General features: G+C 34.9%; 6 protein-coding genes across 18 annotated transcripts; 3 read left to right on the top strand and 3 right to left on the bottom strand.

Moving 5' to 3' along the window:
- Window positions 1-1204: 1204 nt before the first annotated feature.
- LOC114190093 (auxin-induced protein 22D) lies at window positions 1205-2581 on the top strand. The gene is made up of 4 exons (XM_028078860.2): window positions 1205-1563; window positions 1648-1853; window positions 1939-2038; window positions 2127-2581. Exons 1-4 carry the CDS (start codon window positions 1355-1357, stop codon window positions 2197-2199), a joined length of 588 nt encoding a protein of 195 aa, XP_027934661.1. The 5' UTR covers window positions 1205-1354; the 3' UTR covers window positions 2200-2581.
- Window positions 2582-18759: 16178 nt separating this feature from the next.
- On the bottom strand, window positions 18760-20687 carry LOC114190164 (protein OSB1, mitochondrial-like). The gene is made up of 4 exons (XM_085675534.1): window positions 20176-20687; window positions 19437-19519; window positions 19267-19357; window positions 18760-19067 (listed from the first exon to the last, which is right to left on the bottom strand). Exons 1-4 carry the CDS (start codon window positions 20641-20643, stop codon window positions 18879-18881), a joined length of 831 nt encoding a protein of 276 aa, XP_085531660.1. The 5' UTR covers window positions 20644-20687; the 3' UTR covers window positions 18760-18878.
- A 17531-nt stretch (window positions 20688-38218) lies between these two features.
- LOC146884720 (uncharacterized) lies at window positions 38219-42655 on the top strand. The gene is made up of 8 exons (XM_085675992.1): window positions 38219-38693; window positions 38838-39378; window positions 39475-39652; window positions 40198-40271; window positions 40635-41996; window positions 42124-42366; window positions 42420-42489; window positions 42593-42655. The coding sequence occupies exons 1-8, from the start codon at window positions 38219-38221 to the stop codon at window positions 42653-42655; spliced, it is 3006 nt and encodes a 1001-aa protein (XP_085532118.1).
- A 2701-nt stretch (window positions 42656-45356) lies between these two features.
- LOC114191031 (transcription factor UNE12-like) lies at window positions 45357-49939 on the bottom strand. 2 transcript variants are annotated; one of them, XM_028080175.2, is made up of 6 exons: window positions 49510-49936; window positions 48120-48239; window positions 47919-47984; window positions 46780-46845; window positions 46163-46240; window positions 45357-46090 (listed from the first exon to the last, which is right to left on the bottom strand). In XM_028080175.2, exons 1-6 carry the CDS (start codon window positions 49768-49770, stop codon window positions 45863-45865), a joined length of 819 nt encoding a protein of 272 aa, XP_027935976.1. In that variant the 5' UTR covers window positions 49771-49936; the 3' UTR covers window positions 45357-45862. The 2 variants fall into 2 exon arrangements, with proteins under 2 accessions (XP_027935976.1, XP_085532337.1); XM_085676211.1 differs by having other exon boundaries at window positions 45357-46240; window positions 49510-49939.
- Window positions 49940-57420: 7481 nt separating this feature from the next.
- Window positions 57421-57834, top strand: LOC114191259 (putative RING finger protein P32A8.03c). The gene has a single exon (XM_028080431.1). It carries the CDS (start codon window positions 57421-57423, stop codon window positions 57832-57834), a length of 414 nt encoding a protein of 137 aa, XP_027936232.1.
- A 3497-nt stretch (window positions 57835-61331) lies between these two features.
- Window positions 61332-66435, bottom strand: LOC114189463 (uncharacterized). 12 transcript variants are annotated; one of them, XM_028078018.2, is made up of 10 exons: window positions 66332-66435; window positions 66111-66157; window positions 65926-66025; window positions 64712-64818; window positions 63412-63515; window positions 63203-63324; window positions 62620-62755; window positions 62460-62515; window positions 62182-62377; window positions 61332-61670 (listed from the first exon to the last, which is right to left on the bottom strand). In XM_028078018.2, the coding sequence occupies exons 5-10, from the start codon at window positions 63470-63472 to the stop codon at window positions 61567-61569; spliced, it is 675 nt and encodes a 224-aa protein (XP_027933819.1). In that variant the 5' UTR covers window positions 63473-63515; window positions 64712-64818; window positions 65926-66025; window positions 66111-66157; window positions 66332-66435; the 3' UTR covers window positions 61332-61566. The 12 variants fall into 12 exon arrangements, with proteins under 12 accessions (XP_027933819.1, XP_027933817.1, XP_027933818.1 ...); XM_028078016.2 differs by adding an exon at window positions 63571-63630 and having other exon boundaries at window positions 63412-63482; window positions 66111-66376; XM_028078017.2 differs by adding an exon at window positions 63571-63630 and having other exon boundaries at window positions 63412-63478; window positions 66111-66376.
- Window positions 66436-72089: the final 5654 nt, after the last annotated feature.

Raw genomic sequence — 72089 nt, 5'->3', positions numbered from 1 at the left:
CAATCAATTAAATACATTCTATCAAGATGTTTTTACTCCAGGACTCATGAGTTGTAATATTAATTCTTCCTCGACTAACATTTTGGTCTAGGATATTTCACTTTGTAAAAGTAATTCCTCCAAAGTACAACTTAAAATATTATTGTACAAATAAAAGTAAACTTTGCAACATTCATTTAGACTATCTAAAAACCTTCCTTGTGTTGATCTAAGGCATTCATATTAACTTTTTTTCCTTCTCAATTAAGACAAAAGCATTGGCATCAGGGAGCTTATTCATGATATTATGAAAGTTGTCATGATTTTTGTAATAGCAATAACTTTTATTTTATCGACAAAAAATAAATAAATTATAGAATAGTACTTAAGGGTACTCTGAAATAGCAATAACTTTTGTTAAGCATTAATGGAATAAAAAAGTTAAAGAAGAACGAGTAGCACATAGAAGAAAAGCTAAATGAGAACACGTCCCACATGTTTGACAAGTCGGAACTAAGGTGAAAAATGAAGAACATGAAATGGTAAAGCGTATGATTAGGTTTGTTACTTAGAAGCTAAGAAGCGAGGAAGGAAGGTATATAAATTGAAGAGGTGGTGGGTGAAGTGATGAGATGCAATGCACCCATAGCCCACGGGATTTGAATTGAAAATCCCGTGACAAAATTCCAACGGGGTTTTGTTTTCTCCCCCATAATAATAATTATTACTACTACTATAATAATAGGATGTGCAGTCACATGGTTATGACCGTCCAATGAAGGACACCCACGTGGGACCCCTATCATTATCACATGTACCAATGCCTCGTGATCCAACGCTCCAGGATTCGCTCCTCACATCCCATTGTCCCGATCAAACCAGCCCCACCGTGGTCCCCGCTGTAGAGTACCACTGCCCCTCCCTGTTCCCCCCTTGTCCCCCTCTCACCCTCACACACCTGTTCTTTCATGTCCCTCATGTCACCGCCAATCATATCTCTCCTTTCCAACCCCACCTCACGCGCTCCTTCAACCGTGTGCTCCGGGCCCCACTCTCCCCTACTCCCATTGGTCAGTAAGAAGCGCGTGTCACAGCCCAGGGTCGCTTCTCTCTTCATCATTGTGTGAAAAATTCATGCACCGTATGAGAATAAGTCACCTACATATTGTCCCAACCATTGTTGCTATAAAATTAATGACCTACCCACTACCCTTGCACCACAACTTGCATCTCATTTCTCATCTCTCTCTCTTTCTCTCTCTCTCTCTCTCTCTCTCTCTCTCTCTCTCCCTCTCTCTCTCTCTCTCAAGAAACCCAGATTCAACAGTGTTGAATTTTCTCTGTAAGCACCTAGCTAATAATACATCAAGAAATAATGGAGAATTCATTGGGAAGCTATGAAAAAGAACTTAATCTGAAGGCCACAGAGCTGAGATTGGGGTTGCCCGGTAGCGATGAGCCTGAGAAACGTTCTAGTCCTAGAAGCAACAAGAGATCTTCGCCGGAAGCAAGTGAGGAAGAGTGCATAAGCAATGGTTCTGATGTCACAAGTGATCAACAAGACAACGTTGTACCACCTGCAAAGTAAGTGTTTTTGTTTGATATTTGTCTCAATATGTTTAGAAGAATGAATGAATGAATGAATAATGGAAATATATTGGGATGTAGGGCACAAGTAGTGGGGTGGCCACCGATTCGATCTTACAGGAAGAATAACGTACAGCAGAAGAAAGAAGAAGAAAGTGAAGGGAATGGGATGTACGTGAAAGTGAGCATGGCGGGTGCACCTTATTTGAGGAAGATAGATCTCAAGGTTTACAAAAGCTACCCTGAACTTCTCAAGGCCTTGGAAAATATGTTCAAGTGCATATTTGGTAAGAACCCTAACACTACTTAACATTTGTTTAGCTTATATGTATGTATATTCTGAAAGATAAAATTACACTGGTTGTGATGCAGGAGAATATTCAGAAAGGGAAGGGTACAATGGATCTGAATATGCTCCAACTTATGAAGACAAAGATGGTGACTGGATGCTTGTTGGAGATGTTCCATGGCAGTAAGTTTTTTTGTTCTTCTGCTCATGAATCTGTTGTTTCAAGTATCAACTATTTGTTTATAAGATTGTGCTTTTGCTATTATTGCAGCATGTTCGTGTCATCTTGCAAGAGGCTCAGAATTATGAAGGGATCAGAAGCAAAAGGGTTGGGTTGTTTTTGACCCCAAAACCAAAGCAGGAGCATGAACATCCATGGCCAAAACAATGGAACTTCTTCTGTTTTGATTATGCAACATGCAATGGCCTCTGTGAATGGGCCATATTTGGCTGATTAAAAGGAGAGATGCACATACACAGATTTGCTTTATTATTTGTTTATTTCAAAGACTGTGACTTTCTTAATTAAACTACACTGTTCCAAATTCTCTTAGCCATAGCCAGAATGGAAAACAGTGATTAAATGAGAAGAGAATAAAAGCAAAGCAAATGCTATTTGATTGTATAGAGCATATAAATACATGTATAATTTTTTCCTTCTGTTTGTTTACTTACGATTACTATATATACATACAAAGGATCAAGAAGGTGGATTTTTCTTCTTAATTTTGCATTTGGTTTCATCTGATTTATCTTTCTTCTTGATTTTAGTTGTTGATTAGGGAAAACTTTACTTGATGCGTTTTTTCGACGCCAATTTTGACTACCCACATCAATAGTAAGATCAAATAACAAGAACATAGTCTCCTACGAGTGATGATTCTGAATTTAATACTTATAAAGTCAAAGAAGGTGCGAAGAGAAAAAGTACATTCCAATAACCCTTCATTAAAATTAAAATACTTTTCATATATATATATATATATATATATATTTATTCATTTAAAATATAAGCAAAGCAGGTATAAATATATCTATTTATTCATTTCAGTATTTAAGTCTTGTAAAATTGCTTAAACTAAGTTTTTTTAGAATTTTTATAATGAAAGTTAGAGTTGTATAATAAACATCTGAATGATTATCTTTTAATGCGTAAAAAAGCTTAAAATATTATAATAATTGTCATTATTATTTTGGCAGTGAAAAAGGTTGGTGAGGCATCATGAGAGAGATGAATATATTCTTCTTGAGAATGAAGATATCCACACAAATTATTCAAATAATTATGGGGAACATGTCGGTAGGGCACAATTACATTGACCCCTTTATACCTGGATTCATATACTTAGTTTCAGGGAATCATGCATGTGCACTCAATTTCAGAGCTTCTACTTCACTACTCACACAACTTATCATAAAGAGAGAGAGGGCACAATACGGCATTAATAGTATGATGGTTTAGTAATTATAGTTATCCATGTTTCGTGATATAAATGGTTAAATATTATGAAAAATTATATTTAGTTTTTAAATCGTTAAGTATCTACAGTTGGAAGTCGCATATCGACTAGAGATAAGGTCAATTCATAATATATAAGTGAGGTACAAACCTCATCTTACAAAACATGTTTTGTGGGGTTGAGCTGGATTTAAAACTCACTTCTAACATGGTATCAGAGCCAAGTTAGAGCATATCCTAGCGAGCTTTCTTCGACATTCTGTCCCACCCGATATCGGGTCACTAACGAACCACCCAGTAATTTCTTGTCCCACGCACGAGATGAATATACCTCGGCGTGAGGGGGTGTGTTGGAAGTTCCACATCGGCTAGAGATAAGATCAATTCATAATATATAAGTGAGGTGCAAACCTCACCTACAAGTCGATTTTGTGGGGTTGAGTTAGGCTTAAAACCCACTTCTAACATTTACCAGAAAGTAATGTAAAACATCTTTTTTAACAAACCAGAAGTTATAGTTTGGTTACAATAGAATCCAAATTATTCTCATGTAATGTAATTGATTTTTTTTATTAGATTCCGAATCATTTTTCTAAAATTAAGTTAATTAATTTATGTAATTAAGTTATTAAATCTTTTGTAGTTATATTGTGTATAATTACATACCTGATTTATATCATAGTGCTACGTATAAATACATATATCTAATGCATAATAAAACACATTTAATCATTTTTCTCTCTTACATTGTATCACGAGTCTCTATTTGATTTAGACATCGCCTCTTTGCGTTTGACGTCGTGCGCTCCTTCTCCATTCTGCATCACTTCACGCTCCAAGGCTATATCTTGCGTTGTCGCCACCACGCCTTCTGTAACATCCTAAGCGGACATTACTTAATTAAACAATTTATAGTTTCCAATAAAGTATATCAACGAAAAAGTTCCCAAAAATGCGGAAAATTTAAAACTTTATTAATCACGCGTAAGCCCAAAATCCACAGTTCAAACTTAACTATTACAAGTTCCAAAGTTTGAACATCATACTTAAAAGAAATACAAAATAAAATGCTTATTTAAAATAATCCCTATGCTACTCCGGCTCTATACGTCAACTGCATCACCTGAAACATCATCTGCTCTTGTGTGACAAATCACACGATCATCGCCAAACACAAATAGAAAGAGTGAGCTAAAATAAATGAAACATATGTTAAAGAAGTTAAATAACTCTCACCCAAAATGCTCAACCCTTTTTTTTTATAAAAACACTTTGGATAATGGCCACTTGTCTCATAACCTATATAAGACGAGCACCCATTCAACCATGGTCTTAGGGATTCTGATGCTTCCACAAACCTGTCGCTCATGGTCCAACCTCTACAAACCTCTCACTCATAGTCCAACACGTGTGGAACCATCCCGTTACGAACCTCCCGCTTGTAACAATCAAGTGGAGTCATCCAATACGAATCCACTCGTATTCTCACACAAGATTCCATCATCATGAACCTCTCGCTCGCGATTATCACGCGTTCAACCTCCATTACGAACCTCCCGCTCGTAAAAGGATTCAAGCACCCAGACCAAGACCATCACACCAAACCATGCAAAACCCACCACAAAAGCTCTCTGCCCTGCACTATCGCCTGACGCAGCCTAAGCGTCACTAGGAAAAATTGTGTTGTAGATCGCTTGGCAGTCCCAATACATCGCTAGGTGCCATGCACCCTAGAGCCTCCTTGGTCCTTCTTATCGCCTAGCAGACTCCCTGTTGCCATTAGGCGCTGCTTGTTCCAAGGAATTCCTCGAGTATCCTATCACCTGGCGGTTTGCCTCGTGTCGCCAGACACAACACTAGTAGCGAGAAAGACACTGGTCTTTGGCACCTAAAACAGGTTCTACACTCCAATGTGTTCATACATTTCAACCTAACTCAACAATGCCCTACCAAATCTCATATGCATATCATGCATATGTACATATGCATTCACAATTAAGATCATGCCAACACTTGAATTTAACGACGAATGAATCATGCTCTTAGGGAACTCAAAACAGATACCAAACATTGCATACCACTCAGACAAATTCATAACTTACCTCACCAGTCCCTGCAATAGTCCCTTTAATTTAATTCCTTTTTACCAACTCAAGTTTAGCATCATCACATAACCATATCCCACACATTAGACTCACAACAAAAACCATAGATTAATATTTGCATCAAAACAACATGCATTCAAAGGAAAATTCCAACAATAATCAAATTCGCACGAACACACAATAAGATATATTATCTACTATACACTAGGCATCGCCTGGTGGTGCATACCTGTTGCCAGGGGATGCATCAAATATTAGGTGCAGAACTCCATAATTCCTCCCCTATGAGAACCCTAAAAATCCAAGGCTCAACCCATTCATCTATTTTCACAGAAAAACATTCCATCATGCTTTCAGCTTTCATACATAGTTAATTAAAACTCAAACGAATACAATGACACAACAATTGTAACATGAACATCATGTTTCCGATTCATTCCCAATTCCAACGTGAACCCCCGTACCTAAACATGCAACGATTCATCTAATACATTAAAACATAGTAACAATTCATCAATTTATGACATCATCAATCACTGAACAAAATAGTACAAACTAGATTCCCCCTATCAGAAGAACCCAATAATTCACAAAAACACAAAAATGAACCAAGTCTGCTTGCGTCGCTTAGTGAGCATTCATTGCCACTGGCGGTTCATGCCAGAACCCAGAAAATTGGGTTGTCTCATGATGTGTCACTTGGCAGGCCTTCAACGTCGTCAAGCAATTTCTGGGCATAAATCCAGAAACCTCAAAAACAACGTGAATTGAAAAGAATTCAGGCATTAAGGCTTCAACACATCATGAAACACATACATCAACTAAAAAAACAGAATTACAACTCCCCTTACTTAGATTCCTTGCTCCAATTGCAATCCTAGTCCTTTCTTGATCCCAAAAGTGCTCCAAATCCTTTGGCTCCTACCTTGACACTCTTTTTGGCCTTCTAATTCACTTTTCAAGTTTCGTTTTTCAGTCCTCTCACAATTCTATTTAATTGCTATGTGAAAGTTATTTATTCCTCTCTCTAAGCTTACTCTTCTTCTTACTTTTCAACCTTTTAATTTTATTTAATAAAAATTAAAACAAAAATACACTAAATTGTAATTAAGTCTCATTACCATGGTGGTTCCTGCACTATAACTGTTTAACCCCTACCTCCCTAGCTTCCCTAACGGCTGCTAGGGTTTCTAGGGGTTCTCCAATGTAGCAAAAAAAATGGTAAATGTGAACAATTAACAATTTATGTTTCGTGATAATAGAACGGACTAGAACCTAGGTCCTCTCAACACAACTAAGTACTCTTAAGCACTTGAGCTAGTATTGTTCCTTACTAGAATTGGCCCATTTAATTCCTTTAAATGCATCTCCAATTCCCAATTATTGATAATTAAATATTTATTTAATTTAATTTTTCCCAGGTCTTACACCTTCTCTCCACCAACAACCTGTTTACATACCCTTCCTCCCTTCTTTCTCAACTCGCCCGTTGTCCCTCCTTTTCCAACAGTCGTGACTCGTGTCCCACCATTAATGTCATGTCTTCAACCAACTCTCCATTGGCTCCTCACTAGTCACTCTATCACAGTCCTCCTCAAGTAAACTTGAATTTCATCCGACACTAATTGTTTCTAAAATAAAAAATAACATCCCTTTTGTGCTGGAAATGGAGAAGGACCATTATGTTATATGGGCTAAACTTTTTGAAACTCATGCTCGGGCAACTAGAGTTCTTCACCATATTATCCCTCAAATTAGGAAGGAACGTTCAGCTCTAATCGATATTGATCACAAAGAGTGGACCAGTCTTGATTCTACCATATTTCAGTGGATCTACTCTACCATTTTTTTTTCTTCTTACCACTGTCATGGAGAAAGGTTCCACAACTATGGCCATCTAGAAATGTTTAGCTGCAATTTTTAGGATTTCTCTTCCAGTCACATGGACGACTTTCTAAATATTTTTTTGCATACTATAAGCGACTAAAACAAATCTTTGATCAATTGGCAAATGTTGATGCTCCTATCAACATTCATTGTTCGATATTACAACTAGTCTCTAATTTGTCTGAGCCCTTTCAAGGTGTAACCACCCTGATTCGTTGTAGCAATTCTTTGCCTTCCTTCCTCCAGGCTTGTTCTACACTGACTCTCAAGAAATCTGGTTTGGAAAAGATACAAATCATTGTTTCTTATACCGCACTACACACTTCAGCCCCACGGGACCTTGATCACTCCTCACAACCACACTGCAATCTAACTTAAACAACCATTTTGGGTCATTTGTAGTCGTAGCAATCTAGGTTGCTCTGGTGGACGTAATTAATGTAGTGGATCTCACTCAAATGGTTGATTTGGTTTGTCTATTTCACTTATTGTAGCACCTTAATCTTTTTCCTGGAATCCCTAGGGTTGGAACCTTAGGGTTGGACTCCCCCTCCTTGGGGCATGCCAACTTGTTCTTATCCCACATTGATTTTATGTTTTGTTTCTGGATGATTACTATGATTTCATGTAGATGTTTCCTTAAGGTACTAGATCTTAAGTTTTTGAAAAGTTCACATTTCTCACTAATCAAATCCAAACACAATTTTTTCTCAAAAAGTTAAATGTTTTCAATGTGATAACAGGTGTGAGTACAACATTACATTGTTTCATTGATTTTGTGATGATAATGGTCTTCTCTTTCAGTTCTCTTGCCCTCATACTTCTTCTCAAAACAACAAAGCAAAATTTAAAATTTGAACCATTAACAACATGATTCACACTCTCCTTTCTCAATCGTTCGTTCCTTCTTCATTTTCGTTTCATATCCTTTAAATGACCACTTATCTCCTTAATATACTTCATCGAAAAGCTTTGTCCAATCGGTCTCCCATTCAAATTTTGTATGATCGTGATCCCTCCTATACACATTTGTGAGTCTCTTATTCAACTTCACAAATGACATACATCCCTCCCTTGTTCATCCTTGGCCCAACCCATAGCCTACAAGATTATCCTCCCCTTCATCCAACACATCTATCTCTCCTACTTTAGACTAGCCTGCCCTGCCTCTAAACCCTACCCTTCCATCATGACCCGCCCCTCCTACTAGGATCATGGCCACTTGTAGCATGATTGGTGTCTACAAACCCAAAAAACTCTTTAACCTTTATGTTTCCATTGTCAACCCTATAATATCACACCTTCTCAAAACTCTAACCCTTGCTTTATTATACACTAATTGAAAGTTTACCATGAAATTTGAATTTGATGCTCTAATTAAAAATAATACGTAGGATTTAGTTCCACGACCCTGTGATGTTAATATCATTCGTTATATGTGAATTTTCAAACATAAAAAAATTTCATGGCTATTTTAAGCGTTACAAAGCTCGTCTTGTAAGTGGTGGTAGGTCTCTAAATGTAGGTGTGGATTATGATGCAACATTCATTCCTTTGGTGAAACCCACGACCATTTGCACCATTCTCACCATTGCTCTCTCCAAATCCTAGGTCATTCATCAATTGCATGTTTAGAATGCATTTCTCCATTATGATCTACATGAGACTATATACAGGCACCAACTATAAGGTTTCCGTGATCCCCTTCAACCTGATCATGTTTGTCACCGGAGGAAATCTAGTTATGGTGTGAAGCAAACGTCCCATGCCTAGTTCTAGTACTTTGTTGACAGTTTCTACCATTGGGATCCACCATAGTACTTTAGATCGTTCCCTCTTAATCTAACAGTGTGGTTCTAACATGGCATACATCCTCCTCTATGTTAATGACATCATTCTCATCACCTCATCCTATGACCTTCACAAATATATCATGGCACTCATTGCCTCTAAATTTTCTATGAAGGATCGTAGTCCTTTGAGTTATTTTCTTAGGATTGTTGTGACAAGACATGCAGGTGGCTTGTTTCTCAATCAGAGCATTTATGCTAGTCACATCATTGCATGTGTCGGCATGAACTCTTGCAATCCTTCTGCTACTCTAGTTGATACCAAGAAAAAGCTTAGTACATCCTCTGACACACCATATGTGAATCTCACTATGTACTAAAGTCTTGTTGATGCCTTACGGTATCTCACATTCACTCACCCTAACATCTCTTATGTTGTTCAATAGGTTTTGTCTTCACATGCATGCCCTTGCACTAAGCACGTGCTAGCATTGAATCACATTATGTGGTATGTTCAGGGTACCTTATAATATGATTTACACCTCTTTTCGACCTCTATTGAGAAACTTATCTCTTATACTGATGCTCATTGGGGTGGATGTCCTAACATGAAATGTTTCACATCTGATTATTGTGTGTTTCTTGGTGACAACCTTATCTCTTGATCTTCAAAGCGTCAACATACTCTCTCTCGTTCTAATGTAGTGTAGAGGTGTTGCAGATGTTGTTTCGGAATCTTGTTGGTTGCACAATCTTCTCCAAGAGCTTCATTTTCTTTTCCCTCAGGCTACTTTGATGTACTGCGATAATGTCAGTTCCATTTATCTATTTGTTAATGTTGTGCAACATAAGCGTATAAAACATATTGAGATGGATATTCACTTTGTTCGAGAAAAGGTAGCACGCGGTCAAGCACAAGTTCTTCATGTACCTTACTGCCACTAGATAATTGATATCTTCACCAATGACCTACCTCAGGTTCTTTTTGATGATTTTCAAACCGGTCTATACATCCATGAACCTTCCAATTCGATTGTGGGGATGTGATAGAATCATAATTTTTCTCCCATAATTAACCTAATTGATTTTATGTGATTAGGTTTAAAATCATTCTCTTAAAATTAAGCTAATGAATTCTTGTAATTAGGTTGTTAAATCTTCTATAATTATGTTGATCATATTTACATGCCTGATTTAAATCATGTTGTTATGTATAAATACCTATCTCTGATGCAAAATAAGACAAATTCAAATTATCTTTCTCTGTTACAAGTTCATTATAGAACTTTGTGTGTCACATGAAAAATACTTCATATGTTTTTGTTGAAAATGATATTTTATATTGACTTTCATAAAGTATAGAACTAAATACTTTATAATTTAATTTAAGAATGAAACGTGATTTTTTATAATAATTTTAAAACAAAAAACATAATTAACTCTAATATAATTTTATATATATATATATATATATATATATATATATTTCTTTATATACATAAATATTTCATTCTCAAAATTTATTTATTGCATAAATTATTACTTTTATCATAAAAGCATTCATAAATAGTATAGTTATTTGAGTTTCAAGAAAATGTGACAAAGACTTGAATGTTAATCACTTTGACACTTAAAACTAAACTACTTGAAATTTAAGACCACTCGCAATGAATTATTTTATATATTTTCACATCCAACCATTGCAAAGATAGCATTGTTCCCCCTCAAATTCAAATCACTTAGGATGCATAATCAAATTTAAATTATCTAAAATAAAGTATCATTATTTTCAATTCAAAACTTTAATATAATAACTTTTTGGGTTTTTTTTCTTCTTATAAATTGTTTAATTATTTTCAATATCAAATTTCTGCTTTACACTTAGATTATTAACTCTTATATATTTATTATTAAAAATTCTCATGAAATTTTTCTTGTAAATTTGTTAAAAAAATTACAAAAAAAAATATATTTTCTTCTCTTATTTTTTTAAAAATCTTAATTAGCAGGTAATTTCTTCAAGGGTAATTATTTCCTACGAAATTATAAAATTCGTAAGTATTTTCTACAAAATTTGTTGTGAAAAATGTTTTATACAAAATATTTTACAAAAAAATTAACAACAATTTCTTGTAAATATTTTTTCATAACAAAATTTATAAGTATTTCCTACGAAAAATTTTCAAAACTAGATAGCAGGAAATATGAAATTTTTTAGTAATGATTATTATTATCTTGATATATATATATATATATATATATATATATATATATAACATAAACTAATACCTTTTTAATCTGATGGAACAGTGGTGAATAAATAGTACATTTTTTCTCGAATTGTAAAGGCTATTATATATTTTTGAAGGATACCTTGAATGCAAGGCCAAGATACTCCTAATTCACAAAAAACAGTAATCTTTCCATTTTTATTACTAACCAAAGAAATATCCACTTACATAACCACAATATCATAACAATATAGTAAATTTTCAGCACTGATTAACAATACAAATACACTTTTTAGTGAAAATTTAGAACCCAAAAATCATTGATTTAATACTTGATTTTGTGGGTGAACCAAAATTCCAATTTCCTTCATCCGATCCATTTTTATTCTAATCTAAATCATTTAAGATTCATTTTATAGGATATGGATTTCAATCTGATTTACATTTTATATATTTTATGGATTAGATATTCATTCTCTAAATCTAGATTTTCAAATATGGATATTCCAAAAAATTCAATTCAAATTTTTAATCTAAATTTTAAGTTGGGTTAGGTTGAAGGTCGAGATGAACTAGCCAAACTTTAGTCTATTCAGCTCGGTCAACACAACCCAAATTTGGTCGTATTCGGCCGAGTCGACCTCGACCAAAATTTGGTTGTATTCGGCTTAGTCAGCTCTGATCCAAATTCTATCGAATTCAGTTGAGTCGGGCTTGACGGGAATTTGGAAGAGTTAGTCTCGGGCCAAATTTGGCAGTATTCGACCGAGACAACCCGGATGAAATTTGGTCGTTTCAACCGAGTTGGTCGCGACCGAAATTTGGCAGTATTCAACCTAGTTGGCCCCGGCCAAAATTCAGTCGAATTCAGTTAAGTCAACTCTGATCAAAATTTGACCAAGTTGGCCTTGGCTCAAATTTTGCCCTATTCAACTGAGTCGACCGCAACCGCAATCAAGTTGGCTCAGCCAAAATTTGACCGATTCGACTCTGGCCTAAATTTAGTTGTATTCAGCTAAGTCAGTCCCGGACAAAATTTGGTCGTATTCAGCCACGTTGGCCCCTACCAAAATCCAGTCAAGTCGATCCCAACTGAGATTTTGCTAAGTCGGCCCTGACCCAAATTTGACCGTATTCGACCACATCATCCCGGGCCGAAATTTGGTTGTATGCGGCCAAATTTTACCGAATCAGACTTGACCAAAATTTGGACATATTCGGCTAACTTGGCCTCGACCAAAATTTGTTCAACTTTGACCAAGTCGGCCTAACCAAAATTTGGTTAAATTTGACCAAGTTGACCCTGACCAAAATTTGACTTAGTCAGCCACAATCGAAAATCAGCCTAATCGGTATTCGACCGAGTTTTTCCTTACCAAATTTAAAAAATTCAATTTAAATTTCTTTTATGAAAAATAATTCTTAATTTTGAACTTGATCAAAATATTTGTATATAGATTTAAATTTTGATCCAAATATTCAAATCTGAATTTTAAAAAAACTTAAACTAATTCTGTCAAAGAAAAATAAATTTAGATCTAAAATAAATTCAATTCATGATCACGAGACAAAGAAAACAGTTTTCTTTATAAACATGAAGAGATGAGAGTAAGAAAAATTAGTTATGGATACCTCATAAGCTGATCAATCTAAAAGTAAGAAAGAACACACAAACCCTTTGTTAGTTTGTTGATTGTCAGTTTGTAAACTGTTAAGTCAAGTATTCTGTTTTTTAACAGAACCCGTTATTCTTTCCACTCTGTATAAAAGGCTTGCTCCTTTCATTCAATAAAAGAACAGTCTCACAATTTTACTCTCTCTCTCTTGTGTCTGCTCTAATAGAAGTGGTATCCAGAGCCCAGGTTTCGATCCAGGGACGTTTGGCTTCAAGATTTCAAGATTGAAGAAAGCAGCAAAGAGCAGACAACACAGTAGAGGAATCAAGACTCAGTTTCTTGATTAGTTGTTGGTGAAGAATGGCTGGTGGCGACAATCATATTCCCTCATCAAATCTTCCAATTCTTACAGAGAAAAATTGGGACAGATGGAGCACTCAGATGAAGGTGTTGTTCAGGTTTCAGGACGTCAGTGATGTGGTAGAAACTGGCCAGGTGATTGCTTCTGAATCAGCTGAAGCACAGAAGGCGGTTCTTGCGAAGAAGGACAGTAAGGCACTGTTTCTTATTCATCAATGTATTGATGATAGTCATTTTGAAAAGATTCAGAATGCGAACACTGCAAAGGAAGCCTGGGATATCTTAATTCGAAGTCATGCGGGAGGAGAAAAGATCAAGAAAGTCAAACTCCAAACTCTGAGAAAGCAGTATGAGTTACTGCAGATGGGGGAAGGTGACAGAATCAGTGAATACTTTACCAAGGTACTTACGATCACTAATCAGATGAAGGCTCTTGGTGAGTCAATATCTGATATTAAGATTGTTGAAAAGGTTATGAGATCGCTGCCACGAAAATTCAACTTTATTGCAGTGGCAATAGAAGAGTCTAAGGACTTATCACAAATGAAGATCGAGGAACTCCAAAGCTCCTTAGAAGCACATGAGATGCGGCTACTGATTGACGCAGATAATGTTGAGCAAGCATTGAAAACGCACCATTCCACGAAAAATAAGAAGAAGTGGAAAGGGAAGCAAGCAAAAGGAGAAAAGAAATCTAGCAAGACTACTCAAGATTACTATGACAGGTCAGATACAACAGAAGGAACAGAAAAGTATCAGAACCATTACAAGAAGAAAGATAAAACAAGCATTGAATGCTTCAACTGCCACAAGATGGGTCACTATGCCTCTGAATGTTATGCTGACAAGAAGAAAAAGAAGCATCGAGATAAAGAAGTTCATATGGCACAGGAAGATTATGATTCTGATTCTTCCGAAACCTTAACCTTGATGGTAACCACTACAGCAGGAAGTGCAAATTCACAGGAAAAGTCATGGTACTTAGATTCAGGATGCTCGAATCATATGACTTGTCACAGAGAGTGGCTTATCAACTTTGATACAGAGAAGAAGAGCAAGGTGAGATTTGCTGACGACAGTACCTTGAAAGTTGAGGGGGCTGGAGATGTAGTCATTTTAAGGAAAGATGGTTCAAAAGCTGTGATAGCAAATGTATTGTTTGTGCCAGAGATGAAATGTAATCTCCTTAGCATAGGTCAATTGGTGCAGAAGGGATTTACTGTAGTAATGGGAAATTATGACAAAGTTGAGTTGTTTAATGTTAACAAGAATCTAATTTTGAGAAGCAAGATCTCAAAAAACAGAACCTTCCAAGTTAACATGAAGGTTGTTGATGCACAATGCCTATCTGCAATCAAGAAGGATGACAAGAGTTGGCTATGGCATCTTAGGTATGGCCATTTGAATTTCAGAAGTCTGAAGCAACTTTGTGAGAAGAATATGGTGTCTGGGATTGGTGATATAGACTTACCAAAGACTGTCTGTGAGATTTGTTTGGCTGGAAAGCAAACCAGAAGACCATTCCAGGCCAACATGAAGATGAGAGCCAAAGAATGCTTGGCAGTTGTATACTCAGATGTATGTGGACCTTTCGAGGTTCCCTCATTGGGTGGAAACAGGTATTTCATTACCTTCGTAGATGAGTATAGTAGAATGATCTGGTTGTACGTAATCAAAATGAAGAGTGAGGCGTTTGAAGTTTTCTTGAAGTTCAAAGCTAAAGTCGAAAGGGAGAGTGGAAAACTGTTGAAAACGCTCAGAACAGATGGGGGAGGAGAATTCACCTCCAACAGATTTGAAAGTTACTGTCAAGCTAATGGGATCATGCATGAGGTTACAGCACCCTACACACCACAACATAATGCTCTTGCGGAAAGAAGAAACAGGACAATCTTGAATATGGTAAGAAGCTTGCTGAAAGAAAAAAAATTGCCACATAAATTGTGGGGTGAAGCAGCTTCCACTGCTGTTTACATCCTCAATAGATGTCCTACAAAGGTGTTGAAAAATGAAGTGCCTTTGAAAGTGTGGTCTGGAGTAAAGCCTGCAGTTGGGCATCTTAAGGTTTTTGGGTCACTGGCTTTTAAGCACATACCTGACCAGAAGAGAACCAAGCTACAGGATAAAAGTACAGCAATGATCTTCATTGGATATCATCCTACAGGGGCATATAAGCTCTTTGATCCAAACCAAGAGAAGGTGGTCCTGAGCAGAGATGTACTGGTACTAGAAGATCAAATTTGGGACTGGGAGACCAAACAAACTAGCTTAAAGAAGTGCACAATTGATAGTGTAACACTGACAGAATTTGGAATAGGAGAAACTGCACCAGAAGCGGTCACAGCAGAAAATATCACCAGGGCACAAGATGTTGTGACTCAAAGGTCACAAAGGGAGAGAGTAGTGCCACACAGGTTTGCTGACTTTGAAATGGTTTCTGATGGACAGGTTAATGATAATGGAGATTTAGTACACATAGCACTAATGGCAGGGGCTGAACCAATTGATGAGAAAGAAGCTGTGACACAACCAGTCTGGAGAGATGCGATGCATGAGGAGCTCAAGTCAATAGAGAGAAATAAGACCTGGAAATTAGTGGATCTTCCAGCCAAGAAACATTGCATAGGTGTGAAGTGGGTGTTCAAACAGAAGTTAAATCCTGATGGGTCAATCTCCAAGCACAAGGCAAGGCTTGTTGCGAAGGGATTTCTCCAGCGGCAAGGAGTGGACTTTTCTGAAGTGTTCGCTCCAGTGGCTCGTACAGAGACTATAAGAGTAGTTGTAGCAGTTGCATGTGAGAGAAACTGGCCACTGTTCCAGCTCGACGTGAAGTCCGCATTCCTGCATGGACCTTTAGAGGAGGAGGTTTATGTCCAGCAACCTCCTGGATTTGTGGTAAAGGGGAAGGAGAATCAGGTCTACAAACTACAGAAGGCCTTGTATGGATTAAGACAAGCCCCTAGAGCTTGGAATAAAAGGATCGATTCTTTCTTGCTTGATCTTGGATTCATTAAATGCATTGTTGAACATGGTGTGTACGTAAAAGAAAACACAGAAGGAGATTTGATAATCATATGTCTTTATGTTGATGATCTAATCGTGACTGGGTCAAACATTAAAGACATTCAACAGTTCAAGAAGACAATGGAGGCCGAATTCGAGATGACAGATCTAGGAAGGTTGAGCTATTTTCTTGGAATGGAGTTCACCTACACTACTGCAGGAATGGTCATGCATCAAAAGAAATATGTTGGAGATATATTAAAGAGATTTAATATGATCTCATGTAATGCAGTGATGAGCCCCATTGAGGTTAACTTGAGATTAACCAAGGATGAATCAGGAGATGCAGTGAATGAGACAAAGTTCAAACAAATTGTTGGTTCTTTGCGGTATTTGTGCAACAACAGACCAGATTTGGCTTATAGTGTGGGATTGATAAGCAGATTCATGAGCAATCCAAAGAAGTCACACATGCTAGTAGCCAAGAGATTGTTGAGATACATCCAAGGCACAGCAGATTATGGGATATTATTTCCTATGGGACAACAGAAAACAGAACTGGAGCTAGTAGGATACGCAGATTCAGATTACAGTGGTGATTTGGTGGAAAGGAAGAGCACCTCAGGGTACTTGTTTTTGCTGAATGATGCTCCTGTCTCATGGTGTTCCAAGAAACAGTCGGTGGTAGCTTTGTCCAGCTGTGAGGCAGAATACATATCGGGAAGTCTTGCAGCGTGCCAAGGAGTTTGGCTTGGAGAATTATTAAAGGAACTAAAGATCAGTATAAAAGCACCCATGGAGCTAAGAATTGATAACATATCTGCCATAAATCTGTCTAAAAACCCTGTAAGTCATGGCAGAAGCAAACACATAGAAGTAAAATATCACTTCTTGAGAGACATGGTGAATAAAGGGAGAATTTCTGTAAAATACTGCAAGACAGAGTTACAATTAGCAGATGTATTCACAAAAGCTTTGAAGATTGAGAGATTTGAAGACTTAAGGAGGAGAGTTGGAATTGTATCTGTCAAACACTTGACTTAAGGAAGAGTGTTAGTTTGTTGATTGTCAGTTTGTAAACTGTTAAGTCAAGTATTCTGTTTTTTAACAGAACCCGTTATTCTTTCCACTCTGTATAAAAGGCTTGCTCCTTTCATTCAATAAAAGAACAGTCTCACAATTTTACTCTCTCTTGTGTCTGCTCTAATACCCTTATCCGATAAACTTGCTTTTATTGCTTGTGTGGTGTCATAGGATTCTGCTATTTTCGCCAGTTCCATGACGTAGACTCTTGCTTTAATTTCATCAATTATCTTCCTCCAACAATCTTATTATTGCACCAAGTTGGTGCTTGCACTGTGTACTACCTTCACAATTCCAATGCATAGAAATTTGTCACTTTCTCTTCTCATACACGTCTTAATTTCTTCTGCTTCATAATTATTAGAAAGGCTTCTCGCCAAATAATGATGATAACAACAGAAATGCTAACATGTACGAAACCTTTCTCCTCATATTGCCACAGACTGTGTTCGTAGAATCATTTTTCAAGGAAAGTTGTAAGTGATCACTCAAAACTATATTTTTTTTAGTCAATGTTCGAAGCTAATTTTTTTGTCTCAGCTTTTCTGGTGCCATAAAACTGCACTAGATTGTATAAAATCTTAAGAATTTATTTTCGGTCATCTTAAGAATTTTTCTCGCAAATTACCCTTTACTTTAGGCTTCTGCTTAGTATTATATAATAAATAATTCTAACTATATACTAATATTAATAATAATGATAATAACCATGTTAAATTTATATATTTTGTATTGGTTACTGAAATTCAAACTAATAAGTTAGATTGAATTGTTCTTGAATTAAAGCAAGTTTGAACTGTAATAAATGCTTCATATTCAAGATGAAACCAGTTTTTATTTGATTAAGTCGACCCTCATCAGGTTGTGCTGGACTCATTCCCAACACCTAAACATGATTTGGATAAAAACGTCTGTGCAGGCTGTTTTTCCAATCCAGGCTTTTTGTAACTGAATTGAAGACCAATCATTACTTTTTTTTATTGTTGATGACCTTATATCCATAGTTGAATTTCAGAACAAGATTAAAGTTTGTCTACAATGTTGACCATGCTATGGCTCACTAAGACTGAAGTGTCCTTAATTTTCTTCCTCCAAAATTTGACACACGTTTTACGGAACATATATTTAAAATTATAAGATGGTAATTCATTATCATAAATTTTACTTTAATCATTAACTACCTAGAAAATAGTTAAAAAATTATAACTCATTCAGTCTCTTTCCAAAAAAAAAAATGGAATGAAATCTTTATTCCAAACCATTTGATCCCATCTAAGTCCAATTTATTTCATTCTCTACCATCAATCAAACATATATATTAGTGCACAGGGAACGCATAATACGAAACAGTTAATTGAGTGCTAACTAAATAGATCCCAAAGACAAACTTACCATTATCAGTGCCGCCACGTCAAGTTTAAAATTAGGGGAAAAATGCAAAACTGTACAAAGAAGTTTCACTGTTGAAATTGAATATTACGTGGAGCGCTTAGAACGAAAAGATTTCATCTGCAGCCACCATATTTACAGGCATCCTAGCGCTGTGACCAGCATTAGACCCCATTCTTGCGTCCAGTATTTCCAATTGGGAGCTCACCCATTGTGGAGTGTATCTGCCTTCGATCCATAGAGCTTCCCCTGTATCTTTGTGTTTGAAATCAGGGGCTTTTGGGTTCCTCTGCAAATTTTCCAAAAATATTTGCAGATATAAGGAATAGAAAATTAACAAGGGCTTAAAAAACAACATGGAGGACGCAACTCCAAGGCCAAATTTTTTAAAACCTTTGAAACAATCACTGAATACCACAACACAACAAGATACCATAACAACCGAGTATGCAACTTCTCTAAATTCACAAATTGAATTAACGATTCACCTTTGTCATCCTATTGTCCCACCACTCTCCTGGGTTAGCAAAGAACGCCTGCCATAATTCCACCACAGAACCAGTACCACTGCTTACTTTCCTACCTGAAACAAGCAAAATATTTAGCAAAACACACAAAACCAAGCCAAGATGACATGACATTCCACAGAACACAACACTTGCCATTTCCATCAGACTCTATATCGGCCAATGGCACCTTTGAGAGATTCCTTTCAATAAAGTTCAGCTGTTGAGCAACAACCTGGTCACATCCAAAACAAAACCAAGTCAAAACTGCTTGTTCTTAAGAAGTATCACAATGTACATTAACTAAATAAGTTATGACTAGTATACAAATACCAAAATAAACTTGTTTGGCAGTATCTTGTAACTTTTATCTTCACTAGTTAATTTGAAACCTCTTTCTACCTCAAATATCTCGACATTTTCCTTTACATCAATTTCTATTTATCGACTAGTTCATTCACTAATGTTAGGACACATTTTCAATTCCATCAGCAGGTCCTAGCTTATAACTTTCAAGTTCTAAACTTACAAGTTTTAATCAGCTTATATGATTTCAACTACCTTACCAAACACACAATTTTTTCAAGATTTCATTACTCATAGTCCTTCCTGAGTATACAATATACTTAAAAAATATATATTTTAGTACGTTCAAAGTACGATTTTGATACATTTAGCCTTTATTTATCTTCTAGTAATTGTTCCTTTATTCCTATTGTCTAAACAACTAAGCACTAAACAAATTAAAAATACAACGTATTTTGGATTAAAAGAGATCAATTTTAAATATAAATACTAAAATGTAAAATTAGCAATTAAACAATTTTAAATAAGTACTTGTCTAACTTTACTTAAACCCTAGACCATAGTCAAATTGGGGTTAAGAAAAACCTTGTAGTAGGTGTTGGTTTTGCCTTCCTCGCTTTCTACGGTGTCGGTTATGAGGCGACCGGAAACGTGAACTTGGTGACCTTTCTGAAGATGCTGGGAAGCGACAAGCGCGAGGTCGTCCCAGAAAGTGAGGTTTATCAACGAAGTTTGGGTGGCGCTTTTCTTGACAGAGAGGCAGGTCCAGGCGACTACTTTGCCGGATGGGAGATGCTTGATTTCGACGGGGACGGAGACGATGCCGATGAGGTTGACGGAGTTGCAGAGCTCCTTCTGCCACGGAATCTCGGAGGGCTTAGGGTACGACGTCGTTGTCATGGAGCACTTCAAGCTCCCCAACCCTTTCCAGCGTTGCGTTCTCCACGAGGGAGAAGAAGCAACTCCGAAGTGGGGTTTCGAAAGGAGGGTTTTGGGGAAGACGAGCACGTTTCTCGAGGTTGTAGACGATGATACTGCTTGCTCTAACGCCATGTCTGTTTCTCTGAGTGCTTCCTCACTACAGTCGCAGATAGATAAGGAAACTATAAATTTGTAATCAGTTTCCGACACATCGAACTGGGATTTGGGCTTTGGCCCATTATGAAGAGCCTGGTTCTGTAAATTGTATATTGGGCTTTCTTCCTTCACCTCCGAATTTCTTTTGCACCTCCTAACTTTTTCAAAATCTTAGAAATATACTTCAACTATTTGAGCAAAGTTATGTAAATCACACCTTCAAACAAATTTTAGATGTCGATTTTTGATTAAAAATACTTTGAGATGTAAAATATATTATCAGAAATCGTCATATAGAATATATACATCACCGAAAATTGATTTTCAAAAGAAATAAATAAATAAATAAATAAATAAATAAATATATATATATATATATATTAAATTAAAGTTTACCTATTTCTAAATTTCATTTTTTTATTTTAATTTATTTTTTAACATATTATACAAAAACAAATTTATATATATACATATTAATATTTAATTTTATTTTTAAATATACATTAAAAATATTTAATAAATAAATTAAATTAAAAATACTTAAACTTTAAACTAAAAAAAATATTAATTTTATTTTAACTTTTTTTTAATTTTATTTAAAATTTACGTTTTTTTAAATTTTAAATTTTTTTTAATTATTTATTTTTTATGCTTTCATACTTAATATATATTTTAAAACTAAAATAAAATATTAATTATATTATTTGTTAATTTTAATTAAAAAATAAATTTAAAATTAAAAAAAAAACGAAATATATATTTATTATTTCTTTTTTTTAATTCAAAATTTTAATATTTTAATTTAAATTATTTTTTTATTTTATCTACGTTTTAAGTATTTTTTTTATAATTATTTTATTAATAGAATTTATATATATATATATATATATATATATTATTTTCTATTTTATTTAAATATTTTTAAATCTATTTAAAATTTATTAATCTCTTTATTTTTTCTTTATTTTTTTATTATATGTTTTTTATATTTTTAAATTTAAATTTACTTTAATATAATTTGTTAAAAAATTAATAAAAGTAAATATTAAATATAATTAAAAAATAAAATTTAAATTTAAAAAATAAAATTTAAATTTAAAAAATAAAAACGAAATATAATATATATATATATATATATATATCATATATTTATTTATTTATTTTCGAAAGTTGACTTTTGCTATATTTTTTTTTTGATATCCAAAAGTTTAAATTCTTCGTTAAATATCGACATCCGAAAGTATTTTTTACTGAAAATTGATATACAGATGTAATTTGGGGTGCAATATGTGTTATTGTGATTAAATAATTAAAGAGTAGTTTTAAAATTTAAATTTTTTTTGGAAGTGTAGAAAAGAAATCATCATTATAAATTGTGTGAAACTAAATTAATATATTTTTGACCAAATTAAATATATAAAGCAAAAGAGAAAAATGTTGAACTTTTTGCCAGGAAACAGTGTGTGTGCAATTGGCTGAGAAAAGACAATTCTCTTGAAACTATTTTTATACCAATTTCCTGAGTTTTGTGTCTTTCTCATGTGTTACTTATTAATGTTATAAAATTTGATTAATTTTTTTGAATTTATTTTTCATGAAAAAGAATTCTTATTTTTTTAAAATAATTTTTTATTATTGGATAAATTTTAAATAATTTTAGAAAATAAAATACTTGTAAGTATTAAATTAAATTCTCTCAACTAGTTTAATTATATGAAAGGAGAAAAAAATAATTAAGATAATGTTATATTTTTGTGTAATTTACGATCTATATATTAAAGAAATATGAAATAAAATTTTATTAAACCTTATAAATGTTTACATAATCTCAATAACGCGAGAATCTAGATATAAAAATAATAATTAAAATTATATATTATTATCGGAATGAATATTGTGTTTTTTCTTTATTAATTTATATGTAATAAAAATTTATTAATTTATATGTAATGAAAAGTTAAAGGTTTAAGAGGTTTACCTCACACAGTTTCTGAAATTTCTTTAATTTTCATTTCTAGAAGTTAGATTCTTTCATATTTTCTTTCTCCTTCAAACAAAATTTGACTTCCTTCCTTGTTTTCTTGAAAATTCGAAGTCATAGAAGTGGTTAGTGGGAAGAGTTTTACCATATAATCCAATTTCACCTCAAGGTAAGTTTAAGTTTCTATCATTCCTATAGAATCAATCAATTTTCCTTATACATGCAGATTTTTCTTGGACTTTATAATTTCCCTCTTACTTAGATGAAACTCCATCTTGTTGTAATTCTAAAAGCATGCCTTGATCATTGATCAGGCTTTTTTTTTTGTAGCTATAGCAATATTAAGTGGTGGAACCGTGTAGAGAAGAACAGTCATAAGTGTATTCTATAAGATAAGGGAAGCTAAATTCCTTTCAATTTTAAAATCATTTTGTTGAATTTAAATATTGGGGTATGAATGTTGTAGTTGCATGTTGACTTAAATATGAAAAAGTTAATAGATTATTATGAAAAAATATTTTGGTTCAAAAGGTGAAGTTCATTGAGGCTTTTAACATTATAAATTTGTGGATTTTTTGAGAATCAGTGTGGTTTGTGAGATTTTCAGTTAAAAAATATTATTGGAAGCATGTTGGATTGATGAGTTGTTTGAAAACATGGTTCAAGTGTTAATTCTTGAGATTTGTAAGAATAGAGAAGCGAGAATCAAATTTGTCATAGTAATGAATATGAGATATTAGGTTGCTTATTAAAATTTTGTATATGTGTAAATGTTGTAAATTGAGTATAGGAATGAAAAAATATGAAGTGGGGAGAAAGGCCTAAATTTTTAGAAAAATTGTTTTGTCTATAGTGTTGTCATTGGGTGGTAATCATGTGACATTTATATCTTGTTAAATGGCTTTATTTTCCTGTGACAAATTATATTTATGATTATATTATGTACAAATGAGGGAGGTTAAATCCTCTACAATATAATAACCAAATTGAAGAGGGTATTAACCCCCACAAAAAAAGTGGAAAAACAAAGGTTTCATCTGTAGTAAAATAGTTTGAATAAAGGAGGTTTCAAACCTCCACAAAATAATAATCAACAATAGAAGAGGTTAGAACCCTCCACAAAAAAGACCTTCGCAATATAACTCAAATACCAAGGGTCGCCCCTCCGCAAATAGGTTGTGACAACTTTAATTGCAGAGGTTTTAAAAACCCATGCAAATTAATTTGCAGGGGTTTTTAAAACTCCCGCAGATTGAAATAAAAACCTTTATTAATTATTAATTTTTTTTTTGTAGTGTGTTATGTGTTAAAAGAAAATTATATGAATAAATTTCGTACAATGATATCTTATTAATAAAAAAAAGCAAATTACAAATAGAGTATCTATTATAGAGTTCATTTTACTATTTCAACTACTTTTCTAGGATGTAAGATTACTTTTGAAAGTTTAGTGTGCTATCGTTGTCACATTAGCTATTTTTGAGGAGCAATCTAGGATGATGTCAAGTGCATTGAAGTAGATTTGTGATGTGAGACTATCCTAACTCTACTAATATCAAACTCACATAGAGGATGATAATTATGTGGTGAGAGTCGGAGTAGGCTTCATAGAGTAGACGGTATAATATGAAAGTGGGGAGCTAGTGAAGTTAAACTTGTGAATATTAGATGAGATATATGATGTTTCACTTGAGCTTTTGTTGTATAAACGAGGAGAGAAGGGTTAATATGATAGGTGTAGAGTTTGTAAGACCCGTGAAAAATTAATTAATTAATTAATAAATGCGGGTAGGGGGAACAATTATGACATTAAATGTTGATTGGTGTGACATGGAAAAGTACTAGCTTAAGTGGTTGAGAGTACTTGATTGTGTGAGAAGACTTGGGTTTAAGTCCTAGGTATGCCATTTATGTGTTGTTTGATTATTTAAATTTTAATATTATGCATGATCATGTTGTGTGATAATAAGGTTATAGAATTAAATGAATTGTCACGAAACATGAATTGATTGAATGCTTGTGTAATGAATTGGACATTGTATGGTCATGGGTTCAAACCTTGGTGGCGCTAATTTAATTCTATTTTTGCTAAAAATGGGTATGGCATGAATATGAAAAGGTGGAAAGAACTCTAGGAGTTTGGGGAAGCCAATTTAATTCTATTTTTGCTAAAAACGAGTATGGCATGAATATGAAAAGGGGTTTTGGGAAGCCAATTTAATTCTATTTTTGCTAAAAACGAGTATGGCATGAATATGAAAAGGTGGAAAGAACCCTAGCAGAAGGGGGCCAACTAGGAGAGGGGTTTTAGGAAGCCTTGTTTAGTGATCAAGGAGGGATTCTCAACATTCTGAGTTTGGGGTTGGGGTGCTTTGATATTGTTGCTTGAAAGTCCTACCAATTGTATGGGTATGGGGGACTCATGCACTGTTTACGCGGTTCACGATTCTAAACTGGATTTTTGGGACTATATTGGGTCTCTACTTTTATAAATTGCATTCTGTGAGATAAGAATTTCGTGTGGCATGTGCTGTGATTCAGAATCTGGTTGGTTGAGATTGTGTGCAAAGACATGCTATGCAATTTTATGATTAGAGTGAGGGTTTTGGGTATTAAATGGTTATAATTGATTAAATGTTGGGTTTTGGTAGTTCCATTGGATGTAAATATGTATACTGATAGGATGATTGTTGATATGGAATGCTTGGTATTGTGTCTATTGCGCTTTGGGTATGGTTTTGGTTGTTTTCGTGATTGAACAGTGGCGAAACTCTGTAAGTTTCACCCAAGCGGCTCCTTCTCACCTAGGCGAGAGTTGCAGGAGTTCATTCAGGGTTTAGGCTCGAGCAATTCGCTCAGGCAACCAAGGTTGGGGTTGAGCGAAATGCAGTCTCGCTCAGGCGAGAGTGGCTCGCCTAAGTGAGGTCGCGAGAAAACCTGGATGTTTTGAGCACGACTTCTCGCCTAGACGAGAAGTTTTAGAGTGTTGAGTGACAGATACACTCGCTTAGGCGAGAATGGCTCGCCTAAGCGAGATCGCGATGAGACTTGGTGTTCTTTTTGTTGTTGAATCCTCGTCCAGGCGAAGAGCTTTGTGTGTTGAGTGACCTAAGGTCTCGCTCAGGCGAGAAGAGCTCGCCTAAGCGAGATGGAAAGATACAACCACTGTTGTACACTCGCTCAAGAGAAGTGGGTTGGCTTAAGCGAGGCTGGTAGTTTAGCCTGGGCGAAGATCCCTGGCTTAAGTGAGAATGATGCATGATCTATGGTTATGTGAGCTGATTGAGCTGGTTCGTTTGTGGCTTCTAAATTCTAGGGATTTATGCTTGTGTTGGTGAGGGTTGGGCTTGAAGGACTAAGTCCATAGGATTCTGGGATGTGCTTGGAATGAGTCGCGAACGAGGAGTTCGTGATGGGTGGACCGCATGCGGAACGTGAACAGTTAGTTCACCGGAGGTACTCTTGTTAGGATGAATGAGCAGGAAGTTCATTTCATGCTCAACTTGGGAATACTATGAGCGAGGGAGTTCATAGTAGGAAAGGCGGGTATGCGTGTCCGGGTCCGAGCGAGGAGTTCGGATGAACGGGCGTGAGAGTCCGTGAAGCAGGACTACAAGCGGGATAGGCTTGTAGGTTGGACCACTAGCGAGGAGGGTTGTGGAAGCACATGAAATCCCAGAGTTAGAATACATGCATGAACTCACATTGGTTATGAGTGTGGGAAAAAGGGTATTTTTGAAAATAAACAAATGGATACTTATGTTTGGGCTGGGAATTTAATTTCATATTTATTTATGTTTATGTGCATAGCTCACCCTATCTATTTGTGTGTGGCAATGATTGGATAATTTATTATCCGGGAGCAGATGATGTTACAGGTGAGCCAAGAGACGCTTAGTGGCGGAGAGTGGGCTCAGTGCACGAGGGGATTTTATAACTGTTTTTGGTTTAATTTATATGTAATTTGATTACAGTTTTTATAGTTTTAGAATATTTGGATTCTTAATGTTTTAAAGTTTTGAAATTTCCCGCGTTTAGGGAAATGGTTCATTAATAAATGAGGTATTATTTATATAAATTGTTATTTTATTATTTATTTTAAGTAATATCCTACTGGGATGTTACAGAGTCCCATGCGTCTAATCAATATACTAGTCTTCCAGTGGTAAGAGTCTAGAGATTTCTCTATAGTTTCATGTTTGGACTTTAGTTAACTGACTTTCATTTAATATTTTTTGTGAAAATTATTATATCTTTCAATTAGAGATTATTTTTGTGATGATTAGCTCACTTTTGCATTTTTTGTATCTTTTGTTTCTCTTATTCTTGAGATGATCGTATATTGTGTACATATGGGAGTAAATTTAGGAGCTAATAGGGATAGTAACAACAGACTTGGAGCTAGCCACCAAAGAAGTAGTATAAGAATGGGTTAGAGAATATATTTTAGCCTTTTGAAAAATTGTATTAAGCTTTTAGTTCCTATTTTGGAGTACTAATGAGTTATGTTAACTATACTTTTAGATACACACGCATTGAGTTTTAGAACTAAATTGTAACTCGGTTTAATTATAATTATTGATGCTATTATTGAATTATAATCTTAAATATAATTACTATGAGGATGATTAGGAAAATAGGATTGTTACATTTTGGTATTAGAGCAATTCGAACTTAGGCGAACGATGGGATATGGGGTTTACACTAAAAATTGTGTGGTTGTGTTGTATGTGTATAAGGAAATGTTTGAGTATAGAAGTGTACAACATTAGTAAAACTTATTATATTAAGGGAGAAAAGATCTTGACGTAGTGATGACAATGCACACTCATGATTGAGTCAATGATAACTTTCTACCATAATTCTTCTATTTTATACTTCTAAGTTGAGAAAGTTGGGCTTATTTATCAACTTTTATATATAACATTGGAATACTAATATGGTGTGCAACATAAATTTGTATATGATTGGGGTGTTATAGTCTTATTATTATAAACATGTCAAATTATAGGATGGTTTCCAAAATGCTATAAATTTGTGTCTAATTCTTTTTCTTATGATCAAATAAGTATGTCTCATAGACCCCCTCCACCACCTTAACCAAATATCGACTTGGGTCAATTTATTAGGGCCATGGAGATGATGGCCAATGTTATGCAATAGCTGAGTATGAATTGGCTTATGCTCCTCCAGAAAATGAGACATTGAGAGGTTGCAAAGGTAGCTAGTGGAATGTTGTAGGTCCTTCAACAACTTAGAATATTGTTGGACCTTCAAGTGCTCAACCCCAAGAGCACCTAAGTTTTTTTAGTTTATGAAGCACAACCTGTAACAGTTTAATGGTAATGCACATCTTGATCAAGCAGAAGGGTGGATCCCAAGATAGAAACGCTTTTTTAAGCGACCTCATGTCCAGAAAATAAGAAGTTGAGTTATGCAGTGTATTTGTTATTTAAGGTGGTTGAATTCTGGAGGGCAAGAGCAAGGTAGGTGATAGAGGCTAAGACTAAGGAAATTTGTTGGGAAAGCTTAAAGATGCGGTTCTTTGAAAAATATTTCCCAGATAGTGCGAAGTTTGCTAAAGAAGCAAACTTTATGAGGTTGGAGCAAGATGATATGTTTGTACATGCATATGTGGCCTGATTCGAGTATCTAGCTCGTTTTTACACCCAAGCCACCTTTGAGGCTTGGAGGTGTAGAAAGTTTGAAGAAGGGCTTAGACATGATTTGAAAAAGATAATGGCACCTATGTATATTCGTGAATTCCCTGCATTATTGGAGATGGTGCAGATGATTGAAAGGCTAAAACTACACCCTAGTAGAGTTATGAAGCTACATCACAATGGGTTTTCATGTGGGTCTTCTGGTGGAAGGAATAAAGCACATCAACAGAAACCATACAGTAGGCCACAACACTCTAAGTCTGTAGCATTTTCCCTTCCATCTCAAAAATCTTCACAAGGAAGTGTAGATGTTTTCAACGCAATAGGTCGTATTTGAAGAAAGATTGTACAAGGAAGACTACATAAATGAAGTGTTTTAATTATAATAGGCTAGGACACTTAGCTAGAAATTGTTCATAGGGTGTGATTCATAGTGTTCTTGCAAGACCAATGCCACAATAACCATTTCATCCACCATCTCATCAATAACCTACTAGACATGGAGGTGACAAACCTCAGGCAGTTAGGAGAGTTTTCGCTTTATGCATGGAGGAGGCAACCATATCAGGTAACCTTATTCTGGGGGAGTGCATAGTAGCCGATAAATGTTTGAAAGTATTGTTTGATTTTGGAGCAACAAACTCCTTTATGTTAATGTTGCATGTACGCGAGTTGGAATTTTTAGTGAAAGAGTTGTAATTCAAACCATTAGTTTCTACACCAGCCTTGAGTTTAGTATATACTTCTCTAGTGTGTTCCAAGTGTCCAATCATAGTGGAAGGACACAAATTCAAGGTAAATGTGATATGTATACCTTTACGTGAGTTAGACGTCATCTTAGAAATGTATTGACTATATGCCAATAACATACTCTTAGATTGTGGCCAGAAGAAGGTGCTTTTTCCCAAGCCTGAAGAGTTGACGTAGTGTTTGCAATCAGATGTGGAAAGAGATGAAGGAAGGAGCACAATGTTATATGATCCTAACTCAATTGGATGAAGGAGACGATGAACTACTATGACAATATTTCATGGAAGATGCAAATTACCACTACGAGGTCATACCCTTTGGCTTAAAAAACGTAAGAGCTATATACCAAAGGTTGATGATGGACATAGTGGTTGGGCACCTTATCGGTAAGAATGTAGAAGTGCATGTGAAAGACATAGTCGTTAAGTCCTCGGCCCTAGCCTAATATTCACAAGACATGTATGAGGTTTTCACAACTCTAAGATCCCAAAACTTGCGGCTCAACCCCAAGAAGTGTGTGTTTGGAGTGGATTGCGACAAGTTCCTCAGATTCATGTTAACTCATAGAGGGATAAAAGCCAACCTAGAGAAGTGTCAAGCCATCATCGATATAAGGAGTCCCACGAAAGTAAAAGAGGTAGAACAATTGATTGGTAGGTTAACCACAATATAATGGTTCTTGCCAAGATTGGCCAACAAGACCAAACCCATGATCAAACTTTTGAAGAAAGAGACCAAGTTACCCTGGGATAATACGTGTCAAGAGAAATTCAAAGAATTGAAACAACTCCTAGTCTCATCCCTGATAAGTGTCAATTATTAGTTAAATTGCATATCATTTAGACACTTATCTTACACCAAATTAATGTAAAAATCATTAGAAATACCCTAATTTTACATAGTTACATAATGAGGTTATGAGAAATGATAAAAAGTGGAAATTAATATATATTGTGTTATTTTGCATGTAAAATGAAGTAAATTATAAAGTTGGTGTTGAGTCCCAAAAGTTGCAGCTCAAGCCAATAGATGAATTGAGAAAGTTAAATTTTAAGCTTGTGACTAAGTAGTGGAATTTAACGCTTAAGCCACATTTTAAGAAAATTCACTGCAAAGAAACATGAAGCTTCAGATTTGAAGCTGAGCACCAAAAGGAAACTTCCATGGCAGGGAAACCTCCATTACTGACCTTCAAAAGATGGATGCCCAAGTTTGGGAAGAAACTCGTTTTGGAAGGAAACCTCCATGGCTAAACTTCAAAGATGGAAGCTAGAGCAGCACCTTAAAATCTATAAATACAGGCATGACCTTGGTTTTATTCATGTTGATTTTGTATACTATTCTTGAGAGATACTCTTAGACTAGCTTAATTCTTAATGTATAGTAGTATATAACTATGGAAGGAAGGTGGTACTCCAAGTTCATTTTGTATTCATCATCATGAGCAGCTAATTCCTCTATAGTTGGGATTAAATGTAACTTCTAAACTTTTTCTCTATATTGCACTTGATTATATATATATATATATATATATATATATATATATATATATATATATATATATATATATATATATGTTGCGTTCTTATTTTACATGTGGATTACTTGATTTGTATTTCACTTTGTGGTGATTTAGCCAATCATCACACCTCATCAACACTAAATGCAGAGACATCTGATCTAGTGTTTATATCCAATCAAGTCTCCTGACCCTTGGCATATACCAGACATGGATATGCAGGAACAATTGGTTTAAAGAGTCTTGTTCTCAAAGCAAAGGTTCCTCCACCTAGATTGAAAAATCATGTGTCTGACACCCTTAGGTTCACTCTTACAAACATATGGTTTGATCTACAAGTTAAGCGTACTTCTATGAACACTAGAAATAAAGAACATAATATATAGATAATTAAGGGTAATACAATGAAGTTAAGAGACTAAGTTCAACTCTCTCATATATTTACTTTAGTTTATCTTTAACAAAATCAAAACCCAAAATATTGTCACTGTTTCATTGCCAAACTTTGAGTTAAATTATAGACTATTGATCTAGTTACCAAATCCATGTGGATACGACCTTGTTGCACTACAACAAACCCAATGTACTTGTTCGGAAAGTTGGACCCTCATTTGGGCCATCAACATCCCACAATCTTATGCAAACCTGACACCACAAAGTCGTTGTTGGTATACATAATGGCCATTGAAGATGCAATCAGCGTGTCCCTAATCCAAGAAACAAATGATGCGTAAAGGCCAGTCTATTTCATTAGTCAAACCTTGCCGGATGTGGAGACAAGGTATCAAATGGTTGAGAAAGTAACACTATCTTTAGTAAATACAACGAGACGGTTGCGACCCTACTTCCATAGCTACCCTATCTTTGTCAAAACTGATTACTCAATACAAAAAATTCTACAAAAGTCAAACCTATCAGGGCGCATGTCGTCCTGGTCAGTAGAGCTACTGGAACATACCTGTAGGAAGGCGATGGACTACTCGTCCTTGTCCCAAACAAGGGGCTAGTCGTCCTCGTCCTAGACAATAGACTACTCGTCCTAGTCCTCTTTAGAACACCAGATCCGAGGAAGGTTACTAAAGACTACCCACCCAAAGGAACCATCCAGTACATGTTCAAGTACAGGTCAGCCCGATTAGATGACATGTACTCGGACTTGCTAGCCAAACAAGTCAGTTTAATCATCTCAAAGGAAAATAACCTCAAATTACACAACTTAATATAGTTAGCATGTAATTAGGCTTACCAAATCAAGGCCTAACCAGGTAAGGCCCATAAACCCTATTATAAAAGCACATTTTACGAAACATATGCTTATGTTATTATTCTGACATCAGAGCCCAATATCTTAGACTGACTTTGCAGGCACACTCCCCTTCTTACACTCGAAAGTTGAGGACAAAATATCGTTAAAGTAAATAGCCCAAAGAATCAGTTATGAGACTTTGCACCATATATTATGATATATATGTAAGAACAATATTTAAATGCATTATGCATTGGTTATGAATTTAAAAATATTTTAAAGTAATTTATACTTACTTTAAATTTAAACACAGAACATATCAAAACACTAAGATGAAAATTAAATATAATAAAATATGTCACGTGTAGAAATATATTAATATATAAATATAAATGATTATGAAAACATTATAAGTATTATATATATATATATATATATATATATATATTATATCAAAATAATTAATATTTTTATTCATTTTTATTTTAAACAACCCTTAATTAATATCCAGTTTCTTAATTAGGTTATACCAGATGTAAGAAAATATTTATATTTGTTGCTGAAATTTTTATATTTATTTAATTAAATTTCATCGACCAGAATTTTTACTTATTATTATTTTATAAATTTTATCATCTAAATTTGTTATAAAACCTTCGTAAATTATACATATATTTTAAGTTCCTAAAAGATTACGTCCCGTGCAAACATTCCTTTAAAAAATAAGATCAAGATAAATAATTAATAATAAAATAATGTTGCTTTGAATTCCTTTTGAATTTTGAATACCATCGTTTTAAAAATATAACGGATTATATAAAATTTAATTATTTATTTTATTCTTATATTTATTTTATCTTATATATTTTTTTATTTAAAAATTTGATTTTGAATTTTCAAAAGTAAAAAAAAAAGTATACTACCTAAATCCAATCTAAATTCATTTTCGAATCCAAATCTAATTATATGGGTTGAGATTTAAATTTTTAAAATTCAAAAAATTATTCGGTCCAAATCTATTGGATTTAAAATCCAAAATTATAAATTTAGATTTAAGATAAATCTATTTAAATGAATTTAGAAAAACATAAATTTAAATTATTATTGATTGGATTTTAAAATTTAAAATTTAGATTTTTTATCGATTCTTAATTATCTTTCTATTAATTTATTTATTATTATAAATAAACATAAGAGACCAAATTGAATTTAAAACATTGACTTTGACACGTGGCACGCTACTGGGTTGACACGTGGACATTTAAAAAAATTTTAAATTTTTAATTTTTTTTTAAAAATTAAAAAAAAAATTCAAAAAACCACGGAGTGACACGTGGCACACTCCTAGGTTGACACGTGTATATTTAAAAAAAATTTACAAATTTTAAAAAAAATTAAAAGAAATTAAAAATAATAAAAAAATAATAAAAAAATTGAAAAAAACCACGAAGTGACACGTGGCCGTCACTGTTCATGACTGTTAATGATTTAAACGGTGTTAGCAAAAAAGGACTCAATTGAACAAAATTGACGAAAATTGGGACGTATTTGAACACAACCAAAATTAGGACTTGTTTGAAAAAATTTGACGAAAATTGGGACAAAAAGGTATTTTAACCATAATATAATTCAATACTTATTCAAACTAATTGGTTGTGTGAGGATCTTTCAGGTATATAAAAAAACATTATCTTTTTTTTTATTCGGTTTAAACTTTCAAAGTTTAAGGTGTGATTTTATTGTCACGTTCTTCTCAATAAAATATAAATTTAATAGTAATTTTTACATATATTTTAGAAAAAAATTCCTTCATTCCAAAGACAGTAAGATAATATATATATATATATATATATATATATATATATATATATATATATATATATATATATATATATATATATATGAGTGGAGCTTTGTAGGAGTGGGGTGTCATAGGCCCAAAATTTGAATTTTTTTATATTATATGTATTTATATTCTTAATTTTTAAATTTTTGTAGAGTATATACCGTATATATATTAGAAATTGATGGAAATTAAATTTTTTTATTTATTTTTTTATAAAGCATAATACTTAATGTTAATAAATAATAAAATATAAAATCAAAAATAAAGAATAAAATTATTTATTAAAATATGTTTTATTTACTTCTTCATTCTTTATTGTCTTTTTTAGTTTTCTACAAATTTTACTCATCTTTTACTCTCACTTGTTATATTTTCATTTCTTAAAGAAGAAAATAAACTAGACACACACTCATTATTTTTTTCTCTCATTTATTATTTGTTCCATTTCATTTATGAAGAAAAAAAAAAGGTAAATTTATCGTCTAACTTGATACTGAAATATTTGTTTAATAGTTAACATTATTTTTCATCTCATGAAACTTTTGTATATCATTTTTTGTGAATATAGAAGAACAAATAATATACTATGTATTTTTTCATAGCCGATTTTTAATTGTGACTTAATTATCATAGATTTTTCTTTTAACTCTCAATTTCTTTTAGTAGATTATGATAAATTATGTTCTGATCTTAAACTTAAAAAAAAGTATATTGATGAAAATCTATCCATAAAGAAATAATATATTATGTGATTTTTCATAGCCGTTTTCTAATTGTGACTTGATTATCATATATTCATTTTTTAACTCTCATTTCTTTAATAAATTATGATAAATTATTTTCTAATCTTAAGCTAAAAAAAAATAGGTATATTGATGCAAATTAAACGAATAGATTCAATTTTTCAAAAGTGATAAAAGAAAAGTCATCCACGAAGCAAATCATTTATTATTAGGTTGATGAAAATAACATGTGAAGTCCCGCATCGCCTAGGAGGGTGTTAGTGACTATATAATGGACTCTAAGTCCATGATGGACGCTTCAAACTTGTATTTGACTCTTTTTATTTCTTATATGTGGATGTACTCGGGACCAAAGGGCATCAGTGTGTTTCCTTATGTTTATTTTATTTCTCTAATAATAAACTGATGCTCGGAGGTTGTTCATGTAATTTCTTTTATAGTTAATGTATTTTTTTTATCAATGAACTAAATAATGTACTAGTTTTTTTTAATAGTGACACTAATTAAATATATAAATTTTGAGTTTAATATTTTGATTCCTCCAACATTATTGTTGGTCAAGATCTACCAAAATAAATATATATATATATATATATATATATATATATATATATATATATATATATATATATATATATATATATATATATATATATATATATATATATATATATATATATACTTATATGACGATGACTTTTATCTAATTTTGAATTAAACTAAAGACTATATATGATGAATAATCCATGATGAGGTGATAGGCAAACTTTTTCAAAAGTGTTATTAATGTTTAATAATTTTGACACGGTTTTTAATAAATCTTTATTGTTAAAGTTTTTTGTTAAATCATCTTTGATGGTTGTTGAAAGAACATTTTAGTGTAAGGTCCTGTTCTTTTATGCCTTTAACTTGTAGGGCTGCCCCAAATCTAATGGGCCTAAGAGCTGGACCAAAGGATAAAACTGACCCTAGTCTATCCTAATGCATACACTTTCACTCTTTCAGAAACTAGCCGTCATCCCCCACTGCTTTCACAGGACGCTCTGCTAGGGTTTCTCCCCAAGCCATTCTTCGAGCTAACTCAAACCCAGTTCTTACCCGACGTAAGTTATCTCTCAGCTCACACTTCTTCTCCATGAGCATCTGTCCGTTTGTACAGTAGGGTTTCATCGTGAGCTTAGTTCCTAACTTTGCTCCACTGTCTTTTTCAGCTCGCAAGTTCCTCCTTTGAGTTGTCGTGCTCCGTTGGTTAGAGTCGAGGCACCTTCTAGCTACTTCCAAGTAAGGAAGCTAGACCCCTCTATTTGTTGGGTGCGAGCCTGCTATTTTATGTGGTTGGTGATTCTTTTTGTTTTTGCCTGTTGTTATGGATGTAAGATACGGTGGGATTGTTGCTTGTGGTATGTATTCGCATCTATTGCAGGTGAAAACAGTGGCGGGCACTGATAAACTCGCCCAAGCGAGCTGGTCTCGCCTAGGCGAGATTAACAGAGGCTCGCCTAAGCCCTTTTCCACGAATGGTCGTCCAGGCGACCTATTGTGATTCTGAGCGAGCATGCATCTCGCCCAAGCGAGAGGGATCTCATTAGGCGAGATCCCGCGAGTGCTTCTGCTCCCTTCTCGAGCCCTCGCCTAGGCGAAGGGGGAGCTCGCCTGAGCGAGCACGTCTCGCTTCAGCGAAACCCCTCAGCCTGAGCGAGGTGCTGAGTGAGACAACGCTTTGTTTGGATGTGTGTTTATTTTGGGATGATCTGTTTTGGTTGGATATGAATGCTATGATGATGGACAGGTATATAATGGAGTGCGATGTATGCGTAACATGATTCATGAATTATAAATGATGGGTTTGGTATGAGTATTGACATGTGAACTAAATGAGATTGGTGTTGTTAAAGTGGCATGATAATGAGATGAGTTGGACTCTATGTACATGAATGGATTATGATAAGTTGGAATGGGTTGGATCTGGAAATTGAAAGGTAACGACTTTAAAGGTTGATATAATGAGGGTATCTTTGCATAGTGAATAGTATCTGATTGTATGATTGTATTTTGTCTGTGTCAGTGCATAATTCCTTGGGGTCTCTAGGTGAGACTTTCAGGGTCGCGCTTCAGTGGTCGGGACGTAATTCCATGGCCCTTGTTAGTGGGCGTTCGTGGTGGTGCCCCATCTGTATAGCTAGGTAAGGATTCAAGGTAAGGTTGCATCCTGACACTCTGAAGAGTCAGTTAGTCTCACCTAGATCGGACTGACTCCTGTGGTGAGAGTAGCAGGAGGCCTAAAATTCATTAAGAGCTAACCTTGTGGTGAGGGAAATTTGATTCATCATAACACTTGAAACACATAGCTCGGGGGTGAGCAGCTCAGGGGTGAGGAGAGGTATCCACCACAAGTGCAAGCATCCGCTGAATCCGACCAAGTTATACGTATCCGGATGAGTCGAGTCGAGTCGTAGTGTATTGATTGAGAGTCATAACATGCTTGGTTGATGTTTGGATATTGAATGGTGAGAAATATATTTTGACTGTATGATAAAAATGTTGTTGGCTCTAGCTTACCCTATTTATTGTATTGTTGTCTTGTGTGTGGTTCTTCTTTCTTGCGATGATCATCAATATTATTGATGGGAGCAGATGGGCGAGGTTCCAGAGGTCAGCAAGGAGATGGAGATTCTGCCGCATAGTTCGCGTGGACTAATTTATATTTTCTGTATGAGTTCATCTAGGGCTGCGACCCACGAAATAGATGGTTTTAGATTTATATACTTTTAGTTAACTCATTATCCCGTTTTCTTTGGGCATCGTGGTGTGCCATGGATCGTTGGGAGCTTAGTTTCAAACTCCCAGACTGCGCTTGTATGTTACTTTATGTGACACAACATTTAATTTCGCTTATAAATTAAATGGGGTGTTACATTTATGGTATCAGAGCGGTCATTCCTTAGGTCTGTGGACTTGGATGTCCGTTTAGCTTTCTCTGTGTCTTATGAGTGTTCTTAGTTAAATTCTTGTCTTTATCGAGCCTAACGAAGTGATTTTCTGTGTGCCAGTGGATTATGGCACCTCCTTGTAGGACTACGCAACCATCCCAGGGAGACGTACCTGATATTGCCAGAGCCATAGAGGCGATGGTAGCAGCTATGGCGCAGTAGAGTGCTGCAATGATGCAGCAACATGAGGCATCCATGCAGCGACAGGCGACGTCGCTTGAGCAGCAGCAGGCAGTGATGCAGTAGATGGAGGCTGCAAGGGTAGCTGCTGAGGATGCTCATCGACAGCATATGGAGGCCCTCCGCCAGTTGGAGGAGAATAGGGCGGCTGCCCCTGTGTTTGGTCCGGAACCACGACCTACAGTCAGGGAGTGGAGCCTGGAGGACTTTCTGAAGCACCACCCGACAAAGTTTGATGGGAATACCAGTCCTGACGCCGCAGACCAATGGCTGAAGGACCTGGAGCGCATCTATGACGCCAAGATGTGCCCTGCGGAAAACAGGTTGGCGTTCTCGGTTTATATGCTCACGGGAGAGGCAGAGCATTGGTGGATCAGCACCAAATCCATCCTGGAGGAGAGGGATGAGCCAGTGACATGGGAGACTTTCAGAGAGAGATTCCTCTCAGAGTACTTCCCAGACAGCATCCGGTATGCCAAGGAGGTGGAGTTCTTCCAGTTGACCCAGGGAGGGAAGACGGTGACAGAGTATGCTGAGAGGTTCAAGCACATCAGCCGCTTCTATACACTGCCACTTGACGAGGAGTGACGATGTAGGAAATTCGAGAATGGGCTTCGTGGTGACATCCGTTTGATGGTGGCTCCCTTGTCCATCAAGGATTTTGCCGCTCTAGTAGAGAAGGCCAAGGTGATGGAGAGGATGAAGCGTGAGGTAGAAGGTCAGCGCCCACAACAGTCACAGCTGCCTCAGAGGATGGGTGGACCATCTGGGTCCAAGCCCAGACATGAGGAGCAGAGGAGATCGTATGATAGACCCCACCATCAGCCTCAGGGGTTTAGGAGTTTTTCTCCACAGCAAGGTCGAGTTCAGTGCTACATATGTGGGGGCCCTCATTTGAGGAGTGTCTGGCCGCGTATGGAGGGTTATCGCCGGTGCAACAACTGTGGCAAGGAAGGTCACTTTGGGAAGGACTGTCCCAACCTTGCCAGGGCAGCAACACGCCCTCTAGTTCAGACTCCCCATCAGCATCAGAGGAGGGACAAAGGCAACAGGCCCAAGGCGACAAGCAGGGTATATGCTATGACCGGGGCAGAGGCTGCAGGCTCAGGTAATCTTCTTATGGGTCGATGCATGATAGCGGGTGAATCTTTGTGTGTACTGTTTGATTCTGGAGTGACACACTCATTTGTGTCATTTGCTTGTGTGGAGCGTTTGAGTCTGCCGATGCGCGAGCTATAGTGTGAACTTGCAGTATCTACCCAAGCGTCAGGTTTGGTTAAGACATCGTCCTTGTGTGCTAGGCTTCCAGTGGAGGTAGAGGGATGCAGGTACAGGGTGAACTTGATCTGTCTGCCTCTACAAGAGTTGGAGGTGATCTTAGGAATGGATTGGCTCTCTGCCAATCGCGTTCTAATAGATTGTCGAGAGAAGAAGCTGCTTTTTCCCGACGCAGAGGAGCTTGAGTTGGTGTCTTCTCAGGGTGTTATGAAGGAACTACATGACGACGCGCAGTGTTACATGATCTTCACACATATGGAGGTGGAGAGAGGAGAGGCAACGTCAGTGATACCGGTTGTCCAGGATTTTGGAGATGTATTCCCGGAGGAGGTTCCAGGATTGCCTCCCAGTAGAGAAGTGGAGTTCTCTATCGATCTAGTGTCGGGGACAGGTCCAGTATCGATGGCTCCCTACCGCATGGCTCCAGCAGAGTTAGTTGAACTCAAGAAACAGATAGAAGAGCTGATGGCGAAACAGTTCATCCGACCTAGCACTTCGCCTTGGGGAGCACTAGTGTTGTTGGTGAAGAAGAAGGATGGGAGTTCACGCCTGTGTGTGGACTACAAGCAACTGAACAAGATGACCATCAAGAATAAGTATCCACTCTCTAGAATCGACGACTTGATGGATCAGTTGCATGGATCATCGATTTTCTCGAAGATAGATCTACGGTCGGGATACCATCAGATCCTGGTAAAGGCGGATGATGTACAAAAGATGACCTTCAGGTCCAGATATGGCCACTATGAGTATGTGGTTATACCATTTGGCGTGACCAACGCTCCAGCGGTGTTCAAGGACTACATGAACAGGATCTTCCGACCTTTCCTAGATAAGTTTGTCGTAGTCTTCATAGACGACATCCTTATCTATTCCCGGACTCAGGAGGAACATGCAGAACACTTGAGGTTGGTGCTGGGTGTTTTGAGAGAGAAACAGCTGTATGCCAAGTTGTCTAAGTGTGAGTTCTGGATGGATGAAGTCCAGTTCTTGGGGCATGTGATATCCGCCCAGGGGATTGCAGTGGACCCAGCAAAGGTCGAGGCAGTGGTAAAGTGGGAAAGTCCTAAGTCGGCCATAGAGATTAGGAGCTTTGTAGGGCTAGCAGGCTACTATAGGAGGTTCATAGAGGGATTCTCCAAGATAGTGGCACCTTTGACCTTGCTTACTCGGAAGGACCAACCTTTCACTTGGACAGATAAGTGTGAGGAAAGTTTCCAGGAGCTGAAGAGAAGATTGACTAGCACTTCGATACTAGTGATCCCGAATGTCGGAAAGCCTTTGAAGTCTACTGTGACGCCTCTCACCTCGGACTTGGGTGTGTTTTGATGCAGGAGAAAAAGGCTGTGGCGTATGCTTCGAGACAGCTTAAGGTGCCTGAGCGTAACTATCCCACTCATGACCTGGAGTTGGTGGCTATAGTTTTTGCCTTGAAGATCTAGAGGCACTATCTCTATGGTGCACAGTTTCGTGTGTTCAGCGATCATAAGAGCCTCAAATACTTGTTTGATCAGAAGGAGCTGAACATGAGGCAGAGGAGGTGGATGGAATTCTTGAAGGATTATGACTTCGAGCTCCTATATCACCCGGGGAAGGCAAATGTGGTGGCAGATGCTCTGAGTAGGAAGACGATACATACGACACATCTCATGATAAAAGAGGTAGAACTACTAGAAAAGTTCAGGGACATGAGGATACAGGTGGAGTTGGGGTCCGAGTCCATTAGGTGTAGTACCCTTACTATATCTAGTGGCTTCTTGGACTCGATCAGAGAGAGGCAGTTGTTGGATGCCAGTCTGAACAGAGTCAGAGAACAGCTTGGGTCGGATGAGGTTAGAGACTTTGCTGTGAGTGATGATGGTATACTGAGATTTCAGGGCAGAATCTGTGTACCTAATGATGCAGAGGTGAGGAGGTTGATCCTTGAGGAAGGATACAAAAGTCGTCTTAACTTGCAGCCTGGCATGACTAAGATGTACCAGGACCTCAAGGAGACTTTCTGGTGGCAGGGGATGAAGAAGGACGTGGCACAATTTGTATCAGCCTGTTTGACGTGCCAGAAGGTGAAAGTGGAGCATCAGAGGCCCGGTGGGATCCTACAGCCTTTAAAGATATCGGTGTGGAAATGGGACAACATCTCCATGGACTTTGTGACTCATCTTCCACGGACTATTAGAGGACATGACACCATCTGGGTGATAGTGGACCGATTGACCAAGAGTGCCCACTTTTTGGCGATGAACTTGAGGATGTCCATGGCCAAGTTGGCTCAGCTGTACGTTAGGGAAATTGTGAGGTTACATGGTGTACCTTCAAGCATAGTCTCCGACAGAGACCCACGATTTACATCCCGGTTTTGGCAAACCTTACAGGAGGCCTTGGGGACAAAGTTGACTATGAGCTCGGCCTACCATCCCCAGACTGATGGTCAATCAGAAAGGACCATTCAGTCACTTGAGGACTTATTACGGACATGTATATTGGATCACCTGGGGGCTTGGGACGAGGTGTTGCCCTTGATCGAGTTTACCTACAACAACAGCTTTCATGCGAGCATTGGCATGGCGCCATACGAGGCTCTCTATGGAAGGAGGTGTAGAACTTCTCTCTGTTGGTATCAGGATGGAGAGGCAGTGTTGGTCGGACCAGAGTTATTAGAGCAGACCACTGAGAAAGTGAGAATGGTGAAGAACAGAATGCAGGCCTCTCAGAGTAGACAGAAGGCCTATGCAGACCGTAGGAGGAGACCCTTGGAGTTCGCAGCCGGCGACCATGTGTTCTTAAGGGTGACCCGAACCACTGGTGTGGGAAGGGCTCTCCGCTCAAGGAAACTCTCTCCTAAATTCCTTGGCCCGTATCAGATCACGAGGAGGATCGGACCGGTAGCCTACGAGATCGCTTTACCCCTGCAGTTGGCGAACCTTCATCCGGTGTTTCATGTGTCACAACTGAGGAAGTATGTATTCGATCTGGCCCACGTGTTGGAAGCTGAGGATATACAAATCAGGGAGGATCTCACGGTGGAAGTACCACCCATCGCTTTAGAGGATAGCAAGGTGGAGGAACGCCGAGGAAAAGCTGTCAGTCTTGTTAAAGTCAGCTGGGATCAGAGGACGGGTGACTCGACTTGGGAGTTGGAGGAGGACATGAGAAAATCACATCCACATCTGTTTACCTGGTGAGTCTTTATTTTCGAGGTCGAAAACTTTTGTTGTTGGAGAGAATGTAAGGCCCTGTTCTTTTATGCCTTTAACTTGTAGGGCTGCCCCAAATCTAATGGGCCTAAGAGCTGGCCCAAAGGATAAAACTGACCTTAGTCTGCCCCAATGCGTACACTTTCACTCTTTCAGAAACCAGCCGTCATCCCTCACTGCTCTCACAGGACGCTCTGCTAGGGTTTCTCCCCAAGCCATTCTTCGAGCTAACTCAAACCCAGTTCTTACCCCACGTAAGTTATCTCTCAGCTCACACTTCTTCTCCATGAGCATCTGTCCGTTTGTACAGTAGGGTTTCACTGTGAGCTTAGTTCCTAACTCTGCTCCACTGTCTTTTTCAGCTCGCAAGTTCGTCCTTTGAGTTGCCGTGCTCCGTTGGTTAGAGTCGAGGCACCTTCTAGCTACTTCCAGGTAAGGGAAGCTAGAACCCTCTATTTATTTGGTGTGAGTCTGCTATTTTATGTGGTTGGTGATTCTTTTTGTGTTTGCCTGTTGTTATGGATGTATGATACAGTGGGATTGTTGCTTGTGGTATGTCTTCGCATCTGTTGCAGGTGAAAACAGTGGCGGGCACTGATAAACTCGCCCAAGCGAGCTGGTCTCGCCTAGGCGAGATTAACAGAGGCTCGCCTAAGCCCTTTTCCACGAATGGTCACCCAGGCGACCCACTATGATTCTGAGCGAGCGAGCATCTCACCCAGGCGAGAGGGGTATCGCCTAAGCGAGATCCCGCGAGTGCTTCTGCTCCCTTCTCGAGCCCTCGCCTAGGCGAAGGGGGAGCTCGCCTGCGCAAGCACGTCTCGCTTCAGCGAAACCCCTCAGCCTGAGCGAGGTACTGAGCGAGACAACGCTTTGTTTGGATGTGTGTTTATTTTTGGATGATCTGTTTTGGTTGGATATGAATGCTATGATGATGGACAGGTATATAATGGAGTGCGATGTATGCGTAACATGATTCATGAATTATAAATGATGGGTTTGGTATGAGTATTGACATGTGAACTAAATGAGATTGGTGTTGTTAAAGTGGCATGATAATGAGATGAGTTGGACTCTATGTACATGAATGGATTATGATAAGTTGGAATGGGTTGGATCTGGAAATTGAAAGGTAACGACTTTAAAGGTTGATATAATGAGGGTATCTTTGCATAGTGAATAGTATCTGATTGTATGATTGTATTTTGTCTGTGTTAGTGCATAATTCCTTGGGGTCTCTAGGTGAGACTTTCAGGGTCGCGCTTCAGTGGTCGGGACGTAATTCCATGGCCCCTGTTAGTAGGTGTTCATGGTGGTGCCCCATCTGTATAGCTAGGTAAGGATTCAAGGTAAGGTTGCATCCTGACACTCTGAAGAGTTAGTTAGTCTCACCTAGATCGGACTGACTCCTGTGGTGAGAGTAGCAGGAGGCCCGAAATTCATTAAGGGCTAACCTTGTGGTGAGGGAAATTTGATTCATCGTAACACTTGAAACACATAGCTCGGGGGTGAGCAGAGATATCCACCACAAGTGCAAGCATCCGCTGAATCTGACCAAGTTATACGTATCCGGATGAGTCGAGTCGAGTCGAGTCGTAGTGTATTGATTGAGAGTCATAACATGCTTGGTTGATGTTTGGATATTGAATGGTGAGAAATATATTTTGACTGTATGATAAAAATGTTGTTGGCTCTAGCTTACCCTATTTATTGTATTGTTGTCTTGTATGTGGTTCTTCTTTCTTGCGATGATCATCAATATTATTGATGGGAGCAGATGGGCGAGGTTCCAGAGGTCAGCAAGGAGATGGAGGTTCTGCCGCATAGTCCGCGTGGACTAGTTTATATTTTCTGTATGAGTTCATCTAGGGCTGCGACCCACGAAATAGATGATTTTAGATTTATATACTTTTAGTTAACTCATTATCCCGTTTTCTTTGGACATCGTGGTGTGCCATGGATCGTTGGGAGCTTAGTTTCAAACTCCCGGACTGCGCTTATATGTTACTTTATGCGACACAATATTTAATTTCGCTTATAAATTAAATGGGATGTTACATTTAGCATAACCATTTATAAGTCAAAACATGAGATGTATTACAAAGTTGTTTTGGATCTATGATTAATAGACTAAGGAGCTGCATCTTTATCAACATTTTAAAATAATAATTCAATTTTTATGTGAAAATATAAATCATTGACATTAATTAAAATTAAATAATCTTGATAACTTTAATTAGTTTTTCTTCCAGAGAAGACTCAAAGCCATAAATTATTATAGAAGGATTAAATATGTTTTTAGTTCTTGAATTTTGATCTAAAATTGAATTTTTTTTCCTATCTAAACTTTGATACATTTTGGTTCCTAAACTTTAAAAATGAATATATATAGTCTTTTTAACTCAATTATATTAATTTTTTTTGAGATGTCGAACACATTTTCAACAAATATTAAACCGAAAATGTGTCAAACAATGTAAACATTTCTAATACTAACATGAAAAATGTTTGACACAAAAAAAAATGTAATTGGTTTAAAATGATTATATTCATTCATTTTTAAAATTTAAAAAACAAAATGTATCAAAATTTTAAAAAAACAAATTCTAATTTTAAATCAAAGTTTAGAGACTAAAAACGTACTTAATCTATTGTAAAATAATGATATTCAACTATTTACACGGTAATTTATTTTACATATTTTTTTCTTATTCAATCATGTCACACTATTTATTATATTTACCAGTTTTTTCTTCTTTTTGTGTCCCTTGATATCACTAAATATGAGTTCATAATTAAAGACTCGTTTCTTTCAAAATTTACAAAGCATCAAAGCAAACTTTTCCAACAACCTTTTTTCTTTCATACGCATAACTTGAAATAAAATTCTTGGTACCATGAAAGGAATCCCAAATCTGTACCCGAGATGTTAGACTTAGTTAGTATTTGTTATCTCTTTCACATCCAAAAATAAAGTCTACAAAGAATGGTGCTCCTGATTTCAATGTCATTGTACCAAAAGCAGTTGCACAGAAGCACAGGGACAGTTTTCAAAAGAATAATAGTTATTAGGCACGTCACAGTCATTGACAAAATTTAACACGCACAAGAAAACCTTGGTCTCATATTCACACGCAGACGAGTTCAGTAGAGATTTGAACAAGGTAGCTGAGTGACTGGTATGAATTGGATTAAGATGGCACCAAACTTTTCATTTCTCTCCCCATTCGGAAAATGGAGTCCAATTACCTTTAAACAAATAATTCAAGCACACGCCAAAGAAACAAAAAGCACCATCATTTTCCACTGGACTAGCAACACCCATCATTCTTAATTAAAGCAACCATTATCCATTTCACCTCTGCATTTCAAATTCTCTAAGAGTTACATCACTAATAAAAATATACACACCACCCTAACCTTTTAGAAGGTCCCACTGCCCACTACAAAAACTAAGCCCCACTATAAAAGCGCTTCCATCACGTTCCACTAACCCCCACCAATTGATACAAAAGGGAAGAGCATATCAAGTGAACTTCGACAATTTCTTTCCCTTTACATGAAATTTACCAAGATGGGCTTTGCTTATATGTTGAAGGCCACTGACATCAAACCCTGTCTAGACAAAAGTTGAAAGAACGGCAAAAAGGAAAAGACTATGGCATCCTACTTTGAATGCAAATTGATACTGACCAATGACTAAGACTAAGGGTGTTTGGAACAGACAAATAACGTGTGGGTCCTAGCAGTATTAGGTGAGTCCTTGATGGAACCACTGGATGGTGCACCTGTGCCTGAGGTCTGTCTATGAAGGAGGATTAGTTTCAGGTTTAACTACACTAGAAGGGTCAGATGGTTGTGACGGGTATATTGCTGATGCCAGTGAGATAGGCATGATGCAGAGTGCTTTTGATTGAAGAAACTGCATGGCAGCCCCAACATTTTCTTCCATAAGCTTAGCTACCTGTCTTTCTGTGCCATCATTTGACCACTTCTCCCAAGCAGGCTGGTTTCTTCCTTCACTGCCTTCTTCCTGATAGATACTAAATTTCATAAATTGAAGAGAAACAATTTGTTGCCAACTAACATTAGTTAGAACAATTACCTCGACTGATGATAATGGGATATCAGTTACTAGTGGTGCCACAGCACCAGCTCCACCCAATCTACTCATGCTCAAAACCTGAAAGCCAGATGAATCACAATCATTGAAAGTCTAATGCACTCTAGTTTAACATTGTTGACAAGTTTGGATTCTACGAAATGCCTTGCTGTCACTTTCATATTCAAACAGTAAATTGTACTCCCGCAAGTTTTAAGAGAAATTAATGAAATTGGCTACTGTGCTTGTAGAAATTAGCTTACTGTTCATAATCACAAACACTGAAACTCAGACTTTCCACAGGTGGAAAAAATCCAGTCCAGAGTTGACCTGGGTGCTCTAGAATTGTTAAAGAAGCAATATCACAAAACAGTGAAAATTCCGTCATTTGATCATATTTATATATTCACTAGTCAAATGGAATACAATCCAGGGGATAATGAGTACTAATCCAAAGTGGCACTAATGGTTCATAAGCCAGGGTTGAAGGGAAAAGTGGTAAAAAAGGCAAAGCTTAACAGGTTTAACAAAATAAACTACGAATCAAACAAAAAGCTGAGGTTAAGCATAAATTGAGCCCAATTAAGGATAAACATGATGCAGATCACATGAGTATTAACCTTTACTTGAAGCCTTAAGAACTTGACATAATCCACAATTTCGTCCAGCATTGCAGCTCTATCTGTCTGAACAAATACACAATAATTTTATTAGAAACAATGGAAAAACAATACTGTAGAGGGTTATGAGACATACGGCAGATCACAAGTCAGTAATGAAACCTCTATAATGAAATACAGTATAGTTTAATACGAAACTCTAGATTTCAAACACACCTAATCAGAACAAACGCAAATGTTGTTCTATTTTCCAATCCCTTTGATAGAAGAGTTTTCCTCATGAATTATATGGTAATAAACAAATAAATATGAACTGTTAAACAGAAAACATGTGAGACATGGCTATCGGGAGGTTTTACTTAAAAGCAGACTCAATGTGAACTGATTTAAGCATCATAAAGGCCAAAGCATAGATACCACTTTCTAAACTCAACGGAATAGGTTAGCATTAAATCGTTCTTAAGGAAGATATTAATATATAGAGGGAGAGAGAGAACAAAGCCCAGTGTTTCATATCTATGACTTACTATAAGGAAAACAAAAGAAAAAATAAAAAAGAATTTAGCATCGATTAAAAATCAACCATCTTTTAATCTATATTCCAGCTATTTTTCCTAAAACAAACAAAAACATCCAAAATTAACACTTCATTCCAGTCATTGCATTCATAAACCACTGAACAATGCACTGTACTGTGGTCAATTCAGAAATGTAATTCATAGTTCATTAGGGAATACCATTTGAGGGAGGGGTGGGAGTTGGGGAACAAAGTTCATAGATAAACCAAGAGTAATCACATTTCAATGAATTTAACCATTATATCTCTAACTTTTTTCGTGCCAAAAAAACTAACCGAGATAAATAGTGAAAAATCAAACAAGACAAATTACGGAGACACTCACACACACTCCTTGAAAATCTCTAATTTTAGCACTCTTTGTTTCTGCTAGTAATTGACAGTAAGTATCAAATACTTCCTGACATTGTATAAATATGTTTATCCACAAATTAATGAAGCGTGTCATTTCAAAGTCTGGTGATGAAACACAATCCATTACTTATCCACGGACAAAATCTCCCAAGTCGTATAGATAAGCATCAAACTACATTTAGGAATAAAACTGCATATCCAAGAATACCTTGTTGACACTAGGAACCAGTTCTTGCAAAGCCCTGATTCTTTCAGCTATTCTCTCTCTGCGCAACTGTCATTGAATGGCAACATGAAAAATAAAAATTAGCAAATCATGAAACTAACTTAAGTTATTTTGTCATTATTATGAATGATAATCTCTACAACAAGAAAAAGGTTTGTATTCTTTAAAATATCCAGTGCCCACCCTTTCAGCTATACTGTGTGGATCTGTAGCCTGTCCTCTTCTAGCGCGCACTCTAGGTCGCACTGCTGGTGGATGTGGGGCAGTCGGAACAGTAGTTGGCATGGGTTGCCCATGAAAAACCTGCAACATGACTATCTATCAGAGAAAAGGAAAGATAATTGATCACCAATTTTCGCCCTGGCACTCCTAAAATCAGAAAAAACATTGAAAGAAATATTGAAATTTGGAAGAAGTCAGCATTTATTCACAATATTCAAATAAAGCACATCTTATATGATCTAGGTCCAGTTTTTGATAAATTTCTCCACAACCATTCGTAAGAGAAAGAAGTTTAACCTATAAAGCTTCTTTTATTTAGCTTCTGCAAAAGCTGACTTCCACTTATGCATAAGCTAATTTAGTTTATGGGAGAAATTTACTTCTTCTTGGCTTCTAGTCTGTTTCTCTAACAAGTGCTTATATGGAGATGTTTATCCAAGCCTTAAAATGTCAAAAGAATTCAGGAAAAAACGACCCTTAGTACTAATGTCAAGGCCTAAGTAGCCTAATTTCCAGTATGTCATAACCTGAAATGCACAAAAAGAATTATTAATTCTTTGTTTGGTAGGGAGGAAAAAAATAAAGCAAGTAGAAGGGGAAAAGAAGGAAGAGAAAGAGGTCGGAAATGTGTAGAAATAGAAGTGGTTTAGTTAGAAAGAGAAGGATGAGAAAGACTATGAAAATGAAGATATTTTTTACAGTAAAAGCAGCAACAATGATTTGTGCGTTATTTTTAAACACAATCTCTCTGAGAGAACATAATCAATTATGTTCTCAAGAATAGATGGATTGTATCTGAAAATTTCTCATTCTAGTGCAGAAAGTTTTTCTGTTCCATCCAATCTTGATTTGAAACTTTTCTCTCATTTCCACCGAACCAAACCACCGTCATTCCTTCCTTCCTTTCTCTTTCTTTCCTCACTCCTCCTCTTCCTTCTCATCCGAACTCAGCCGTAAAAGACTTTCAACGGGCGGTCACCGATATCTAGTCATAGTCCGTAATATCTAGTCACAATTCATTCATCTTCAAGTTAAACTCTTATCTACAAAGCCATACCCCAAGTCAAGTATTACCAGAGTTATCCACTCATGAAATACAGAATTCCAACGAGAGCAACCCGTTGATGATCACACCAACAAAAGGAAGCCAAAATTCGTTACTACAATACACTATTTTTTTTTTCTCTCACTAAAACCATGCTGCGCAATTTCGTTTCAACAGACGATCATGTCCCAAAGGAGCGAGAAACTAAAACACACACACATACACATACATACTAATTCGTAAAGTCATGTGTTAGGAAAGTTTTACGGCGGAGGAAACAGAAATCGAGAAGATTGATTGTGTTACGTTCTTAGGCCTGGTATCAACGACGTCGTCGCGGAAGCGGTTGCCGCTTCCAGAAGCATCTTCGGGCGAGAGGAAGCCTCCCTTACCTTGGTCCAAGCTGAGGCCCAGCTGGTATGGCGGCGCGTGGAAGGCGGCGTCGCCGGAGTTGAGCTGAAGCATCATCGGAGAAGCGTCGGCGGGGTCGGCGGAGGCGAAGGTGGGGAGGCCGAGGATTTGCTCGAGGAAGTCATCGGTGGGAGGTTCGGAAGGGTGATTGGCCATGACGATGAAATAGAAGAGAGGAATAAAATGATGATGTTGTTTTGTGTCTACATGAAATGAGATGAGATTAGAGAATTTTGGTTTGTTAGTTTGGGGTTTCTACTCAGTCTTCACTCTGCAGTAGAAGTGAGAGAGACTATGCACTGAGAGAGGAGTTTGGCTTTATGCGGTTTAAGAAATAAATACACAAGTTATGCTCCTGCTTCTTATCAAAGGGACTCGGTTTTTTCATAATTTACACTTTCCATACTCATCTTGTCTTTTCTGCAAACCTTCCCCACTTTTAAACCATTACTTTCTATGGGGTTGCACGAAGGAATCAAACCTTGTTATTTTTGTTTTCAGTCTGTCCAGTTCAATGTGTGACCTATGTTTCTATTAGTGGTTGTTATACTGTGTTCAATATTTATGATATACCAAAGAATTTTATTAGGATAAATTTACAAGATTAACGTATACATTTGGTTAAATCAGTGATTTTACTTCTATTTCTAATAAGTCTTTGATTGGTTTAATCTTTAGGTTATTTTATTCAATTAATTTTTTTTTTGTAATAATACCTTTTAGAATAAGATATTTCAATCTACAAGGATTACCAGTTGCCACTCACACAAAGATCGTTTGTTATACTGCTCACATAGATACTAACATAGTTCACTACTCATGCTTACATATATTTACATACTCTTACTCACACAAATATTGACACAATCCACCCACGCTCACACATAGACTCGTAGGGTGTAACGTCTCATCTAATTAATAATCATAATTAAAGGAAACGTCACACAAAATAATATAGTAGCGCGGTCCTAGAGCATAAATACTACTTCTTACAATATCCAAGACACACAACGATGTCAAAACAAAACAAGATACAAAGTTCACCAGTAATCAAATTGAAATTTAAATGACAAGCCAATACATGGGCCATAGCCCTATAATAAAGCCCAAAACAACAGAGTCCAGCCCGGGTAGGCTACGTAGCGAAACCTCCATCACCCTGATGACCACGTGTGTTTCTCACATCTGCTCACATCAACAAGTTGATGATCATCACAAAAAGAGAACCACACAACAGAACATACAACAAACAAAAGGGTAAGCTAGAGTAAAAAACAATTTATCATACAGTTACATGCTATTTCACAATCCAAGCAGTATATGTCAACCAAACATGTTTTGACTTTTCAAACAATACAGTAAGACTCATACTCGACTCATCTGGATACATATAATTAGTCGAATTCAACGGATGCTTGCACTTGTGGTGGATTTCCCTCCTCTACCGAGCTGCTCTCCCTCGAGCTAAGTGTTATAATGTCCCAACCCCCACACACAAGGTTAGCCCTTAATAAGTTTCAGGCCTACTACTACTCTAACCACAAGAGTCAGTCCGCTCTATGTGAGACTAACTAACTGACTCCTTAGAGGGTCGAGATGCAACCTTACCTTCAATCCTTACTAAATTATATAGATGAGGTGTATCATCCCTAATAGATATCACTTAATTAAATATTTAAAGATATAAAAAGGAGTTTGAACGTCGCAACTTTATTAATTCCCGTCGCGGGGATAAAACAAAATTTAATATTCAATACGACAATCATTCAATAAAAGTAATTCCAAAGGTTATTACAAGTCCCAAATAAAACTTTAAAACATAGTAAATCCCTAGCTCTAATTCCCAGCTAGTCCCTCTCTCCGTCTCGGGTGTTAGCAGCATTACTTGTATCATCAACTGCTCCCGTGTAAAATTACACGATCATCGCCAATCACAAATAGAAAGGGTGAGCTCGACAATATAAGAAATCACATAAATTAAATAACATAAAACACCCAATCTTATTATCATAATTAGACCTTGGTTACATTCTCAACACACCCCAAGGCTTTTCAGACCATGACATACAACAGGGTTAGCCATGGACTCAGGATTCATGATGCTCACAAGAACCTGCCCGCTCGTGATCCTGCCTTTATGAACCTCCTCGCTCGTAGTCCTACTCTACGGACCTACTCGTCCGTAGTCCAACACATGTGATCCACAAGCTACGTTCCTCCCCGTACCCAGCATCTTTCAATTGTGAGCACGAAACACACGAACCTACCTCGCTCGTATCCCCACAAGAGAGTAATCGAGTATGAACCTCCCCGCTCATACCATCACATGTCATCCACCATCCATGAACCTACCCGCTCATGGGACAGCATCTCCTGATCCACGTTTCATAAATGCGTAAAAACAATACACATACACTGCACTAAACTCGCTTGGGCTAGAAGCCTTAGCTTAAGCGACCAGGCCTGTCTCGCTTAGGCTAAGCTTTCTCGCCTGAGCGAGCGTGCTGAACTGAATGACCTGCAAAATCTTGCTTAGGTGAGTCCCTTTTTGCCTGGGCGAGCTCGCTCTTCGCCTAACACTCAAACTCTCGCCCGGGCGGCGAGTTAAGCAAAACGCAAAATTAAACAAGAGATCTCGCTTAAGCAAGAACCTCTCGCCTGGGCGAAACGCCTTGTCGCCCAAAACCCTGATCTCCTCGCCTATGCGAGGCACCCCAAAACAAAGTCTCACATCCTCGTTTTCTCGCTTAGGTGAGATGTTCTCGCCTGAGCGGGGCAACAGGTCGCCCAAAACCCTGACAATCTGCCTAAGCGAGTAGCTCGTGAAAAAACACAATCTTGACTCTGCAACTTTTGCCTGGGCGAGCCTGGCTCGCCTGAACGAGACTATCAAATTGTCTCACTGTTACGCGCACACAAAACACGCAAACCATGCCAAAACCTCACACAAACTTGATAACCAATCCCTTTCATCGTTCCAATATTACGAACCTATTTTAGACCTCAAAATTTGACTCCCAAACAATGCAATTACCCGTAATCCCATACAGTACCAAGAACTCCAGTATTTTCATATATTCACACAAGGGTTTAGTCATATTACAACAAAACAATCACACACCCCAATTCACAACATGTTGGCACGAAAATCTCATGGTAAAGGTACATAATTCATTGCATATTACAGATTACACACAAATCTTCAACAATTCATGAAAGGTATGCAAAAGAGCTCCCCTAACCTGTGAATTCTTGCTTCAAATGGTTGTCTAACCTTGGCTTTGTGATATCCTTTGCCCTCCCAATCAATTACAGCTTTGCTCTCAAACCCCAAATCCACTTTTCCCCTCAAAATTTGTGATCCTTTCTCACTCTAGTTTTTCAGACTATTTTTCCCAACTCCCTTGGCGACCCATTATCTCTAGGGATTTCCCACCCTTTCACATTCAGACCACAAGTATTATAGAAAAAATAAAGAGATTAATTTGTTCTCATCAAGGGTTAAACCCATAACCCATGAATTACCAAGTCAAATGTACCACCAATTCAACCAATTCACATTTGTGATAATTCCTAAAATTTTAGGATTATATTATCACGTCCAACATTCAAATATATTAAAGAAATAATGCATAAATTAAAATAATACACAATTGGTATACTTAGGACTCGAACCCAAATCCTATCACATAATCAAGTACTCTCAACCATTTGAGTTAGTACTTTTCTACGTCATAACAACTAACATTAAATGTCATAAAGGCTTCCACTACCCACATTTATTAAATAATTACTTATTTAATTATTCAATTTTCCCAGGTCTTACATGAGGCACCACCATGAACTCCCACTAATAGGGGTCATGGAATTACGTCTCGACCAACTGAGGCACCACCAAGAAATCTCACCGAGAGATTCAAGGAATTACGTCCTAACCAATGAGGCACCACCATGAAACTATCGTGGAATTACGTCCTAACCACATACAAATCATATTTCACCAACCAAATAGGTATCCATCATGCATACCAATCTCATGCCATACTTTATAACCAACCTTCATTCATATCCCATATCAAATCCATACCAAACTCATCATATTCAATCCATGAACCAATCCCATGCATGCACATTATGCATTTCATGCCTTTAACATATCAATCCATCAAAAAATATAGCAAACATACAAAGACAAAGGAGAAAATAGAACCTGGTGCATTCTTGCCCAAGCGAGCTTCCTTCGCCTAGGCGAGAGCTCGAAGAGGGAACAGTGGTGATGTCACATTCTCTCGCTTAGGCAAGACCTCCTTGCCTGAGCGAGATGGCCTCTCGCTCAAGACTGGAACACCGGGGAGGATTTCCTGATACTCTCGCTTAGGCGAGCACCACTCGCTTAGGCGAGATTATCAGGTTCACTCCACTGTTCGCGCAGGCCATCATACAGATTCGTCCAGAACAGTTTCACAATACATATTCATTTCATTCCAAACATCATTCAATCATCACAGGAACGAAATAAAGCTGCAAGACCAACAATATGTAATGAAAACAAGAAAACAGTAAGAGTCCTAGTTTCTCTTACCTGGAAAGAGCTAGCAAACTACTTCGACACCTAAGCCCACCACCACAACAGCTCCAAGAGCATATTTAAGAGCCAGAGATAGTGGCACAGAAGGAAAATTGGATTTACTACAGTGAGCCCCAACATAAACCACGAAAACAACTTAGAAAGGGGTTATGGTTCGAAAACTAACTTACGTGAAGGAAGAACGAAGTTGAACTAGCTTGAATGGGATGGAGGGGAAAACCCTAGCAGAGCCTCTGTGGAGAAAGTGAGAGTGTTAGAGAACTGTTTTTGCAAGAATGGCAGAAGTGAGAGAGGTTTGGCTGCCTTAGGGGCCTTGGTGATGGAGGCGTGGTTCAAGATCGTCATAGGGATTTTAGAACAGTGGATGGAATCATGCCCAAGACCTTCAAAGAGATCTCGAATTAGCTTTAGATTGTAGAATAGGAACACTTTTATAATTTCTGTAATGTTTTTGTTTTGGCTTTATCGGACCTTTTGTTGTGTTGGGCCTTTTGGTGTTTCGGCCCATAGTATATAAGCCCTTGTGAGACACATTTGTATTCAGATTTGAGTTATATGAAATTTTGAGTTTTCTCTCAAGTCTCGAGGTTCTCCTCAGAACCACTGATCCTTATCTTTGAATCTCCGATTCAAAGTGGCGGATTTTCCTCACTTATCTTGGAACCTCCTCCAAGTGACGTGATTTCCTCCCGTTCCGAAAAAATCCCCAATCGACGTCCTTCATTTCTCTCCATTTTTCGTTCTAGGGTTTATACCCTTTTCTGTCCCAGATGTTTTCCACTCCAAATCAGAGTCGATCCTTCATCACTTGGACACCCTATAGGCCAGCCTTTAGGCCCATTACATTTGGGACAACCCCTTAAATTTAAGGCAAAATAATAACAAAGGAATTAGTGGGCCTTACATAAGGTCGACTCATGCTCAAATATAGATTTATTTGGTCGATAAGATACTATTGTCCATACAAGACTACTCACACACACAACGCTTCAATCATTTTGTTTTAACACCACATATGGTATTCTAGTCATCCATGAACTAAAAAAAAATAAAAATAAAAAAGTCCAAACTTTCAACTCATTCAAGCAAGAAAACAAGAAAACTATAAACAAGAGAAAAAAAACAAGAAAGTAAGATAATTAGCTCTCGTGCCTAAATACTCAAATGTTTAAACTAAACCATTAACCCTGATTTTGAACTTTTTTTATGCCTCTTCTACATGTTTTTTCTTCAAAAATACTTCATAATCATTTGTATTCTCGATTATCTTTAAACCCTTAAAGTGTTTTAGATTTTTATGCCTTATCACTACCCAACTCACCTATTATATTAAAACTCTCACTCCAAAAATACAATTATCTTCTAAGAGACTCAACGAAATATTAACAAATAAATCATTTAAATATATTCTTATATTCATGGGATCTGATTCAATTTATATATCCTTATATCTATTTTATCTCTAACTAATTTGTTTAATATCTATATTATTTACCAAAATCTTATTTCATACAAAATATTTTGAATGAAATAAATATTTTAAATAAAATAATTACTAAAACTCTTTTATATCTTAGAAAATCTTTAAATTAAACAAACATTTTAAATTAATAAACCATCTATCTTTTATCATAATTTTTAAATAAAACAAATCTTGTAAATGAAATAAATAATAACTTTTTATTTTTTTTTACTTAAAATATTATTTAATTTTATATTATTATTATAATTTTTAGGGTCTTACGAAACTGACCAAAATAAATTATTTCAAAATTTATAAATTTAAATTTTGTTAATAAATTTTTCTTGTTTACATATTTTTCTGTATTGCTAAAAATATATTTTTCTGTATATAATTATTTCCTCAAATAATTATTTTCCTAAATTATTATATTCTATATAATTATTTTTCTAAATAAACCTTTTTAGTAAATTATGTTGCAAACCAAATTTTTACATATCTTCGCAATAGTATATATCGTTTGTCCTAATTAAATGTGTTATAGAACATAAATATTAATAGGAAAATAATACGAAATATGTATATAGTAATTTCCAAATATAAAATCTTAAATGAACTAATTCATGTTTATTATACTATGTATATGAATTTAAATTGATTATACACTATAAAGAGTCTCAATTAATATAAACTTAGATTTTAGTTTTATTTTTAAGAAAACTACTATATACATTTTAATTTTAATAATGAGATGAGGATAGTGATATAATGACTAAAAATATATAAAATACGTTAAAATAACACATAATCATAAATTATAGGATTTTTGTTCAATAAAAATAATAGTATAGTACTGTATATAAAGTATTTGTGCTTTTATAAAAAATAAAAAATAAACAACATAACTTGACTAAGTCAAGTAATATATTATTACATATAAAACTATTCCCACTTAAATACAAACCATTTTTTTAATGTTATTAATTTTTCTCTTCTAAAAAACTAATTTTTATTATTAATTCTATAATAAATTACTCATTTAAATTTATTTATTTATATAAGAGTTATTAACTATAACTATTTTATAATAATTCTCGAAAGTTCAATTTATTTATGATATATAATTATAAAAAAAAATTAAAAAAAAACAACACATGTCATATAGACGTTAGCAAAAAAGGAGAAAAAGATTGTCTTCTTTTTTTCCTTTTATCTTATAATAAATACAATTTAAATATTAAATTTATTACAATTTTAATCATTCTTTCAAAAGAGTTTAAATTTGATAAAGTCAGTAAAATTTTTAAGAAAAATTAAAACAAAATTGATTTAATCAAAACTATAGAAATCTTAAAGATAATCTATATATCTTTAAGATATAATTTATTCTTCTCCTCAAATTTTGTTACAACCTTCATATAAATACATAAAACTTGGTGTATGTTCATCATTCAACATGGCAACTATAGAAGGAACTATAAGCGAGTACCATTGTCGTATGCGAACTAAAGAAAATAGACCGAAGGTCCTCAAACTTAATGATATATTAAGGATTGATGTAACTATTATTCTTCGATATATACATTATTTTCATGGTGTTGAAAGATCAACCTTATTAAAAAGTTCAATACCCATTAGATATCAGAATTTCATCGAAAATAATAAAGATTTCGTAAGGAGCTTCATGTTCGACCCACACTGCTTTCAATGCTTCATCCCAGAAATTGTTGATTTTGCTTCAGAAAAAATTTTAAACATGAGTAAAGTAATCTTAGAATTTTCCTTTGATCCAGAGTCTCTAGATTCAGAAAGCCAGGAATTTCCTTTGAATTTAGACATCATGGTGGATGTACTTCAAGATGGAGAAAGCGAAGTGGAAGAGGAAGAGGAAGAAGAAGAAGTAATGGAACTGAATGCAATAATGATTCCAGCATCTGAAGAAGCCATTGATTCTCTCATTAAGTTCACAACTTTACCTTCTCTAAGAATGGAAACTGAGAAGTGCAGCATTTGCATGGAAAATTTTCGTTTAAGAGAGAATGAAGAAACTGTTAAGTTATCGTCGATGTCTTATGATCATGTTTTTCATCATTTGTGTATTGTAAAGTGGTTGAAGACAAGTCATACTTGTCCCTTATGTCGATACCCTGTGTGTATTCATAAGATTTGATTTATTTTCATTCAAATAAATATTTTCATTCTTGCTTTCTCCTTTAACATTTAAATGCTAGAATTTTTTTTAGTTTTTCTTACTGTGTAAATGCAAATAACGAATGCTTTACCAATAAACCAATTATTGGTTTTAGTGGAACTAGAAATTAATCCAATTTTAATATTTGGAAATTAAATAATAAAGTACGTTATACGAAGAGAATTAAAAAAAAAAATTATAAAGGCAAAAAAAATGTTTTGTATCCAAAATTTTGTGACTAATAAAAAATGGAAAATTTTAATTATATTAATTTTTAATTGGGTGGTAGTATGGGGTTGCATATATGATTTAATTTTTAATTGAAAAAATAATAATAATTGAATTAATTTTTAATTGGATGAAATGTAGTGAATATATAGGTGGTTTTTTTCGCTTTTTTTAGGGGTACAGACTAGGGATGTCCAAAAAATCCGTACCCGCGGGTATCCGCAGATAAAATCCGCAACGGATAGAAAATTGATATTAAAAATGGATACCCGCTATCCGCGGGTATGAGTATTTTTGATACCCGCATGTTAACGGGGCGGGTACGGATATCATAGTATCCGTATCCGCTAAACTTTAATTCAGAAAAATTATTATCCCACAAATGAGTCAAAACATTATGAGTCTTCATTATATTAGTAAAAACTTTAATTCAAATAAATTATATATATATATATATATATATATATATATATATAATTTCTTTGAATTAAAGTTTTTACTAATATAATGAAGACTCATAATGTTTTGACTCATTTCAATGTTTTTACTTATATATATATATATATATATATATATATATATATATATATATATATATATATATATATATATAAAAGTAAAAACATTGAGTCTTCATTCAATAATGGTGATCAGATTCTTACCCACAAATGAGTAAATTACTTCCATATACTGTGGAGGCATTGATGTGTCTCTAAGACTGGTTATGGACCAACATGGAAGGTAATGAAATTAACACTTTTACTTAGATATTTTAATTAAGTGATTGTTAGAAATTTTTACTGAACTCCTTATGTTTTAAGGCTCTTCTAGACTAAATTGGACAACATGAAACTTTATACAATGTTGCAAAAGGTGGACATTGATGAAGTTAGTAATTTCTTTAATATTTTATTCAAAAATAAACTATAATATAAATTGGTAGTGATTTTTTATTTGTTTGTTTTTCAAGAATCAATCAGAGAAAGGTGACTTGTTGATCCAAAAAATAATTATGGTTAAATAATTATTTTTTTAAATATTTTTGTAAATACCTGCGGGTACCCGTGGATACCCGCAGATATGAAAAAAATAGATGGGTACCCGCATAACGGATACCCGACGGATATGGGTACGGGTACGAGGCGAATATTTATTCAGTGGGTAGGGTACGGGGGAACTACTACCCGTACCCTACCCGCCCCGTTGACATTCCCAGTACAGAATTCTATTTATGTTGAATTTATGATGGTCATTTATGCTTTGGAGCATGCTTAGAGGGAGAGCTTTCAAAAGTTTTGGTTGGAAAAATGATTCTTTTTTAATCTGTCACGGTTTTTTTGTTTGCATATGCAGTTTAAAGTTACTCATGTTTTTCGTGAAGGAAATCATTGTGCTGATAAGATAACTAATCTAGCTTTGATTCATGGATAACAATATAAGTGGTTTAATGTTTTACCTCCATGTATTATTTAAATTTTTTTCATAATTGGTATAGTTTGTCTATGTTTCGTGAAGTGTAATTTTTATCATAGGTGTGGTGTGGTTCCCCATGTTTTTGTATTTTTATTTTATCTTTTTAATAAATTTCCTTGTGATGGCCAACTATTGTTAGGTTTTGGGTGTCAAAATAGCTTTGATGTCAAAGTTCATGGTGATACCTAATATGATCTTATTTGAAAATGTGATGACAACACGTAAAAATTTTTAATCACAATCACTCTTAGGTTTAGGTTTAATTTAAGCCGAATTCATCTCTGCAAGAATAGCAAAAGTGGAAAAAGGTAGTGCAATCAAAAACAAAAAATATATAAAAATTTATACAATTTTATGATTTTCTACTATCATTCTTACTCATTATATTATACTACGATTTTATAATTTAAATATTAATTTTGACTACTTGCTCACAGTACATCGACTACACATTGGTTGTGTCAATTAATACTAATTAATTTCTTTTAATTCTTAGAACTCACAGTAGTTATTTTTAGATACAACATATAATCTATAAAGGAAACAAATTAACTAGTTAATGTAAATATTTATATTAAGAACCAATTCAAAAATATCTTTCCGAAACATAAAAGTATATTTGGAATGAGTATTATAGAATGTAATTCTGAATCTGAAAATGTCTTCCCCGATACACATATTTTAGCAAATAAAAACATATTCTGACACCCAATAAAAAATTATTTGTATTATGTGTTTAGAAAGATATTTTCAGACATGAAAATATATTTGGAAACATTCACTCTGAAATATATTAAAAAAAAAAGGTGTAGGGTAAATTTTATCTTCCTAAACACTCAATCCGGATTTTATGTATAATCTTATTCTCCTCTCTACCTCTCCTCTATCTTCTTCTCCAATACCCTATTTATTGGCCATTTTATTTCCCAATGCCCTTTATTAAGAAGAATGGAGGATGAGGAAGATGATGGTGTTTTGGGGTGGTGATGGAAGGGTTAAGAATGGTGGTGACGGAGAGGTTGAAAAAAGTCATGTGTGGAAATAAAGGAAGAAACAAATAAAGATTGTGAATGGCGTGGAGGATGAGACTTGATGATTTGAGTGGAAGAAGGGTGGTGAAGACGAAGGTGGAGGGTGATGGAAGATGATGGAAGAAGAGGATAAAAATGTAATTCTATCAAGTTAATGGAGGTGCAAGAAGAAAAAAAGAGACATGCCGAAGGAGCCTATAAAGTGTAACAAAAAAGATCTTTCCTCTCCCATATCCTATGAAAAGAAAATGAAAAATCTTCAGAAGTCCAGAAAAGGCGATTTTAAAATTTTATAAAAGAAAAAACGGAATGTTTCGGTACAAAGTATCTTTGATATTAAAACATTTTGTTTTATCATATTTTTCTTCAAATAAACAAGATTTTCTTCCATCGAAAGAGTGTTTGTGCATTGTGCACATTCCGTCCCACGGGCTAGGGCTACCCATGCTTCGTACACTTTCCGTAGTGCACACATAGGGATCTACATTTTACAACACAGATTTTAAATGTACAAATAAGATATTCTTTACAATTTCATCAGCATCTCCTAAAAATTATTATTAAGGCTTTTTCTTATTGAAATTTCAAAAAAAAAAAGAATTAATATCCAAATCAAATTAATAAATATTTATACTACTAGAAAAACCATTGCAAAAAAAATTATGTTAATCACTTGATATGAGAAGGAACCTTTTAATAACTGATTTCTACTTCTCTCTTTTTCATATATATCATTTTTTCAAGTTTTAAAAACTAAATTATCAACTATTTTAAAACTCATTTAAATTTATCACTTAACTTACAAAGGACCAGGTAATACCCTGCCAAAAGCCAGAATTAAGGTACTCAACCATACAGCAAACCAAAACACCAAAAATTCAAGAATCGATATCTTATTATTTTGCATTTAACAATGCGAGAAACTTCACCATCTACAGATTTTAAGGTACTATGTTTATGGAGGATTACCTAATCAATTTTATTTGACTTGGTTTTGGGGCTGCGAAAAGAATTCCTTTGCGTTATGAGCTACCTCTGCCTCCAAAATTGCTTCTAGAACTATGTCAGATCCTTTCACATCAGCTGTTAATGAAACAAAAACAAGTTGTTTCATATCAGATATCGTTCTAAAACAAACAGATTCTCATCAAGCATGGACAGACAAGGCAAAAAGCTATCAGGCATTCATAAAGAAGAAAAACGAAAAATAATTTGCAGTTTTTATAATATCCTATAGCCTATGGAAAATGTGCCATAGTATAAAAATGAATGAAGCTCGGCAAACAGTCTATACTTCCGGGTCTTCGAGCTAACCAAATATCGTCTATAACCAAAGGTATGCAGATTAACTAATCATATCTGAAAACAGCACCGGTTGTGTACCGGGTAAAAAGAAGCTAAATATTTTAGTGCCTTTACATATGCATGTATGGCATACATAGATAGGAATCCAAAAACAACATCACATGACCAATGATCACGCTATATAGCACACAAACTGTAAACATAAAAATACCGAGTAAAGAGTGCTGTGATTGTCCAACTCATGAGAAATTCTTGATAAGAAAAACCAATAAGACAAAAAATATCATACCCCCACGATTTGGTAACAGTCCAGCATTTTCAGCGGATATGGGTAAGACAGTAAGCTGCAGTTTGTCGTCTATCTTCTCCACTTCAGGACTACTTGCTGACAACTCATTCTTTATGGAAGGGGACTCTGCCAATCTGGCGTAAATGGTTGCTTGATTTTGCATATTGCATGAATTATAAGATACAGAAGTTGAATCCTGGAAATATATAGGCATATAAGCACACTCAGTTCCTATACCAGTATATACTTGTCTCATTTTGTGGGTTAGGTTCATAAACCTTGATATCAGTGGGTTTCGGGTGATTCTCTCCAGAATCTTCTGATTTCTTACAGTCTATATTATCCAAAAGAGATAACAGGATTAAACAAAATCTCAACAACTGCATCTGTAAACGATTATAATGCTACTACACTCCAAAACAAAGTAGTAAACAATACCATTTGGGGTAGATGTCTGGTCAGGATTGTCAGCAAACCTTCGTGTCAAAGGGCCAGGATTTATGATTGATATGCTTCGAATTTCATGACGAATAGCATCTAGCTGAGCCATTGTGTCTTGCAGTTCCTTATGAACCTAAGACAAAATAGGCCAATACAATAAAAAGAAATTTGTCACCAGAACCAAGTCTTAGCAATGGACAAAGATTCCTCAATGAAGTAAAAATATTTCACTAACTTTTATGTTCATATCTGACATTATTGTCCAATAAATACAAAATAAACCTCGTGTTAATATTCTACAATGCAAAATCATCTTTTCTCCAATTAAGCATAAGACATTTACTGACATTTTGTGTACACATATTAATTATTGCTTATAAAAAAACATAAGACATTTACAGCCCTAAATATTATGACTTGGTATGTGTTTGGTTTCTGTAGAGAAAGTGCTTAATGATATTTACCTGGAAGCAACTAGTTATTGCCTTCATGCAACCAAAACACACAATCTATAAAAACCCAATGAAACTAACTCCTGTAGGTTTTATAATACTGCTGGTAACTTGGAAAATGAGAATACCTGGCGAGCCTGGGATTGCTGCATAACATTTTCAAACTGACCACGAGCCAATTGTACATATCCGATAGCTCTACCAGCAAGTCTCCCTGCTGTTCTGGATATGATTGGTAAATCCTTTGGACCTATCGCACATAACAATTCACATTTGTACTATAAATAATATAAAATTTTGCATATGATAAACAGATGTAAGAATAGCATGACCCAACCTATCAGAGCAGCAGTGGCTCCAAGCAACAGAAATATTTCTCCATATGAAAAGCCCAGCATTGCTCACTGTCTTTTTGAAGAAAAATCAAATTCATTTGAAACCCTAAAGAGTTCAATCAAAGGGCAAAATGGAAATTATAGTCGAATTGCTAACTAACCTGAAAGCATAAATTGAAAAGCATAGAATTAGCATGACATTGTTACAGTTTCAGTGCTTCCTACAAGAGAGTTAGCTGATGAATGAACAATGGTAAAACAAAGGGAGAGGAAGAAACGCCTTGGGGAATTGATTTGTTTTCCCAGCATGATAGCAAATCTGGGAATTAAACAGCCCACCAGATAAATTGGGATTTGTTTCATGCCTTTGCTGTTTACACTCCCTACTTGCTAAATTCACTTTACCCTTCCATCTATGAAATTACCTTACTAGACATTATTTTTTCCCCTCATTTCAAATAGCCTTCTTAACACACCTTTGTTTACCATTTCCTTTATACATGTTCAGGAGTTTGTGATTGTTGAGTGTTATTAGCTTCAGTGTTACCACCGTCTCCAACTGTATGAGCAGGATTGGTGGTATTTGGAGAACGATGTACGGATGCTTTAGGAGAAAATTGTAGGACCAGACTGTTCCATCACTAAAAAGTTACCATGTATATGTGTTCATCATTGTTAAATTTTTATGATGCAAGTTGTTTATTTCGATCACTAAAAAGGCAATCAGTAATCATTATTAAATTTATTGAAAATAGTTAGTTATTGAAAAAGAGACAAGGAAATAAGTTATTAATGAATGACTTAAAACTTAAAGAACAGATGATTTCTAACCCACAGTGCACTATGTATATAAAACACACTTCACCGCCATGATTGAGAGGGTTCAAGTGATTACAGTAAAGAATGTCAAGTTTTCATGTCTCATCTTAAGATAAGCAGAAAAAAATCCAATTTAATAAAATGACACATTAGAAGGGACATGGAATAAAATATTGTGAGAAAACATTTGTTATTTGCTTGAGTTGTCGATTGCAAGAGTTGTCATGTGTTGTACAAGTTCATGTGAAGAGAACAATATTTATTACTTGCTACGTGCGACCGGTGCACTTGCCGTTTCTCACTAACAATGTATTCTCTTGTTTCTAGATTGGTAATGGGGTATAATCTGACTTATACATGAATCATTCGTTCCAGAGCTGGTTTAACTATTTTTCTCAAATTAATTTTTAAAACACATGCATACAGATATATAGCCGTAACTCACTACCTAGAAATGTGATTCTGCAAGAGAAACAACCATACCTTGGAATCAGTACACGAGAAGCAATCCTTTACAGTCTATCAGATTAAAAAAAAAGCCGCTAGCTATCCAGCTGAATGAAATTCACAATTAATACCCCTGCAAACACCTGGAATTAAGAGAAGTCATGATATTGCACAAGAGATGTCCATGAAAAACTAAGAAAATTTATGACGTCAGATAAACAACAAAATTCTCAACATATTTAATAAGATCAATACAAGCCAACAATATTAAAACTAAGGCTCAAGATAAACAAATTTTTTTCTCGTCAATTTTCAATTTTCTTCCGGTCACAAACTATTTTCTTCCTATTCCTGCTTTCTCTTAAAATATAGTAATCAATAACCTTCAGAAAGATTTTTCAAATTTCTTATTAAAAGGCTATGATACATCAGAATAATACAATCAAAAACCTCAATGAGCCAATTCCAAAATGAGGAAAAGAAAGAGCTTGTTCAACACAGTTGGGATATAGGGGAATTGTACCTCCGGGAGCTCTTGAATGTAAGAATAATATTTCACAACCATACTTGGAAACCAGTAACTTTAGATTACTGGATCAAGGGCACAAACAATAAATCCATAGTGAAGGAACCGTGACCAACAAAAAAGGAAGGATACTAAACAATATGAAAATGATATCGTGATATAACGAAGCTTTAGTAAATCCAGAATTGAAACATTATTACAGAAAAAGCATAAAACTCTTCTCTCAACTAAAATATAATGTAATGATCACTAGCACATGTGCTTTCCAGATACCAGAAACATTAGCTTAAAGTTAACCAAAAAAACTAAAAGGAAATGGTAATTCATGAAATATTGATGATTAAAAATTCAAGCTCTTTACAACACAGGGCTACAAACTACTGCCACACGGCATATGAGATATAACACTGTTTATATCAATCCATGAAAAATTTACGAAAAACTTCTGACTTGTTAAATAAAAGAAATAAATAAATAGCAAATCCTGACACACCCATGTAAAAAATGCATCTCTTTATAATACAAAGAATCTCAAACTCGAAAAGGGACAATCTCAACTTTGCATTCATAATTCCAAAATTTCCCTGTGCAAAAATGTGTTTCTGATATTTGAAGTGACCACCATTCACAAACTTATGTGCGACTTATAATAATCCAATTTTAGTGAATATAACAGGCACCCAATTTTAACCCAAAGAACGTAATGGGAGTTAGCGAAACATACCTTATAACAGTAACAACCTTCCCAATACGCAGTGCTCTAGTCTCGATCTTAATCTCCGGCGAACCCACCCACCAGTGCAACAGTAGCACCAAAGTGCGTTCTATGAATCAAAATTCAACTAAACAATGAACAATGAACGAAAGAGAAACGTATGCTAAAGATTTAAGATTACCAAATAGATTTACCTCTACCTTTCCACTGAAATTTTCGAGTGTGAAGAGGATTTAGGGTTCTAAAAATTTTGAAACAGAGGAGAGGATTGAAATTAGGTTCAGATTACAGAATATAACTTTGGATTTTCCAATTTTTAAAATCTATATAATTAAAACACAAATCTGTTTTGGAAAAATTATATAACATATATCAGATCTTAAAAACAGATTTAATTAAATGATCCTTAACTGACCAAACCAATTTAAAAGTGGATCAGATTGGCCAAATAGAGTTTTAGTCCACCCTTAGTATTTCTATTAATGAGAAAGCAAAGCAAGAAATGAAATGTAAATATTGGGAAAAAGTATTAACAGGTGGAATTTCTCGAGAATATCTAGGAGAGGGTCTTCAAAGGATGTTAGAGTTTTTAAAAATGTTAAAATGCTCCAGAAAAATTTGATCAAAAAATTAATATCTAGAGAATGAATGGGATGATAGGATGGATAAAAAGGTTAGAAAAATATTAAGTCAATAAGGGAATAAGGAGTCTTTAGTTATTTTCAAGAAAAAGGTTAATTAAACTATTATTAATTTTATTTTGAAAGAAAGTGAAAGGAAGGACATGTGTCAAGATTTTTTTTTAAAATATTGTAGTAAATAGTAAAGAGTTCACGAGAATGGTTGAGCATTTGGAAGAAAACGATAATTTTTCTTTTTGATATAAAAGATTTCATTGGTTAGTTTATTTGTATTAGACACTTATGAATTTAGTAGTTATTTTAAGTATGTACATTATGTAATTTATGAACTTATTTTATTAATTATATGAGATATTTTTATCATTTATATTATTTTTAATAATTATAAATATAATTTTTCAACTCAAATGTTATTCTCTTTCCCTATGAATGTGATAGATTTTAGGGTTGAATTATTAGATACATTTCAAATTGTGAATGCTTTTTGTGATATTGTTCAACAAAGTTCTAATTAATTACCTTACCACTTATTCTAATTTATTCGAGTCAAACAAGGATGCCCTCAATGTGATTATTATGTAACTTCTTTGGCTTCTTTAGCCTTCTAATTTCCATATACAACATCAGGGGAATTATTTCATTTAAATTTAGCATATATATGTTTTAAGTAAAATGGTTGCTGCAATATCATTATTGATTGACGGCATTATACTAAGGATGACAACATTATGCTATCCCTAGGAATTTCTACTAGTGAAGGAATTAGTTCAATAGCATTAGTTTATTGAAGCACTAAAAATCTTTATATTCTTTAGGTCCTAGTGATGGATGGAAAGTTGTTCATTATTGATGGTTCTAATATGTTCCTTTTCTATTGATATGCTGGAGGAAACCACCTTTACCAAATGGAGATTCTCCATAGACACCGGTCAAAGTCTACACAATCCAAAACTTGTATTTGTAATAGGAGGATATGTGAGTAAGGAAGATGTGATTTCTTACCCAAGAAATTTTGTCATCGCTACAATTTTATTGCAAAATATAAGTTGTCACTTGTGTGAAGCCAATTGATGCAACAATTTGTCCACTAGTGGAAAAAAAAAAATCGATGACTATTTATTATGATAAGTGTAACTAGTAACGGATCTTGATAAAAAAATTTGAAAGAGCTAAAATAATATACTCAAATTTTATATATTTAATTATTGTTACTAATATAACAAAAGTAAATACAATTAGTATTGAAATCCTTGTATTGAAATTTTATATATTTAAAAAGATTATACTTTTGAAGTTGTAATTGATATGAAACTCATTTTAATTAAGTTTTTCTAATTTTATCTATTTTCCTAGATATTCTTATATTTGAAAATGTTTTCATATAATAAGTTCCAAAGAATTAATATGAACATTTCGCCTATAATTCAAAAGAATTAATATGAAACTTTTCCCTTGTAATTCTTTGAATCATAAGAAATGGTTCTCTAATTCAACAATTCAATTCTTAGTATCATGATTCCCTTTGCATTGTTTTCATCTTCAAGGATATATTCCCTTTTATCACTTTAAAAAAAAATGAATCTATTATTTTATTCTTCATCAATATACCTATTTTTTTTTTTAAATTAAGACTAAAAAATATTTTATGAAAATCAAATAAAAAATTGAGATACGTAATTACTAAAAAAATATTATAATCAAGACACATTTCAGAAATGGTGGTGAAAAAACATATAATACATAAATTTTATTTTATATTCATAAAAATATAAATATACAAAAAACTCATAAGATGAAAAAAAAAACTAAATATGAAACTAATATTTTCCTATAAAGAGAAATGAGAGAGTTAACTTTTTTTATCTTAAAAGAGGACTGATGAGAATTGAGAGTCAGAAAAATGAATTTATGTCTAACTTAAGAAGAGATGCACTAAATGAATACAATACGTGATAAACTTAGGATGAGAGAGAACAAAAACAAATCTTAATAAATTTTATTACTTTATTATGTTTAATTTTTTATTTATTATTTATTAATATTAAATATTATATTACATAAAAAAATAAAAATCAATCTAAAAATTTTTTTAAATTTTTTTAAATTTTTTTTTTCAAATCTTGGGGTCATGGCCCCTACTATCTTTCTAAGATCCGTTAATGGATGTAACCCGCTAAGATTTTACCATGACTGTAGTTTCAAACCTAACATATATGTTTAAGTCTCTCCCTAATTTTAGGACCTTCACATTTCACAATTAGTCTAGTCACAATCTTCTTCTTTCTCACGTCTTTCGTTCTCGAGTTTTCTCACAGTTGCACCTTTGAGATTATTGAGTCCACCTTGTCATTGGCTCATTAATCAACTAGATTATTGAGCTCAACTAGATTAACGCCTTCGAGTTTTCTCATAATCGAGATGCAAATTGAACTCACACTCACATCGTGTGATCGAAGCTCACCTCGTCACTACGCTTTGAAGTTGTTTCGCCACAACCATTTGAGCTTGGAAAAATCTCCAACTAGACCACTATTAATGCTAATGATTCTGTTCACATTAAAAGGAAAGCTAAGTTTTCTCCCTTTCCTCCATTTCATTTTCATTTTCTTATTGGCTTAAATATACATTTGGTCCTTTTTTGTTGATTTTATTCAATTTGGTCCCTATTTTCGTTTTGTGTTCAATTAGGTCTCCATTTTGTCAAATTATGGTCAATTTGGTCCTTTTCACTTACGGTGTTTAAATAATTAACGTATTTGAACAATACATGTCATGTGTCAGCTCCTGGTTTTTAAATTTTTTTAAATTTTTTTAATTTCAAAAAAATTGTCTACGTGTCAAGTCACAATTGTGCCACGTGTCAATGCTAATGCCACGTGTTAGTTTGGATAGTATTATTTTTTTTGTTCAATTTAGTCCCTATATTCGTTATTTTTGTTCAATTTTGTTCCAATTTTTGTTAAAATAAATCAATTTTGTCCCTTCCAAATTAACACTAAATTTAATATCTTTTATACAAATTATATTAATGCTTTTTCTAAAATTGACATCTGAATTTATTATTATTATTAAATTTAATTATAAATTGAATAAAATTATTATATTTAATTTTTAAATAGAATATAATTATTTAAAATATTATAAGAATATAATTATTAATTTTTTTTCTAATATTTATATTCTAAAATACTTTTAAAATTTATATATAAAAATATTTTAAATATTCAAAATATTTTAGAAAACTAAACTAATATTTGTAAAATTAACATTTATATATAAAATATTTTAGATTTTAATATCTAAAATGCAATAAAAATATTAAATATTTCAAATTTAAATGTGAATTTTAAAAATGTTAATATATATTTTTAAAATTTTAATAATTATATTTCAATAATATTTAAATAATTATATTGTATTTAACAATTGAATCTAAGAATTATATTCAATTTATAATTAAATATTATAATTTATAATTGAATTTAAAAAATAACTAATAATAATGTCAATTTTAAAAATTAAATGATTCTATTTTAACAAAAATTGTGATTAAATTAAACAAAAATAACGAATATAGGGACTAAATTGAACAAAAATAATGAATATCGGGACTAAATTGAACAAAAAGAAATAATACAATCATAAATTGACACGTGACACTAGCATTGACACGTGGCACAATGACTTGACACGTGGACAATTTTTTTGAAATTAAAAAAATTAAAAAAAATTTAAAAAAAATTTAAAAAAAATTTAAAAAAAATTTAAAATAAATTTAAAATAATTTAAAAAAAATTAAAAAAAAAATTTAAAAAAATAGGAGCTGACACATGGCATGTACTGTTAAAAAATGTTAACTATTTAAATACCGTTAGTGAAAAGGACCAAATTGACCACAATTTGACGAAAATGAAGACCTAATTGAACACAAAACGAAAATGGACCAAATTGAATAAAAACAAAAAAATAGGGACCAAATGTATATTTAAGCCTTTCTTATTTGGGCATTGATCAGATGCACTGGTTCAAGAAATGACGTAGCATTTTTTTTCGTTTCACTAATGTAGAGTTTCCATTTTGATGGTGGTTTGAACTTTTGATGTATTTTGTTTGGTGGGAGTTAGGGTTCCTAATTCATTTTGCAGAGGTGATTTTATGGTGGGTCTCAGTATTTGGTCCTATTACACTAGTAGTTTCGAGAATAATTTTTGCAAAAGTTTTTCATCCATCGTTAATTTCCTTGGTGAGTATAAAATATAGGATAATGGTATATTAACTACCATATTTTGACTCCCTGCTCACTCCCTGACTTGGCATTGATACGTGGATTTAGTTTTGAAATTTTTAATTTTTTAATTAAAGACTTATGTGGCGATAAAGAAAAGGGATAATGGTTTCAATTTTTTGAAGAAAAAAAATATCATTTCCCACAATCTGTCTTCATCTTCTTCCTTCCTTTGCTCTGTCAAACATTTTCCTTTGTTCCTTTTCCCCCAAAATTTCTTTTCTTATATTGTAATGCTAACAGCGAGAAACTATTAGGGAGAAAAGCAAAAATCAGTAGTGGTTTTTTGGTAAACAATTTTCTTCTCTCCCACAAATCGTCATTCTTCTTCCTTCCTTTGCCCGAACATCTTCACTACGAAAAAATTGATTCTGTCACCCATGAAAGGTTCTTTTTTTGTTTTGTGATGCAAAAAGAGAGAAAGTGTTATAGTGAAAAGATGAAATAATGGAAGAGTTATTGTGTATCCTCTCTCGCTCGTTGTTGAAAGCGTTAGGGAGAAGAGTTTTCGTGTAGAGGATGTAGAGGTGGTTTGGGAATAGAAGTGAAACACGACCATTTTGGTAAACCTAGGGTTTAAGTAAAATCCAGGAGAGGGTTTGGGAGAAGATCAAATTGCACAGTCCCCTATTTCAAAGGTTGTATCTTCTTCTTAAACCCTAACACAATCCTAAATCGAATTGGTTGAAGGAATATTGTTTTGGATGCAGTGGCATTAGGGTTGTGGGTGCTTTTTGTAGTTGTGGATGAAGTTAAGTTTACTTAATGTTTCGTATTAATTGTTTATTCGTAATTATTTGACAAAGGCATATGTGATGATTTCCGGCAAAGAAGGAAATTTGGCTTACATATTTTGGACAAAATTTTGACGTTGTTGCAGTAACCATTAAGGTACCATAAGTTATGTGAAAATAAAGTATTTTGTTGGAAATGAATCACATATTTGGGTAAAATGAAGTGTTAACTTAAGTTGGTATATTTGTATGATTGTTAATCATATGCAATATAATTGACTGTCCTTGTGTGAGTTAACTATTTTTCTGTAATGTAGTGTATAGTTAATAAATTGATAATGCTATATTGAAAGATGATGTGGTTGTTATGTTGTGGTGACTTTAGTTACCTTAACTCATTATTTCATTTGTGTTTTATGCTTGAGTGAAGTTCTTTATAGTGAGTACAAATGCACTGATTTTAATTTATACCTACTAAATTTTGGTTTCCTGTAATGTTTATTCAGTTTATAA

This window comes from Vigna unguiculata, chromosome 7, assembly GCF_037176805.1.
Source record: "Vigna unguiculata cultivar grain cowpea cultivar isolate G323 ecotype 2 chromosome 7, ASM3717680v1, whole genome shotgun sequence".
Taxonomy (NCBI): Eukaryota; Viridiplantae; Streptophyta; class Magnoliopsida; order Fabales; family Fabaceae; genus Vigna; species Vigna unguiculata.
The sequence above is the reverse complement of the archived record's forward strand: the minus strand, read 5'-3'. Positions and strand labels throughout refer to the sequence as shown.

Bases quoted from the DNA above. Each gene is read 5' to 3' on its own strand.
- LOC114191031 (XM_085676211.1), bottom strand. From the start codon at position 49,770: ATGGCCAATCACCCTTCCGAACCTCCCACCGATGACTTCCTCGAGCAA. The intron at 48,240-49,509 runs GTAACACAATCA...GTCATGTTGCAG, and splicing joins TTGATACCAGGCCTAAGAAC to GTTTTTCATGGGCAACCCAT. The intron at 47,985-48,119 runs GTGGGCACTGGA...ATTCAATGACAG, and splicing joins CACACAGTATAGCTGAAAGG to TTGCGCAGAGAGAGAATAGC.
- LOC114190093 (XM_028078860.2), top strand. From the start codon at position 1,355: ATGGAGAATTCATTGGGAAGCTATGAAAAAGAACTTAATCTGAAGGCC. The intron at 1,854-1,938 runs GTAAGAACCCTA...GTTGTGATGCAG, and splicing joins TATGTTCAAGTGCATATTTG to GAGAATATTCAGAAAGGGAA. The intron at 2,039-2,126 runs GTAAGTTTTTTT...CTATTATTGCAG, and splicing joins GTTGGAGATGTTCCATGGCA to CATGTTCGTGTCATCTTGCA.
- LOC114190164 (XM_085675534.1), bottom strand. From the start codon at position 20,643: ATGGCGTTAGAGCAAGCAGTATCATCGTCTACAACCTCGAGAAACGTG. The intron at 19,520-20,175 runs GTTTTTCTTAAC...GGATGTGACCAG, and splicing joins AAACCAACACCTACTACAAG to GTTGTTGCTCAACAGCTGAA. The intron at 19,068-19,266 runs GTGAATCGTTAA...GAAAATTTGCAG, and splicing joins GGGACAATAGGATGACAAAG to AGGAACCCAAAAGCCCCTGA.
- LOC146884720 (XM_085675992.1), top strand. From the start codon at position 38,219: ATGGTGGCTCCCTTGTCCATCAAGGATTTTGCCGCTCTAGTAGAGAAG. The intron at 41,997-42,123 runs GTTGGAGGAGGA...TTTAACTTGTAG, and splicing joins ACGGGTGACTCGACTTGGGA to GGCTGCCCCAAATCTAATGG. The intron at 42,367-42,419 runs GTAGGGTTTCAC...TGTCTTTTTCAG, and splicing joins AGCATCTGTCCGTTTGTACA to CTCGCAAGTTCGTCCTTTGA.
- LOC114189463 (XM_028078018.2), bottom strand. From the start codon at position 63,472: ATGCTGGGCTTTTCATATGGAGAAATATTTCTGTTGCTTGGAGCCACT. The intron at 62,516-62,619 runs GTATTGTTTACT...TGGATAATATAG, and splicing joins CCAGACATCTACCCCAAATG to ACTGTAAGAAATCAGAAGAT. The intron at 62,378-62,459 runs GTTTATGAACCT...ATATATTTCCAG, and splicing joins CGAAACCCACTGATATCAAG to GATTCAACTTCTGTATCTTA.
- LOC114191259 (XM_028080431.1), top strand. From the start codon at position 57,421: ATGAGTAAAGTAATCTTAGAATTTTCCTTTGATCCAGAGTCTCTAGAT.